The following is a 71,080-nucleotide window of genomic DNA, read 5'->3' on the forward strand; positions in this document are numbered from 1 at the left end:
GAAGTGGTGCCGCTTCTTACGAAAATTGGGGTTACTTTCTAGAGAGCTCGTGAAATAGGAACAAGCACAAGACCATAATAGTTCTGAGTAATTATAAACTTCTCGCCAAAACAAAAGGTTAGTATATGTGTAGTGCATCCGATTCTATTATTTATAATAACAAGTTTAAAGCTACGCTACTTATTACTTTGATAGAGTTTTGAGGTACTTGCACTAAATAAAGGCTTAATTCGAAAGAGACCTTTATGTAGGTATATTAATCTCATGAAAATGTTCGCTGTATTGTTTGATAAGTTTTATTTTGTAATTTTATCTTACAAACAAAATGGAGGATTGCTAGTACAAACAAACTAAGAGGTGCTTTGTCCGACATCGAAAAGATATGAGTACGCATGTTGACTAGATTTGGCACTAACAACAATAACCATTGTGTCCTATTGAAATAATGTGATTGTTCACAAAAGGTTCTTACAACCTTTGAAGAGATGCGTCCGAATTATCCGTTCGGATATAACTTCTTAACCTTCGAAAAGTTGTCCGTTAAAAAATAACTTCCTAATCTTCCCGAAGGTTGTGTTTGTTCCAAGATTTTCTCTATAAATTCATGAATATTTCTCATTCATTTTAGAACTTTACTACTTTCATTTTTCATTTTTTCAAAGAAATGCATCCTTCTTCTCCAATTATTTCATTTGAAAAATCTTAGAGAAATATTATAATTACTATCTAACATTATCGCTTAAGACTCTTGGTGTAACCTGAAGGATTTTTATCGATAACTATTAGCAACGTTGTGAGGCAAATAATTTCTTAAAGAGAGTGTTATCACACTTCAAAGCCCGATTCCGTTATTCATCCCATTTGTTAAATTTCTCAACATTGTATGCATGATTGCATGACCGTACACATGACCATGGGCGTTGTTATGCGATGTGACGAAGAAGACCAATTCCCACCTTAATCAAGCAAAAAACCTTTTTGGCTAGGCCAACACATGCAAGACATGCCCATGCTTCAACAAGGAAGCATTAGACTTGTTAGTCAATGCTTGTCCGTTGCAAGGTATCACGCCACTACAACACCGATAATGATAAAGCTCCTATGAATCAGACTTCGTTAATCTCATGGACATTCAGAGATAAATATGCTGCTTTGCTTGGCACATTACAGAAGCGGATTGTGTAGTGGAAATTCTCACATAATAGAACAGTCGGATAACTCTAAATGTCCTAATCTATATGCCTTCATTTGTACAGGAGTAGACGAATTGCATGGGCCAATTGGACTTTGGTAGAAAAAGGTTTTGGAACGAACAAAAGTTTTTTCTTTATAGAGTACATGTCAGACACACAATACTGGGTGCGATTCCACCAGCCCTCTTACCATGCCCAACATAAAACCAGCAGAATTCAAATCTCTTGCCCCATGGAGCCGGTATATCATGTTGAACCATATGACGATCCACGCGTCGTCTGTTGGTAAGGCCCTGCTTGTAAAGAGCTAATCCAAATGCGAATACACGTCGTAGGAGTTCCAGTGCCTTTTAATACATATGACTTGCTACCTGATGCCAATTGACAAGGCTCTGCTTGTGCAAACCAAAATGGCTAAATGCTGTGGTAGAGTCCTCGCCCCTTTAGTGCATAAATTTCCAATTCATACACATCTTATTTGTGTAAGAATTACCTTGTGCACGCACGCTGGCAAGCTGATGTCTCTACACATGTATAGCAGAATGCTGCATGGGTCTGCATGTGGGCAATAGATAGTAAGAGAATTTCTTTCAAGGAGTGAAGCCATAATGGAAATTTCATTCGTCCAATCAAATTTCCATCAAGGAATCTCGGTGAAAAGGAACTTCTTTAGTTGTAAATATTCATGCAAGATATGTGTACTTATCAATCAGTCAATCCAAGTAAATATGTCTGAGTCTCAAAGAAAATCCCATCAACAGCACTTTGTTTGTTGCCTGCGAATATATGGTGCATACCTGAAGAAAATGAAGCATGATTTTCATCTTGATTTTTTCTCCCCTGAAACAATATATCTTCAAGGAAAGAAAGGCACCTTTCAACATTCTAGACTCTGTAGAGCTAATTTTGTAGCTTTGACAAATGAGATAAGGAATTTTTATCAATGGATCCTAAGCTCCAGTTACAAAGAGTGCTATCAGCATCCATCTTTGATATGTGTAGAACTGCATTATGGTGGTTGAATAGGGTTCGCCGATGACCAACGCTCACATATGTGATGCCAGCAGCTTTAATAAGCTGGTACAAATGAGCCTAGCAAAACAGCAAAGAATTAACAAACTAGCATCAGAAGAACTCCCTCATGTTTGATGCAAGTGAACTCTCTCCCTCCCTCAAGCAAGCACGCACGCATGCGTTTTCCCATTTTGCTGTAAACAATGAAGCACCAGGACTGATATCTAAAAACAGGTAGGAATCCAACATCCCAAGGGCTCAATTATTTTCGACCAAAAAAAAAGGGCTCAATTATTGGACATGCGATGCTTTTCGAACTATTTTGCTTAACTATTTAGCCCTGGTGCATAGAAATCGACCAACCGGCTATCACCTACAGCTTGTTGTGAAGAAACAGTCGCACCCATGACTCCATAGGACATTTTCCTTCCCCAAGAACCATCAATATACATGGAGTGTAAAAATTTGATACGAACTACTATTTAAATACCTCATTGTCCTCATCCAAGGCACTTGTTGCCTCGTCCAGTAAAACCAACTTCGGTTTTGAAAGCACTAGACGAGCAAAAGCAAGGCGTTGCTGCTCGCCAAGGGAAAGAACACTTGACCATTCATGTGTTGAGTCCAGACTGTTAAAACGAGCTAACAAATAATCCAGTCGAACATCTTCCAAAACCTTTACCAGATCATCAGTTGTGGGCATCTCAGGCCTTTTACTCCCATCTCCTGAAATCAGTCTCCGTAACAAGAATGGTGGCATACCTGACAGAAAACTATAAATCTCTAAGTAGATCAAAAGTTCATCTCTGGTATTTTAAGGTAGCTGATAACAACACATGTTAGATGCCAGCAGAAGAAAAGTAAATCAGTGTGCACTGACTCAAAGCAGAGGATAGCGATTATATGTATCACATCTTCGAACAGATGATACAAAATACACAAAGAAAACCAAGTATTCATTTATTAGCTACTGATCAAAACAAAATTGGCAGAATTTAAGTCCAAGGCAACAGGTTTGTAAGTATTTTTATACGGAGGAGGAACAAGTACTCTAATTTATTAAGTGAAAAACAACATCTTGCCAAGCAGCGCTGAATTGCTCTTGACAGACTGGATAGTCGATTCTATTACACATGATTCCAAGATGTAACAATAAGTTTTGCCCATACGAGTATGCATTCTTTATGCTTAGAAATAGGATTTGTTAACAAAGCAAGCTGGCAACGTGATCGCATATTTTCTTTGTATCCTTTCACTAGAAGACGCTTCGTCTGACTGTAGAAAAAGAGGAAGACGAAAGAAAAAGGAAAATATGCTTCACACTACATACCAGTTGATGAACTGCCATTTGAATTAGGAGTTGCTCCTTCAAGCCATGTGGGATATAGCAACTGTTCACGTAATGTTCCCAGATTCATATATGGCCTCTGAGGGAGGAAAAATACGCTTCTAGGAATCTCACTAGGTGTCTTCTCAAGTTCCCTAAGATTTGAAACGGCTGTGTTTACTTCAAGAGAAGCCATGCCCTTCGAAATGGGTGACTGGGTAAATTCTGCATCTTGAACATAGAAAGTGATTGTTCCGCTCCCACTATTCCAAAGACCAGCTATAGCTCTTAAAAATGAAGTCTTGCCGCTGCCACTAGGTCCCATTACCTAGTAATACACCAATGACTTTTAGTGCACCTGTATTATAACACAGGACATGAACTCAAATAATTATATGAGAAAATGTAAACTTACCAACAAACTGTCATTGCAGTTGATCTGTAATGATAACTCCTTGATTAGAGTTGTTTTACTAGTAGGTGTCTGCAGGGTCAAATTCTCAATGTGTAACAACTTTTGGAACATGTCCATAGTTACGGGTCCATTGCACTCAAAACCAGGATGCACATGGTGACAGATGAGATGTATGTGCTGCGTGGAGTCATCAGCATATTTACTGGTACTGCCATCCAGGATATCATCAAATTCACCTATCACAGAAATACACACCTTAGGGTCTCTGATCTTTTCAATATAGTTGTAGAACACAAGGCAGACAACTAGGAGTCTAGGGTCTGACCCAGAAAACAACATGGGGAACTTGTTTTCAGAACATGTTGCATTTTACATGAGAGCAAATTTGGACTTATATGCTGTACACTTATAAGCTCGTCTTCTTGATCCTCCCGAGGGAACGCAAGAGAAGCAGCAAAAATCAGGTTTTAACGAGAGACGTGGATAACAATATCTGATCTGCATTAGAAGACGTAGGAAACCAGCGAGATCGCATCATTAGTCAGACCTGAAACTTGTCAATGAATGGCCTGGAGAACGAGGAGCTTCACTAAATCATCGATGGTATAGACCGGTGAAGTGCCAATAGATGAGAATGACACTATTTTTGACGAAACGATCCGATCTTCTAAAATAACTCTGCCTTCTAATGGCTGGTTCTAAAAGTTAATGGACTAAGACTTAATACTTGAGATTTGTTGAAATTGTAAATCTATGACAGGGAAGTAGGCGGGAGAAAGTGCAAGTGCAATACCTAGACGGTCAATGACAGCTGAAAATGCACTAATAGCTTGAAATTGGTACACGATCAGAGAGAAATCTCCAAGGATATGATTAAAAGCAGATACAGACTGATTGATAACTCCAAACTCAATTTTCCCAGAGAAGTACATGGGAGCAACTACAGCCGCTGGAAGAATCTGGATGAGGTATCGGTAGCCATTTGTAAAGAACTCCAAGTTACGAGATGATATCAACAGTTGCTGTAAAAGACAAAAAGGTCAGAAAGGGAAAAAAAATCAAAGAGAGAGAGATCAGAACTGAAAACTGGAACATAATTCAGCAAATAAATCGAGTAGCTGATCATATCACTATGGAAAAGGACCAAGAATTCTCTTATTGAAAATACGGACATTTGAGGCTTTTTTTTTTTTTTTTTTCAAAGTCACTGATGTCAATCCTTGTTGCAATTAGGAACTTCCCACTCCCATGTGGTAGCCCATAAGTTGCCACAGCATCGAGGTTTTGCAGTTATTTTAGGACATCATCCCCCAACTTAAGTCTTATTCCCTATATATGATCAATAATGAGTCAGATACATCAATGCCATATCCGAAGACTAAATTTGCATGCCACCAGTCCATGTTATCTTAGCCAGTATGCTTGCACATTTACACCCCTTACAAATCCGCACATCATCTTAATGGGATTTTCCTATTTTATCCTACAGTACACCCTCCACCTCCTCCGGATACAGTCAATACCCAGTCTTTCTTTTGAAGACTATAACGGTAACTTTCCAATGAAGCATCCTTATTCAGCTATATTTCACCTTATGCGTGTTTCTCACCACCTATATTATTGGGAGAGCTAATCTGGCACGACAGCTATCAATTCTCCATCTTGTTCAATTTCACATAGCTTTATTCAGTGTCTATTTGCTAAACCTAACACATACTACATAAATGATTTTATATGAGCTGAAGCAGTTCCATGATTCTTTGTTAAAACAAAGAAAGGGCCAAGCGGCATAGAGTTCAAGAATTTGGTCGACGCAGTGTCATGAAAAGAGAAACGAGAGTGAATCGGAAGTCTCCATACAGTTAAATTCTCAAAAGCACTACTGAAGCGCTGCAGCAGAAGTTGCAATTCATTTTCCTCACCACCATAGAAAGCAATGGATTCAGCATTTTCTCGAACTCGTACAAGCCCATAACGGAAATCGGCTTCTTTCTTCTCTTGGAGGAAATTTAGAGTAACTAGACCCTAAGTCAAACAATAAGATAGCTATTATTAAACCTACACGATTATCACGTATATAAGTCACTTGAGAAAAAGGAAGAAGTCAGGGATCAGGAGGTTACCTTCCCGAGAAGCACGCTGATGGCTGTTCCACCAATTGAATATACAAGAAGAACAACAAAGAGAGGAGGATAGATACCATACAGGATATTGCTGAATGATATCAAGTCAACTGCAGCATTGAAAAATATCAAAGAGAAAGAAAGGGCTGTGCCTGTGAACGAACTTAGATCATCGACAATTCGCTGGTCTGGATTATCAATGATTGACTGGGATTGGATTTTGTAGAAGGTTCTGTCCTTCAGATAGCGCTCCATGTAATATCTGGTCATCCAAGATCTCCATCGGAGACCGAGAATTTCTCTTGCATAATCTCTCAGCACAAAGAACTGCAAACATGAGTAAGTAGGAGCATTTAGGTCCAGATATTGGCTAACTAGGAACTTTTTCGTCTCTATAATCAAGTTCCAGTTGATGGTGATGGGAAGACTATCATTTCACTGGGTCTTATTATCCTTGTATAAAGAGAGAGGCCACTCAACTAAGTCGACTTTTTGGCCCAAATGACTGAAGGGTAAGTAAGGAAGAGACCCAGACGGAGGCCATTCAAAGATAACAACTTGAACTTAAGCCTCCCATCGGTTTATACAGGACTATGACGCAGAGGAAGAAGATAGGTTATTTGTGCAGGGGCGATAAGAAGAGAGAGTAGTGCTATACTAAGCGCCTCAGAAAGTAGTGAGATTGAGAGCAGTGCAAGATGCGATGGTGCTCACCGGAATGCCACAAGCGAAACCACCGAGATAATAGAGGAGTTGCTTGGTGAACTGCTCGGCGTCCTTATCTTGCATTTAGGGGGAAGAGGGAGGACAGAAGCAGATCGGAGACTAACAAAATTAGCGCTCGTCACGTATTCAAGTCAGTCCATACGAACAACAGAACCTAAGTAAGAAAAGGAAAGCGATGCATGTCCTACTGGCGAGAGCATTGTAGAAGTCGCGGCCAAGAAAGTTGAAGCCAACGCTGACGCCAGTGGTGCCGAGAGTGAGCGCAAAAACGGCGGCGAGCTGAAGTCGGGCTTGGGTTCTGTCCTCGGACCACCAATAGGGAGCGGCCACCTTCCAGAATCTCCTCCATAGCCTCCGGGGACTGAGCCCCTTGCTCTGTCCCTCCTATGAACCCAAATCCCAAAATCAACAAAGTTACACCACCCAATGGTATAAGCAATCAATACTAGAAAGAGAATTAGAAGAAGAAGAAAGTAACCTGCTCATCATCTGATTGGGGAGTGGAGGGGGAGGGGGAGGAAGAGGATGCTGCCGCTGCTACTGTGGAAGATTTGGAGAGGGACTTGTTATAGGAGAAGGGTCGTGGTGGGATGGCATTAGTGTGGTTGGTGAAGGAAGTTGTTGCACTTCTTCTTCTTCTTCTTGTTAGATTTCCGATGGAGGTCATGGCGAGCGAATCACCGAGGGACGGACTTGGGAAGCGAAGGATACGGAGGAGGGTATCCTTATCCTTATGGCGTCTGACACCATGACAACTCAAGTAGCGAGTGCTGAGGGAGGAGGATGAGGAGTGCGCTTGCATATTCTCACAAATTACCACGAAAATGAATTTTGTCCAGAGCGACCATCCCAATTCCCAATCTCTCACGGTGGCGAGTGGCGACGGAGAGTACCTCTCGTTCCCAAAGCTCCACGACGGCAGGAGTTGGGGTGGGGGAACATTCTTATCCGCTAGGCTGAGCGTCTCTGGAGATCCCATGTTTGCCACGACACATTTTTGCACGACTTTTCAAACTTGTCTCGCCATTCTGACCAAAAAAACAAAACTTGTCTCACCATGATAATTTCGTTAACAAACTTCGACCCACCCAAAATGCCAACGTCAACACTAATGTCGTCAACCAGCCAATTAGCCATTAACTGGGCACATTGACATGACATCAATACCGACTCTGCTGAAATGATATAACGTCACCAAAAATAATCGCATGATTAAGATCGTCCAAATCAATACCCTTCCTCCTCCTCGTCATCCGGTCATTTGAATGCGGATGACATAATTTTCATTAAGCAAGCAACATTACCAATTGTGCTTCAATCTTATTGAACGATCCTTTCACATGACAAAGTTCAGGTTTTTGATTAAAATAAGATAGAATAGATACTTGATCATACAAAGGGTTAATGTATTAAATAAAAATTTATCGACTTTAACGTTGTTCGTACCACATAGGACGATCGACGCCGACTAGACTGTCTCTTTGGTGATTTCCAGTTGAATTTGGCTGAAAGAACTACATTGGCAAATCGTTAAGGCACAATTAAAAGGTTTAGGATTGAATTGACCGGCATATAATAGATTTAGGACTTTTTAAATAATTTTCTTAATAATAATATGGCGATGTGGCCACTTGAGAATTTTTCATAACTTGTATCTTTGATTTTTTAATTTTGGAATAGGTAAAATTAATGGGGCCGTGGATGCTAGGATGGACCTTTCTTTGTAAGCGAGGAATATGGGTATCCTTAGATATCAATCAACCTAGTTAAGGGTGAATATTGCAGACTAGCGGATCTAATAGTCGACAATCGTTCGGACAATGTTCATTACACCATGGGCTACCTTCTACTATTGAGTCATGCCCTTTGGACTCATGAATGCTGAAACTACATCTATCCCAATGAATTTTTAGCTTGTTCCTTGGCCCTCTTCTTTAGCACTGGCATCCTTGACTTAAGTAGTCTCTCACTTGGATTCTTCTCACGTTAGATTCGAAATCTTAGTTAAACACTGGATTTGATATCTCATGTTTGTTTTTCGTATATTGTTTTTATTTTGTTTTACTTTTTTGCTTGGTCAAGTGTAGGTCTCATACTTTTCTCTTTTCTCTTTCATTTTGTTTGTTTGTTGATAAGTATTTATACGTAAAGATTACAAGTTGGAGAACATTGACTATTGATTGAAAGATTGATTTTCTTATTAGGAATTTTTGAAATGGTGAAATTTTGTTAAACAGTTAAAAAGCCAATTTATTTTCTTAATACGAAGAAACCGCTAATAAAATCTTGTGATCGGCTTGTCATTCAATCCTTTTATCGTTATATACTTGACCATGATTAATTCGCAATACCAATAAGTTAGTGGATAAGTGTTATGGTATGTAAACCTACAATTATTATCTTTATTGAGGATAAAACTTAGAGCACATACTAAAATTTGGAGAAAAATAAGCTAATTAATGTTTCTTTCCTCACATGATGACCTATACGAATACATAACACAGAATTTGTCGCTAATTCAACCAATCCCCAATACTCAAATATGTTCATTAAGTATGCATAATTATTGATTAATATAAGTAAATTAGGAATGTTAACTTGCTTGTTCCGAATTTTAATTTCTAATTGTAAGATTGGATATAATTTATTAATCCGAACATACATATACATGTATTGGCCGGCTTGGAGACATCGGAGGAAGACCATCATCTCTATCCGAGTATGATCATAGCTATATGTGTGTGTGAGTGGATTTCATTGTAGTAATATTACAAAATGTCCCAATTATATGTTATGTTATTTTGATTTCTTTCTATTTTTCTTTTGGTGAATAAGAAAAAATAACATGGCTTCTGGAGAATTAGCAGAAATTTTTTGCACCTCCTTTCTTTTATCTTATGTTATCCGATCATATGTTGGATCCATTTGGAAAAATTGTTCCGTGAGTCTTCAACCTATTATACTTTTGCCAATTTAGTTCTAAACCTTTCAATTTTGCAAATTGAGTGCTAAACCTTTTGATACATTGCCAATGGAGTCTATCTAGTCAATTTTGAACGGAAATCACCGACGTGTACTCCGATCGTCCTACGCGGCACGACCCGCACCGACGTAAATAATTTTTAATTATATTTCAAAAAAATTTCAATCCTCCACCCGATCATATGATGCATCAAATTATGAAAACTATCCAAAAAATCTTAAACCCATTACACTTTCACCAATTCAGTCTAAAACTTTTCAATTTTGCAAATTGAGTACTAAACATTTTGATACCTTGCCAATTGAGTTTATTTAGCCAATTTTGGATGAAAATTACTAGCATGGACATCGGCCGTCCTATGTGGCACGACCCGCACCGACGTTGACAATTTTTAATTATATTTCAATAATTTTATCGAATATTTCATTAATTTTTTCTTTTCTTTTTCATTTTTTCATTTGTATTTTTTTTTCTTTTCTTAGTTTCTCTTTCTTTAGCAGCCAACAAAGTCGCTTGGATCACCGGACGCAAGCGACCCTCGTTGGCTGCTAAGAAAAGAAAAACTAAGAAAAGGAAAAATGGAAAAAGAAAAGAACAAATAATACAAATTCAATAAAATATTAAAACCTTTTTAAAAAGTTCCTACGTCGGCTCTAGTCGTGCTATAAAAAATGATTGACGTACATGTTCATGATTTCGAGCCAAAATTGGCCGGATGAACTCAATTGAAAAAAAATAAGAAAATGTTTATAACTCAATTGGCAAAATTGACCGAATTGACATTCTCTACGAAAGTGAGCTTTGAAGATCGAAGTGCAGGTGCCTTGGAAGAATCTACTCTCTCTATATCTGCTCGCTTGCTCCGGTTCCGGGTGCATGCTCCAGATTATCGATCGCTCCGTAAATTTTCGAAGCTTTTTTTTCCTATCAATCGGCATATCCGATAGTGATTTTGTGATTAATGAATATCTTTTTACAGTTATTCTCTCCCAATGTAGAGTTAGAACTAGAATTAGGTGCGCTTCTATCTTGATCCAAATATGGATCTAGAATTTACAAGGTATTTTTTGTACTTTCTTAATCTATTTGTGTTGTTATTCTCTTTGTACAGTGATAGTGCTGGATATCTTGAACCTAGGCTCGTATTGCCTTTTTGATAAAGCCGTAGTTCTTGGAGAGGGATTTCTCGGTGTGTGATTATCATTGATGATGATTCAAGATTTGGTGATCGATTGCAGGTTGTGTTTGGATGCTATGACAGATCCATCCTTGAGGAATGAACGAGTTTCTACGGTTCATACCAAGTTGATTTACTTTTCAAATTTACTTGCTTTGTGTGATTTTCATTTTATTTTAAAATGATGTATGTTTCTTTCATATGAAATGAAGATCTTTCTTTCAATAAAAAAAAATATGGCAAAATTAAAAGGTTTATGACTGAATTGACAATAGTGCAGTAAGTTCAAATTTTTTAGGACAATTATCCTGTCCAGTTTGATAGCACGGTTGCAACATGGCCAACCTCAATATTCCCGTGTTAATATTTATTTTCACTTCGACAAAAAATGTTCTTTTTAATTTGAAAAAATTATCAAAAAAATCTTAAACTTGTTGTAATTATGCAAATTTAGCCCTATTTTTTTTGTTGATTCAGTCCTAAACCTTTTGCAATTGTGCCAATTCAGTCCATCCGGCCAAGTTTGACTGACCATCCGAGACATAATATTTTAGTATTTTTTTAAATTTTTAACTTTTCTATTGTTCTGTTTTCTTTTTATTTCTTTTTTGTCCTTCTATCTTCTTCTTCTTCCTCTAGCCGACGAGGGCGACAATTGCCGTCGCTAGGCAAGGTCTCCTCGCAAGCCTAGATCTGGTGAGGTCTTAGGCGGCCTCACCCGACGAAGACGAGGTCCAAATTTGGGGTGACACGCGACCGTGGATCATGAAGACTGAGGCCTTGACTTCCTGATCCAAGGGCAGGAAGCTCTGAGTGACGAGCTATTTTTGGCTCTCGTAATGACATTAGTAACAAGCTTATCTAAGCACATGCAAAATTGTAAATTATTTTGCTATATTAACATGACCTCATCGCTTACATCGTGAGATTCTACCATGACATACTAAATACTTCGTTAGTCATTTTTCTACGTTTTTCAGACAAAAGATATGTATTATGTGTAAATATCAACTTGGTCCCGTGTATCTACATTGGTGAGATTCTAGTCCACGACTAGGATGAATGCATGACAGCAAGTACTAGAATGCATGGTGCGAGAAAGATATGATAAGATGAACAGGAGAAGGGATTCATAGTCAAACATAAAAAGGACAAGATCGCTAGCCTTTCACCAAAAAACCAAGACCACCTTTCACTCGGAATTTCTAGCCATCTATAGATGATAAAAATTCTGACAATTTGTTATAAAAGAGATCACTATCAGAAACCAGTAAGGAGCAATTACCATGATTACTGCTAAATACACAAATAAGTCTTGCTCTAGAAAGCTTATGAAAGTTAAAGAGAGATGCACAACAGCACATATCTGATCCCTCTGATGACATTCACAAGTGGGACGGACCTCATTGCATCAGCAGTTGCTCTGCACCATCTTTCACTTCTTCTTTGCTTCCTCTCCCTCAGTGGCAGATTGTCCTTGCGTTGCCGCCATAGCTATGAGTTCACCAGGAGGTGGATGGTCAAACTTACAAGTAGCTCCATACTTGCACGTCCCAGTCTTCAGATAATATGGGCACACAACAGCATCCTATCATATGCAATGTATTTTAGCCGATAAAGATCAGAGGATTCATCTAGAACCATATAGTATTTTCATAGCTACATCAGTTACGTAATTTTAAACTAGGCAAAGCCAGAACCCCTCATATCATCCAATGCACTTGATGACTCCAACAGGAAATGACTAGCATATAAGGTGTCCGTACACGGCCAACATTAGCAATGATGTCCTTAAAATGCATACCAATTAAGGCCTTACACTTGCATGCATAGGGCACGCATCTAATATGCATAGCCACTTGGACAGAAAGCACACATACTTCCACTCACACAATTAAGTTCACAACCAAATTATAGGGCTAGATTTGGGAGAGAATCTATGCTGAGACTTTAAAAGGACTCTAAAATGACCTTGTTAGTTTACAAAGTTAGTAATTCAACCACACCATAAAGGGGAAAGGTGTGAAAATAAGAGCAACTATGACAATATGAAGGCGGCACAAACTAAAGAACCCAAACCTTTTGCATGTATAAAGGGATTATTAGATAACAGAAAGCTAAATGTCCTGGATAACTACCTCAAAGGAAAAATGTAAAATTAGTTGAGAGGGAGGACAGTCCCAACAAATGCCATTGGCCTGTATTAGGAGAGAAGGTTTTTGAAAGTATTTCACATTATCAATGTGATTACCTGGCCAAAGGATGCAATACCAAGAACAAAAAAGTAACATTGAGGAAATTGGCCCTTCAACATGAGAGATAGAGGGATTTGCATTCCAAAATCAAGATGCAAAGCAAGACTCAACCAAAGTGACCAGCTGCACACAACCACTTTGGTGACACCATAAAAGGAAAGGTGCTGTTTGTTTTAAGAAAATTCTCCACGTTTCTATTTTCGTTGCCCTTCGAGACCCAGGAAACTCGATCACTAGCATTTTCCAACAATTTTCTTTCAAAACACGAAAACTTTAGTCTAAATTTAAAGCTGAAACTGTTATTCTTTTGAAAAGTACAAATTATTGTTTTCAGAGTTTTGAACTCAAGTGAGAGCATGTTATTGAGCAAAAGGGGGAAAAGGCTTCACCCTCGTAGAGCTGATGGTTCGATTTTTCAGGGAAATCTCTCAATTTGACACCAAAAATAGAAAACCCATCTCTGTTTCTCAAAATTTCTCTTCAATCTCAGTGCTTGCACGATATTGACACCATAACAGAATGTTGTGGCTACTCTAGTGCAGAAGCTATGGCCATAACCACTTGTGAGTTGATCTGGTTGAAAAATTTGCTAACGGAATTTGGTACGAACAGTGGCAACCAATCACATTGTTGAGTAATCTTCAGGCCGTAGACATATTTGCTTCAATCCATTTTTCCATGAGACAATGAAACATATAGAGGTTGATTGTCAATTTGTTCGAGAAAAATTCTATATCTCGGGAAATCGGGACTATGTTTGTTAGAACTAATGATCAGTTAACCAATGTATGCACTAAGGCTTTCAGTGGTCCTTGGATTAACTATATATGTAACAGGCTAAGCATCCATGAAATTATCCTCCAGCTTGAGGGGGAGTGTTAGGAATAGGAAATAATATCATAGACTAATTCTGTAATATCTTGTAATCTTGGGTTTCCCATTCTGTAACATGTGAATATAGTATAAATCCACGTATGTTGTCTCCATGGAAGATACAGTTTTTCTCTCCAATTCTACCTCTAATTCTCGCATTCTACAAGTGACTTGTAGGTGAATCTAAGGAGGTCACAGGAGAAAGAAAGTGCAACATGATAAATTACAAGAAAATTCTTCAAAGATGGCTAGCTGAACAACGCAATCGCTATGGTAAAATGTCGTGAGAAATTGCTAAAACTGGAAAGGCAAAGTCCAGTAATTGAGGAAGATCTGGCACATATCCCATTTTTTTCTTCGTAGAGTAATACTGGAACTAACACATCAAAGAAAAAGTACCTTTTCTACGGGAAATGAATGTCATATGATGATCCAAAGAAAAAAGAGAGAGCCCACCTTTTCATGCAGCATTTTGACAGACAAAAGGGTACAATGGCGATTTCAAAATATGGCACTACTGCACCACCAGAAGTAAAATGTGACACTTGAACTCAAAGGTCTGATGCAAAAACCATCTATTTTGGGATCCGGTGCCTTTACACATGAATAAAAGGTAGTGGAGGCGCATCTTTTTAACTTCATGTGTTAAGAAATCAGATTAGGAGAGCTACTGCAACTACCAATTTTACTGTCTCAGAATCTGAAGTATTTGCTACAGAGACTATATTACACAAGGATATGCACCAGTGAGAGAAGCACAGATATTAGCTTCTTTTTTCAGTTGACATATGCTACAAGCAAATTCAGATGGTAGATTCTATACATACCTTTCTTCTGGGTAATCCTGCGAGCGTAAGCTCAACAGTCTGTTGACTTTGATTTGCCATTGCCTGTGTAGGAGCTGACCGGTCAATAGGGTGATGATATTTGCATTGTTCCCCAAACTTACATGCACCCGTCTTCATGTAATACTGCAAGATACAAAAGTAAAAATTATAGCACCATTAATTTTTAGTGCAGGTGCACACATTTTAACTGTCTCTGAATATACAAGAAACAGACAAAAGCATGGAGGCCTAATTGCACAATTGTTTTACCATAAGCTGCCAAACATCACAGCACATGTTCATTTACGGCCAAAAAGTAGTCACCAATGCATGCATCTTTATCACTTTCTTTTCCGCCTCCTAGCCATTGCTATCATTGATAATGCAAAAAGTCTATCACACAAACCTACACTCCTCATTGCACCTTTTAAGAATAATGAAATTGAAGTCATTTTTTGGGATCTTAAATGAGAATCAATTCTTGTCCCAACAAAGGAGAAACAGTTCACCCTTGTGCAAATGAAAAGTGTTGAATTATCCTGATTTTTAGGTCTTTATTATTAGGAATAGCTGTAATTAATTAGTTAGGAAATGATTTCTTAGTATCCCAAAATTTGTGGGATTGGTCCCGTAATTTGTGGGATTTCAATAGCCATATTTTTTCAGATCTGTTTTTCCCTTAGCTTGTACGTAACATAGTTCTATAAATAGCTTTGTAATAGTTGTACACGAGGTAATGAGAAATATCACAATTCTTTTCTCTAAATTCTCATGGTATCAAAGCAATGGGCTCGGTTTTTTTTGTTTTTTTGTTTTTTTTCTGGGATAGTGTTGCAGTGCAACCTTCATTGCTGGATTATTTTTGTGCTTAACAATCTGATCACAACCGTCATTGTTGTGATCCCTTTAGCTATATTTTTCCCACTTCAACCTTGTCTCACTTTTTGCCCGAAAACCTCATTCACTTGCAGCCTTCGTTGCTTCTGTTTTGCTGTTCCTTTAAAGTACTTTCTCTGTTTATTTCCCTGTGTCTAGAAATATCCATGTATGAGACATAAACTCAAGGCGAGGAGACCAATACCAACTGTACCGGAGATCTACAAAATTTGAGGGCAACTTATAGGTTGAATGAGAAGAACTATCTCAAAGGGTCACAGTTCGTCAAGACCTACCTGAAGGGTAAAGGAAGACTCAGACACCTCCTTGGAACAGGTCCAAAACCATAAGATCCCACGTTCAATGCATGGGATGAAGCAGATTCAATGATCATGTAATGGCTATGGGATTCAATGGATCCAGCCATAAGTGATACATGTATGTTTCTCAAGACTGCAAAGGAGATTTGGGATTCTGTTCGCAAGACTTATTCAAAGGCTCGAGATGCAGCACAAGTGTATGAAATCAAGGTAAAGACAAGTGCAGCAAGACAAGGGAGCAAAACCGTGACGGACTATGCCAATTTCCTTGAAAATCTATGGCAAGAACTCGATCATTATCGAGTATTTGAGATGAAGTGCGTGGATGATGCTGCAACTCTGAAGACCTTCATTGAAAACGATCGAGTATATGATTTCCTGACTGGTCTTAATTCAGAGTTCGATCAAGTTGGGATTCAAATACTTGGAAAGGAAGAAACCCCTTCCTTGGAAGAGACAATCTCTCTAATCCAGGCAGAAGAAAGCCGAAGGGGAATAATGCTAGAGCCTCAAGCTGCGGAAGGCTCAGCATTAATAACTCATAATGCGTCAACACAAGAAAGAGGAAGAATGGATGCTTCAAAGCCTACATGGAGGGATAACCGAGACAGTAAGTGGTGTACCCACTGAAAGAAGCCAAGGCATACAAAAGAGCGTTGCTGGAAACTGAATGGCAAATCAACAACCTCAAGCCGAGAGTGGGGAAATAGAGGAGGACAGTCAAGGCCCCAAGCTCATCTAATTGAACAAACCAGCCAGCAAATCAGTAATAGTGAAGGGCAGGAGAAAAAATCCTTCAACAGTGAGGAGATGGAAAGAATTAGAGACCTTTTAGGGTCTCCTGAAAAGCCCTCTGGTGCATGTTCTTTGGCACTCTCAGGTAGTTCTCCGTTTTCTTTTGGTCTAAATGCCTCAGAAAGTCTTTCTAGTGAAGCTTGGATAATAGACTCAGGTGCTACTGATCACGACTCACACTTCATATTTTTTCAGTACCTATACCCCATGTCCAAGCAATAGAAAGATAGTGGTGGCAAACGGTTCCCTAGCCACTGTAGCAGAAATTGGTGATATCCATATTACGGCCATTCTCACTCTTAAAGGTGTCCTCCATGTGCCGAAACTATCAGCCAATCTTGTCTCCATACAAAAACTCACCAAAGACCTCAAATGGCAATTTTTTACCCTACCTACTGTGTTTTCCAGGAACAGGATTTGGAGAGGAAGATTGGACTTGCTAAGGAAAGGAATGGGTTGTAATATCTTGAGACGCCAAGGGCTTCGAAGAAAGTCATGAATAATTCATCTTTGTCATTTCTTAGTGCTTCAAACAAAGACGTCATTTGGCTTTATCATTTTCGTTTTGGTCATCCATCTTTTTGAGTCTTAAATATCATGTTTCCTCCTTTGTTTAAAGGATTAGATATAAATGAATTTTAGTGTGATATATGTGAATTTGCTAAGCACACCCGTGTATCTTTTCCTATTTACAACAAAAGAAGTTCTCATCCTTTTGATTTGATTCAGAGTGACATTTGGGGACCTTCCACAATTCCAAATATCTCGGGGGCTCGTTGGTTTGTTTCTCTAATCGATGATTGCACTAGGGTCACATGGATATTCTTACTCAAAAACAAATCCAATGTAAGTAGTATTATTCCTAATTTCCATTCCAGGGTTCAAAACCAATTTGGAGTCAAAATTAAGAGCTTTAGGTCAGATAATGCCCAAGAATACTTTAATCAGATCTTGTCAACCTATTTCGAAAAGGAAGGAATAATTAATGAATCATCTTGTGTAAGCACACCACAACAAAATGGGGTTGCTGAAAGTAAAAATGGTCATTTGCTTAACATTACTCGAGCATTGTTGTTTCATGGGAATGTCCCTAAGTCATATTGGGGGGAAGCTGTCCTTACATCTACATACATGATTAATAGATTGCCATCAAGAGTATTGGATTTCAAAACTCCCATGTCTATTCTTTCTAGCTTTTATCCTCATTTCAGGGCGACAAATAATCTCACACCTAGAGTCTTCAGTTGCACCTCATTCATACATGTTCATAATTAACAAAGGGGAAAACTAGACTCTAGAGCAATCAAGTGTGTCTTTCTTGGTTATTCCTCTACACAAAAGGGGTATAAATGTTATCATCCTCCCTATAGAAAGACCTACATATTGGCCGATGTTACATTCGTGGAAAACAAACCATACTTTCCACAGTCTTATCTTCAGGGGGAGAAATCATTAGTGGAAGATAAAGACTTTGGAGACCTTAATCTTGATTTACCTCCAGACAATCTTCCAATTCAAGCTCCCACTTCTAATCAACCTGTCCTCGATCAATCAGCTCTTGACCAGTCAATTTTTGATGCATTAGTTCCTACTACTTCAATCCTGGACTGACTCCCTACGTCCAAATCTATTCCGGAACAAGTGTCCACTCCTGCATCTACCCGTATTTATGACTCTATGAGATTTCCTCGAGTGTACTCAAGAAAGGCAGCTATTCCAGACCAAACACGGGTTCAAGATTCTCATCCGAACTCTGCAAATGACTTTCCGGTAAGTTCCGACTCTCCTTTGCATGAACAATCAATAGATATGCCAGAAAATGACTCCTACCTTCCCATTGCTGTTAGAAAAGGTACAAGAGAGTGCACAAAGCGACCTTTATATCCACTATCTCACTATGTGTCACTTGAGTCTAAACACCATTGTTGTTCCAAATACTTTATCTGAGGCATTGTCTAAAGAAGAATGGAGGAATGCAATGAGAGAAGAAATGGATGCACTAGAAAAAAACAAGATTTGGGAGATTGTCGAAAAACCAAAGGAAAAAAATATTGTGGGCTGCAAATGGGTTTTTACCTTGAAATATAAAGCTGATGGTTATCTTGAGAGATATAAAGCGGGATTGGTGGCAAAGGGTTATACTCAGGCTTATGGAGTAGACTGTCAGGAGACATTTGCTCCGGTAGCAAAGATGAACACTGTAAGAATTCTACTTTCTCTAGCTGCCCACTTTAATTGGCAACTACAACAGTATGATGTGAAAAATGCATTCTTACATAGAGACCTAGAAGAGGAGATCTGCATGAGTACTCCACCGGGCTTTGAAGGAGAGAGGACAACAAACAAAGCATATAGATTACAAAAAGCACTATATGGGCTCAAGCAATCGCCTAGAGCCTGGTTTGGGAGATTTTCTAGAGTTATGAAAGCTTCGGGTTACAAACAGAGACAAGGCGATCATACTCTCTTCATTAAGCATTCCGCAACAGGGAGTGACGGCACTTCATTGTCACAGGTGATGATGATGAGGAGAAACGGGAGCTAAAACGGTGTTTGATTAAAGAGTTTGAAATAAAAGAGCTGGGAAGACTCAAATACTTCCTTGGGATTGAAGTTTCTTACTCTAGACAAGGGATTTTTGTCTCACAACAGAAGTATGTGACCGATCTCTTGAAGGAAACTGGAAAACTTGGGTGCAAACCAGTACCTACACCTATTGAGCATAATAAAAACCTTGGGGAGGCAAAGGAAGAACCTGCTGTAGATCGAGAAATGTATCAAAGATTGGTTGGGAAATTCATCTATCTAGCTCATACTAGGCCTGATATTGCATATTCAGTGAGTGTGATTAGCCAGTTTATGCATGACCCAAGAAAATCACACTTACAAGCCATCAATCGAGTGTTGCATTACTTGAAAGGATGTCCCGGAAAAGGAGTTCTATTCAGAAGAAACCAAAAACTTGTGCTAGAAGGTTATACCGATGCTAACTATGCAAGATCCTTGGTGGATAGAAGGTCATCATCTGGTTATTGCACATTTCTTGGTGGAAATTTAGTGACTTGGAGGAGTAAAAAACAGAATGTAGTTGCAAGATCAAGTGCTGAATCAGAATTTCGAGCAATGGCCCAAGGAATATGCGAGCTACTATGGCTCAAAATCATCCTAGAAGATTTGAAAATCGAGTGGGAGGGTCCTATGAAGCTGTATTGTGACAATAAATCAGCAATCAACATTGCTCATAACCCTGTACAGCATGATAGGACGAAGCATATTGAAATTGATAGACACTTCATCAAAGAAAGGCTAGAAGAGGAGTTGATCTGCATGTCCTACATACCTTCTGGAAATCAACTCGCAGATGTGCTGACCAAAGGACTTAATGGTGGAATCTTTCATGAAATAACTTCCAAGCTGGGAAATGGAAGACATCTATTCCTCAGCTTGAGGGGGAGTTGAATTATCCTCATTTTTAGGTCTTGATTATTAGGAATAGCTGTAATTGATTAGTTAGGAAATGATTTCTTGGTATCCCATAATTTGTGGGATTGGTCCCGTAATTTGTGGGATTTCAATAGCTGTATTTTTTCAGATCTGTTTTTTCCCTTAGCTTGTACTTAACATAGTTTTATAAATAGCTTTGTAATAGTCGTACAAGAAGTCATGAGAAATATCACAATTCTTTTCTCTAAATTCTTCAAAAAGTTCAACAAAAGCTAGCAGAGAAGCGGAATAGGTCCTAAACAAACAAGAGATGTAGTTCCTCCTGAATAAAAAGAAATTGACAGATAGCTGACATTTTCTATACTCTTTAAGTAGAACAAAAGCATCCTGTAAATCTGAATCAACCTAAGCCACCAAGCAGAGAATCAATTTGGGGAAATTGCACTTCAGATGTAGAATATACCAAATAAACTCATCAAAGAAGAATATTCTCTCCATTGACAATGAACATAAATGAGGAATGGGGTCATAATAGAGGCTGTGACACAGGAACATAGGAAGGAAAAATTAAGTCTTATTGAATATACTGATCCCTAAGATAAGCTAGCATTAAAATCTTTGATAATTAAAGGATGATTATCTACATATTTATTTGCCTAATGTAAACTCACATCACATTCAATCTGCCCAGGACGCTGAGGGTAAATAGTTGGACCAACTCCCAACTGCAAAAGGGGACAAAAGATGTCATAAATGGCAATGCCAAAAAGAACAAAATAAACTGATACATGGTGAAACAAAATGGCATAAAATACATATATATCCACCAAAGCCGATTTAAATAATAGAGCAACTGTATCATTGATGATAAGAGTCGAGCTTAAAAAAACCATTATGCACATAGGAGTAGCTGACCAGCTGGACTGAAAAAAGATCCCTCAGAAGAAAATGAATCTCACGCTTACCATCAATTGCGACAATCTGGGATCAACAGCTCGATAGATAGAAGCTGCTGTGCGAGCAGCAAATTTTGGATTGCTGGGCGGTGAAGCTCCAACCATTGGAACAATGCCAACATGGAGATCAATAGCTGGACAAATACATCATTTTTAAAACTAATAACTCACTTTGGACAACGAATATTTGAAAATATTCACTTGAACTTGTACTACATGTAACAATTAACTAGTGTACCAGGCCTCTCAGGGTGGTTGTAGCGGCAAGTGGCACCATATTTGCAGCTACTTGAAAAAAAAAGACATTAATCAGAATTAGGTAAACACTTCTCATCCCTGGAGCAAGAAAGTAGAGTAGTGACCTGCCGGTTTTAAGGTAGAAAGGACAGTCCACTTCACCCTGTTAAGAGAAAAGCATAGCAAGCAACCTCAAAACATAATGAGTTATTAATAAATATAAAACAAAATCAAAGCAACCAACAGTTGTGAACAAGAGACAATCTCCAACAGTCGGCATGGTACATACAAACTAATAATCTTTCGAAAACACCCAAGCATGGAGGCCAGTACATCTCAAAAGAATGGCAGAAAGTTGGTTTAAGGATATTTTGACTCTGAGAGTAGCTGCACAACAAATTATACCCTTGATCGTGGATTTAACTAAGGGATCAAAAAGAAACCGAGTGACCCAGAATCAGTTAAAGGTTGGTTGATTTTTTGCTTTGTTAGGAGTCGATCAGTGAACAAGCAGAATAAATGGCTAAGTGCCAGTTTTCGTTTAAAACCCAATCCAACGCATTAATCATTTATTGGAAAAAAGTAAAAACAGATCAAAGGAAAAAGGAAAACACAGCAGAAATGGTGATGCACTTATTGCCATCACTAGCGATTGTTGCCACAATGCCAAGGACTGATAGTACACCAATTAATGTAGTGAAGCACTGACCACCAACAGAAACACTGTGAAGAAGAGATCACCATCTGCAATGAGAGAGAGATCTAACCAAGGTGAGTGTGTGCATGCACGCGTGCAGTGGGCGCATGAGAGAGAGAGAGAGAGAGAGAGATGCTGCCGTCAAGGTCGAAGGTGGCCAACGGCATATCCCCTCTTCCTCTCTCCAAAAAATGAAGTTGACTGTTCTGTTCAATGTTCAACAGCTGTTCCAATGTTTATTTTATTTTTTTGAGTTTTTATCCCAGGCTTCTAGCAGATTACTTCAGAATCATTTTAAAAAGTTCGAAGCAAGAAATCCCAACTGAATGGAACCAACCCAACCAGTTTCCTCATCACGGTTCAGGCCAAACTATCCATGATGGTTCATGTTTCCTGAAAACCAATGAGAACTAACCCATTGACACCCCACTCCTCAATGTCCATTCATCCTTGAAGTATAAAATGAATCTTACAGCTCGCCAGCATTCTGGTGATGAGAAATTAGAAAAGGTCATGGAGCCTTGACATTACCGGTCTTATAGGAAGTCCCTTGGTATTATGTAATGAAGCAGGAGAAAGAGAGACAAGAGGCTTGACAAGCTTTACATCTCTGACCATTCTGTCATTCTCTGCTACTGAATTCCTCGGCTCTCCAGCAGTGGTGTCTTGTATTACCTGTGTCACCTTAATATCCTTTGGGTGGTGAAATTTGCAGGTTGCCCCAAACTTGCAGTCCCCAGTCTTCAGGTAAAACTATGTACATTTTGCATGTTGCAGAAAGACCATTCAGTAAATAAAAGTAAAGAAAGCAATTATAAGAAAACTATACATGAGCAAATGAGCAACAGCGAGACATCATACTGCACATGGTGGCTCAGTCGGCCTTTCTGGTAAGGTCAAAGTATCATCTGAAGTACCCTGAGAACATTTAGTTTCTTTAATCATAGCTTTACAATAAAAGCTTAAGCCGCCAAGAGTAAACACGCATAAACCTATGGAACAATTAACGTATATTGCCAGCCTTATACAATCATCACCTACCAAAGGAGTAATTTTATCTCTCGGATGATTAAACTTGCACCTCAAAGCAAATTTACATGTTTGGGTTTTGAGGAAGTACTGCAAGAATTAAAATGTAGTAGTTATCTAGGTGCAAAAGTGTAGTTAAACGACCTTAGAATCTAACTTAGAATACAACTTACAGGACAATCTGGCTCTCCTGCTCTCAGTGGAAGGGAATCAACTGTTGTCACAAGTGGCGCCTAAACAAGATTCACATGAAAGTTTGAGAATATCCATTTCATCATACTGATATGTGAATAGGTGATAACTGCAAAATATCGCATATGTCCTCTGATTCATCCCTTCGATAATAATTTTTCATGTGTCACACATAAACTGACAAACAATTTTCTTCTTTGCAGATGTAAGAAGCATATAATGAAAACTAGTAGTTCGGATTACTTGAAGAGCATTGTCAAACTATATAAGCGCCAAGCATACAAAAAGCAACCTCCAAGGTTAGAAATTGGAAGTTTATCCAAAGGAGTGAAATAAGTTGTGCCACTTCATGGATTGCCACTCTTCAGTTAATCAAGCAAAAACGAAGAAGAATCAAGATGGAAATTCACTGACATTTTTACTAAGAAAGGGACTAACTTAGCCGAAAACTAGCAGATGCAAAATGAGCAATGTATACATAAATATTCCATCATAAGAGGTTGGGTTGAAAGATGCAAAAATCACAGGTTTGTTCGGTTAGTCTAAGTAATATCATAAAGGCTCCTCTAAGAAGAGGTGGGGACCACTACCACTGATCCAGGCCGACACCTGGAATCCAGGAGCTTTGCTCAACAAAGATCAATTGCCACAAGTATATAAGTGTCAGGCATACAAAAGCAACCTCCAAGATTAGAAATTGGAAGTTTATCTGGAGTGAACAAGTTGTGCTACTTTATGGATTGCTACTAATGAAGCAAAAAGGAAGAAGAATCAAGGGGAACTTCACTGACGTTGTTATTAAGAAAGGGGGTAACTTAGCGGAAAACTAGCAGATGCAATATGAGCAATGTATACATTTATATTCCATCATAAGAGGTTGGGTTGAAAGATGCAAAAGTTAGAGGTCCATTTCAGTTAATCTAAGTAATAGCATAAAGGCTCCTCTGCGAAGAGCTGGGGCCCACTACCAACAATCCAGGCTGACACCTTAGAATCCAGGAGCTGTACTCAATAAGATCAATTGCCACAAGTACACTATCAAGGTGATCTTGCTTTAACCACTGACGAAGCCTCAAACAATCTCACAGATGGTGCAATCATAGAACTGCGTCCACATTAATAGAATACCTCTATATTAAAATGCAACAAGAACTAGATCCTACCCTTAGAAGAAGCTCAACTAGCACTGCTTCAGACAGATGTAATGGGCCCGTTATTAAGTCACCAAAGAAAGACATTGTATACTCTACTCAATATCCAAGGATAAGTATAGAGGACCAGAGAAAGACAAAAATGCAAGATCATCATCAGGGAAAAACTGATAAAGTGGCATAGAAAGAAGACAATATAGGATCGGAGAGAAATGTTAATCAAAGCTGGGATCTGGGATCAACTTGCTGTACCACATGAGTACAAGATGGATCCATCACATAGTATGGGTATAATACGAAAAGTCATTTTCATAGACCAAGAATTTATAAAAACTTCTAGTGGGGGCTATTACAACCTACTCCAGCAAAAGCATGGTCCTACTAAGATTATACCATCAATTTGATCCCTCCACTAGTCTAAAGCACAAATCCAAGAGAACGAATAGGAAGCTGCAGGCTACTAAACTACATTACTGATTTCATCAATGATACCGCGACTAGAGACATTAAAGAGGGTAGTAAATCATCACCTCTTTCCAATCTGGGATTCCACCCTCGGGAACCCAATTAGGATGGTCAAACTTGCAGTTAAGTCCAAATTTACAAGTTCTTGTAAGCATATAATGAGCACAATCCTTCTCTCCTGGCCTCTGTGGATAAATAGGCAAATTGCTTGCACTCTCCAATCTAGGGCGCTTGGATAACAAGTTGGTAGAATACCACGCTTCACTTTGCCCAATCGCTCTTTGGGCATCCAAAAGGTTCCGATGGTAGAGCGCTATGATACATAATAGATAAGTATATAGGCGAAAGCGAAGAATATACATGTTATTTGATAATAATAATAATAAAATAGTTCTAAGAAATTAAATGATATTTTTTCCTGTACGAGTATGACAGTGAGAATAACAGCTGGGTAGCGAAAGCATGCTTGTATAAGATGGCTCCATTGTCCATAGAAGGAGTGGCATGCACTGAAGCTGCCAACTTCTTGAAAGAAAAAATGCTTTAATATCGGATATCCTTAGTAAAATTAACTTCCTCAAACTATAACAAACCGACTTCCAAGTACAAAAGAAAGAATCAGTTTGACTGAGCTCTGAACCCTGAATAGGAGAAGCATGAAGCATACACGGTGCACATGAAGCGGAGGCGCTAAAATGGTTGGGTGAATTTCATCCATATAATTTTGCCAGAAGGGCAATCAAAGCAAATCACTGGCCCTCAAAGTGAGAGAGGGAAGGATCAGTTTGTTTAAAGAGCTCGCCTGCAAAGAAGGCGAAATATCGAAGAAGCGAGCTAAACTGGACACAGAAAAGAAGCAATAGCATCGTGCAATGGAATGGATATACGTTTCAGTTGGCAATGGCAACGAGTCTGCGAATGAGTTAAGTAGAAGAAGACTCTAATCCAGGTGGATCAAAGTCATAACCTAGAGAAGACGCCAGACTAAAGAAGCACAAAGCATCAACAGCAGAGAGAAGGGAGAGGGAAGGAATTAGCAATTAGGGCAACCTAACCTTGGGAGGGGCGCTTGATGCTGGAAAGAAGCGGATTCACATCATCGAGGCGAAGGTGAGAGTGAGACCAGGAGGAGGAGCGAGCACCCAAGCCACCGGCATAGGAAGAGTAACCAACGACGTCGGTGGGAGAATAAGCGAGGGCACTGGCGCTGCTCTGAGACTGAGAGGGTCCTCCAAATGCGGATGCAAGGAAGGACGCGTCCGGGTCCGAAGCCATTTCCATACGCTTACGGAGAAGGTTGGTCGAGGTGGAGGTGGAGACGCCGGAGAGATTGATTTTGGCCGCGGGGGGGACTGTCCCGTACAGCTGATTTGCCATCGACGGTGGAGGAATGAACGCTTCTCCGCGGCAGTTGTTCATCTGATCGAGTTCGGCTTCTTTCCAATTTCTCAAGCGGGTGTTTTCTTACTGTTTTAATTAATCCAAAAACTCTCCCCGTTAATTCTGCACTGTAATCACCTCATTTGGTTACGGAGTAAAGGAGGAACTCGGCGGTAGGCTATAAAAGTTACTCGATTGCTTTTTTACAAATCAACATGTTAGAATTTAATCACTAATAACATTAAAAATATTTATAAAAAAAAAAACTTCTTCGAATGTGACGAATATATTGACAGAGCTGCTATGATTTCTTCATAAACAAAAAGTTCAAATAAAAAACTAATCAGACACATTACACAAGGAAACGTGCAATCTAATCTATACTCGACCATGTGCATATTTTGAATGAAGTTTTTCATCCTTTAGCCGAGAAAAGAAGACTATGAGCTTATCTTAATCTTACTATACTTAAAATAATAGGATGAAGATACAAGATCATGTGCATTATATATCCTTCTCAAGGAAAAACGAATGGAAAAAAAGGTCTCCATGGGGCTTGTACCTCCCCCTTGCAAGTGTCACGGACCAACGGATCTCGATCGCGGAATTAGCCCGTGCGGCGCTTGGCAAGCCACGCCAAGCCAACCTTCCCTCATATAGTTGTTCCATAGAATGCTTAGGTGAATAGCTTTCCCGTATTGGATCATATCACATCAAGCTTAGCTTAGGTATCCTTCGTATTCAGTGACGGTAGACTACATTAAGTACTACAAGCGGCTTTGGCCCGCCATGGTGTCATCAGGAGGGCATCATCGGGAGAGCGTCATCGCCTTCCAATCGGTTTGTCCACGGGAGACCAACTCCCGCCTTTAGAGCTCCCAAGGATATATTCTATCTAACCTAGAACTCCTAGTACAAACCCGTCCTAATACCACTCTCGGGGACTCAATTGTCTTTTCCCCTCTACAACGCTCACTCCCCATGATGATACCCCAAGCTCCACCCACAAGGAGACTCAAGTGCAAGAGAACTTGCCTACCTAGGACACAAAACACCTAGCACCGTGTCATTCTCCCCCGCTCAATCCGCAAAAGCTCTCGTTGCGGGTTGTTACGTTGCTTCCCTACATCCTTCCCAACCATCAATGCCACTCCATCGGGACTTACATGAATGGCGGACGCTCACCCAACAGAACAACAACAACACTCCATTGGCGGCTTCCCTCGATCAAAGCTTTTCGTGAATCTCCAGTCACTTGTACGCTTTTGACAAGTGTGGCACCCCTCGCCAACCGCACACCCCCGGCAACACCTTCTTTCACCTACTATGCTTTTCCTAACCTCAGCAAACCAATGGAGGTTCCCCCTTGATGAAATGTGGTAGCGGACCCCTCTTCAGATTCGCCGAACTAATCCAAGAACGTTATCCCATTTCGGTGAGCAATTCGGCTCCTTCCTCTGCCCCCATTGACATCCTCGAAGCTCGACGAGAGTTGCACCTTGTTCGAGTCCCTCTTGGCCTCGACGATTACACTCCGCCCTCAAAGGACCAGGAGACCACAGGATCTCCACAAATCACCCACCTACCGAAGGGATCCTGCTCTAATACCATTTGTCATAGGTCGATAGATCTTGGTTACGGAATTAGCCGGTTCGGCACTTGGCAAGCCACGCCAAGCCAGCCTTCCCTCATATAGTTGTTCCATAGAACGCTTAGGCAAATAACTTTCCCATATTGGAGCATACTACATCGAGCTAAGCTTAGGTATCCTTCGTATCGAGCGATAGTAAACTATATTAAGCACTACAACTGGTTTCGCCTTGCCATGGTCTCATCGGGAGAGCGACATCGGCTCCCGACCAATTTGTACTCGTGAGACCAACCCCGCCTTCAGAGCTTCCAAGGATATATTCTATCTAACCTAAAACTCATAGTACAAACCCCGACCCGATACCACTCCCGGGGACCTAGTTGTCTTTTCCCCTCTACAACGCTCATTCCCCATGACGATACCCCAAGCTCCACCCACAAGGAGACCCGAGTGCGGGAGAACTTGCCCACCTAGGACACGGAACACCCGGAGCGTGTCACAATCATGAATCTTTGAAGCCAAAATCCCAGCCCTAGCATTGGAGAATGGATCAGTAATGATGAGACAACTCCAGCTACAATTACAGCGGAACCGCCTTTCAATTACTTAAAATGATTGTGTCCTCTAAAGTATTGATCAATCAAGATCACGAGGGAGTGAGAGAAAAGCATCATGAAAAAGCCATTTTGGCCGTGGAAATACGGAGAAGCTTACGGCTCCTTTTGTGTTGCCATAAATTAATGATTTGGAAAACATTCGAGCGAGACAAAAGAAAGGAACGGAGAATCACTTTTATAAACAATAGTGATTTCCTCAAAGATTCCATCGTCATCGAGTTACTGCGAAAATTTGATGACTGTCCCTGGGGAAGAAATTGCTAGAGAAAAGTACCAAATGCATAAATTGCTAATCTATCATCGTTTAAGTTGGTAAGATTTTGGACCAAAAAAAAAAAAAAAGTTGGTAAGATTATTGTCATTAATGCAGAAACATCTATTAATGTACATCAGTTAACAAAATAAATTGAATAACGATACAGAAAGCGTTTCAAATTTCTTCCGCCAGCTATAAGAGCCTACAATTAATTTAGCCAAAAAAGGAAAAAAAAAAAAACTGCACTTAATATCACATTGGAAAGTACAGTTGCTCAAAGGAAGTGAAACCATGTTCCTTCGCTTGATCAGTGACACACTGACACACAGACACACACAGACGTATAATTCACGCGGCTAAAACCTCAAGTTGAACCTTCCTACAAAATGTATCGAATACATGCTTTATCCAAAATAACCTGAGAATACAATTACCGATGAAAAATAAGATACTGTCGAAAATTCGAAAAAAGAAGAAGCAAAAGTTGTATACACATCAAGAGATTGTCAAATTCCAAAAGCGCGAGCAATTTTTTATGACATGAGGTGAATTGTCATCCAACGTTTAGTAGGACAATGCGGCTTGTTAAAAAAAAAAAAAAAAAACAAAAACTTGGCCAACAAAATTTACAAGAAACACAAACTACAAAGTACAAACGTAGACTCCTTACCACTACAGCAATAGTAATTAAAGGATTGGAAATAGAAGTCAAACCACATCTTTCACTTGAATAATTAATGAACACGCTGCCACTAATCTCTGACATATAACCAAAAGAAGTTTAAGAAGCACTAATAGACGAATCATACCAATTAAAGGTAAATGAAGTCTAGGAGATTGTGCCAAAACCTAACAATTATCTGATAATTGGAATGAAAATGGGTATTTCGAAATAAGCTCGATGAGAAAGAAAAAATGGAACGTAATAAAGCCAGGCTAGTGGTATTATTTTGGTCTCAGGAAGAATGTGTTGATTATGATGAAGCTTATTCTCCCGTGACTAGATTAGAAGAAATTAAATTATTACTTAGCTATGTCTGTTGATACGACTTCATATTATATTAAATGGACGATAGAAATGTTCTTTTAACGAATATACCAAAGAAAAAACACTTTCACCATCCAGTCAAGTTAAGGGGATCATTGACTAAATTATTTTCATTTATTATTTTACATCAATGAACTCTTTCAAATAGTTTCGGATATACTTAAACTAAAAGAACTCGAAACGTAAAAAAATAAGTGTACAATTTTTCTGTCTTGGCCAAGGGCATTTTCGTTCCAAATTAAGTGATGAAATGACAAATGTGCATTTAATTTAGACTATCAGGAGAGAGAGGAAACCTTGGGAGTGTGTTGGAGAGAGGGGGCATTGTGCTCTCTTGTTTTTCTTATTTTTCTTTGTTTTATCATAAGAATATTTAAATTAGTGATTGAGTTCTTCTCATCAACATCGCAACAACCTCTTTCTTACTCTGCTCGTCTTGGGACTTCCCTCTGTGACAAAACCCCTCACTTTTCTCTCACATTGTAGAATGGCAAAAGCTCTACAATTCATCGAGGATAAACACACAATGCCAATGCCGTGCAACAGACGGCCGAGATCCTTAGCCGGAATGTAGAGACGGAGGACCTGAGAAGGTTCAATCTCAACGGCACCACCGACCGTGATACCTTCAAATCTCTTCTGGTGCTCTATGCTCTCGCCTCTTCTCTCTCTACCTCCCCCCCTCTTCCCGTTTCCACTTCTTAGCTCTCTTCCCACAGGGCTCGAACACACTGATTACAATAATTCTTATTTTCCTTTCCTTACTGAGCCTACTCATTATAAAATTTCTGAATCCATCCCATTTCAATTTACACTCAGTCCTGTACAAGGACTAAAGCAAGATGATGTTTTTCCTCTTTTTTTCTTTTTCTTGAAGAGAGTTACTTAGAGGTGGTCAAAGGCTTCAAGCCAACCATTTAAGACCCAAAATTGTCACTCTAATGACTAGAATCACAAGAAGAAAAGGAAGATAGTGCATAGAAACCTCCCCGACAATGAGCTTTTTGTGAGAGAGACGCGGGTCTCTGGTGGGATTTGGAAACCTAGAAACAATGTGAATTACTCCTCCGGTGCAACAATCGAAATTTAATCCATTGACCTTGACGTACGAAATCCACATATCGTGAATATTACATGAAGATTGAGTTGACTAAATGAAAATTTCACAGATAACTATAAGGCTAGAAGAAGAATTCCACAAAGATCAACAATTTTTTTTCTTTCCAGCGGTATTCTTAAGGTCTAGCGACCCTATTTTGAGTTGCCAGAGGCCCAATCGGCCAGTGTTGCCTTAGGTAATGTTAGCAATTAGGAGGATAATTTTGTCTGTCAATCTTACAGGAAACAATTTTAGGAGTGCCATGGCCACTACAAATGTTGAGAAACCAAGCAATTCTCTAGGCAAAATATGTGCCTAATAAGCAGCCACAGCCATGGTCAATATCATGGCACCAAAATAAAATGATAATGAATCAGATTAGGCTCCAAGGAAAGTGAAAAAGAAAATGTTGTAGGCTATTTTTTGATAAGTTAAATTTCAAATTATGTGGATCATCAAATAAAATTATTTTTATCTTTATTTTACATTAATGAACACAAGGTACTTATTTAAACGAACAAAAATATTTTGTTGTATCGAGACTAATACCAATTCAACTCATTTCATGAAAAAAATCTTTTAAGTAGCTTTGGATATACTTAAACTACAAGAGCTCAAAACTTAAAAAAATAACTTTAAAAATGTACGTACATTTTAAGTGTAATATAAGGAGAGAGAGGGAAACTAGAGAGAGTGAATGTTGGAGAGGGGTGGCGTTGTGCGTTCTTATTTTTCTTATTCTCTTTGTTTTTTTTTTTCAGTAAGAATATTCAAATGAGTGATTGAGTTCCTCACATCAACATCACAATGCCCTCTCAACATTTGCAAGTTGCCCAAGGTAATGTTAGCAATTAGGAGGAGGATTTTGCGTGTAAAACTTAGAGGGAGCTATTTCAGCAGTGCCTTGGCCACTGCAAATGTCGAGTAACCAAGCAATTCTTTAAGCAGAATACGTACCTAATAAACAGCAGCAAGCATGGTCAATATCATTCCACCAAAATAAATTGATAATGAATTAGATTAGGCTCTGAGGAAAGTGAAAAAAAAATATTATAGGCTATTCTTCGTAAGTTAATTTTAAATTATGTGGATCATTGAATAAAATTATTTTCATTTGTATTTTACATCGATGAATTATTTTAAATAGTTTCAGATATCCTTAAACTAAAAGAACTAGAAACATAAAAAAATAAGTGAAAAATGTACGTGTATTTTACGTGCAATTTTTGGGCTTTGGAAAATGGCATTTTCGTTCCAAATTAAGTGATGAAATGACAATTGCGTATCAAATTTTGACTATAAGGAGGGGGGGAACTAGAGAGAGTGTGTGTTGGAGAGGGGTCTCGTCGTGCTCTCTTGTTTTTCTTATTTTTATCTATTTTATCAGTAAGAATATTCAAATGAGTGATTGAGTTATTCCCATCAACATCACAATATACTCTTTCTCACTCGCTCGTCTTGGCAATTCTCTCTCCAACAAAACCCCTCACTTTTCTCTCATATTAGGGTTTAGGGTTTGGGATTTGGAGTTTCGGATTTATGGTTTAGGGTTTAGGGTTTAGGTCAAAATTGGTTGGATGGACTAAATTGACACAAATACAAAATGTTTATGGTTAGTTTTTTCGATTGCCAGTTTGGGACTTTGTCTATAAATATTTTTATAGATTTTCCATGTTCATTGGTTGCACCTTATAATATATAATTTCTTAAATTGGTAAGGTGGTTTATTGTGTAGGTTGATTGCGGAAAGAAATGTTGCGGTAATTGCCATTCGGAAGACTGTAATGAGCTCCACTTAAGGCTGTAATTTTGGAATGTGATGAGCTCCACTTAAGGCTGTAATTTTGGAATGTGATGAGCTCCACTTAATGCAACCTCTCCAACATACGTATGTTTGCACTACTCTTGTCAAAAGTCATATTGTGTCTTGATTATGACAACAACTTTCTTGATCCTGCTTGGAGGGTTTAGCGTCCACATCACATTTGTTAGTTAAACCTTTGAAATGCAAACTTTTTCTTTGATAATTCATATTATTGTTTGTTTAGTAGGTAAATAATTATAATCTTTTACATCGCATGATGTTATAAGTGTGTCCGATGAACCAATTCCTATTTCTATGCCTACCTTAGAGAGAAGAACTTAATTTGTAAAATTCAACACAATTTGAAGAACTATCCTTGGGTCACCTTTTTCCTAAATGGACATGTTATCCTCTGACGACGGCCGGAGGAGAGCTTTCACACATTACTCTTTTTGATTCGTGACTTATAAACATAATCAACACGCAGGTTTAAATTTAGCTAATTCTATATGTAGGTGACTTGTAACCTACCAATCACTGTTTTAGCCAAGGATGAAAGAAAGTATGAATCTTCCTGAGAAGATCACAATACCCCTCATTAAGCATTTTACAATTTGATTCGTGCATTACTATTTTTTTCTTGACATCTTGTGTGTCCTCTGTTTATCAAGATATATAAGATGGGTAACATGTGTTACTGCATTCAAGTTGATCTGTCCCACGAAGCTTTCAAGGAGGGATTTGGCAAGTTCGATAAAGTACTTCAACCCGGGTGCCACTTTCTTCCTTATAATCTTGGACATAAGCTATTTGGTAATCTCTCATTTCGATGCAACGGTTGAATGTGAAATGCGAGATGAAAACCAATGTTTATTCAATCCCGTGAATTAGCCTTGCAGAGATTATCTGTTTTCAATGCGCAAACTTCCATCAACATTTATATTTCATTCTAGAGTTGTTTAGGGTTTATAATTTAGGGTTTTTAGGACTTAGGGTTTAGGGTTTAGGGCGATTTAGGATTTAGAATTTTAGGGTTTAGGTCGCTTTCCTTTCCGTGGTGGTTAGGCCTAGTAGCATGGTTGCTTCCTTTGGTTGTTTCTCGAGGGTAAGGTATATAGGGTTTAGGGTTGAGGTCTTAGACCTTCGAGCTTAGGGTATATAGTATATAGGGTTTGTCAAGCAACTCGTTTGTGTGTGGACTTTGAAATTAGAGACACACATACACACACATTCATTTTTTGTTTTTTGTTTTTTTTTTTTGTTTTTGTGTTGGTGTGTGTTGGAATTACGATTTGTGTATGGGAAGCCATCCAGTCCACGTGAAATGTAAGAATTTATGGAAGGTAAAGTTTGGTTCGGGACAACCTTTTTGATGATATATTGTTCTTCATATGGTAATGATCAACCATTGACAAGCGCTTCTATTTCTTGCATGATGGCTTGATTTGATGTGTGACATCTTGAATTCCAACCCACTTACGAAACTATGAATGAATGAAATATCTCATTGATGTATTTCAGTCTAATCTTACTCGGAGTTGATCCCTCTCGAGCAGACTAACCAAATGGGAATGACTAGCTAGGAAAATCAAGTACGTGGATCTAAGAACTTGATCCTGAATTGACTCTTTTGCCATGAAAATTATCGAGGGAATATTACGGACCAATATAGGCCAATCTTAGAATGATTAAGGAACGATTTGGATAATACCCTACGCTTGGATCACGGGTGATTCCATTTGACCTCATATGGGTTCCGAACGTCCCTAAATTATTTTCTAACGATCGTGTCCATCGGGACTAGTGATTGACCCTTGCAATTGAATGATAACCAAAGTCGCCATGGCTCGAGAAATTCTTAAACGTGATATTAATCACGGGTCGATACGCGTAACTCCTAAAAGCCGCCCGTTAGTTTGAGATACGCTGAAATTTTTATTGATCGAGATTGATCGCGAATCGAGTTTCGGAATTTGACGTTGGACCTTTAGGGGTTTCAATAATTAAATTTTGGATATTTCCTCATCCAGTGTACAATTCCTTCGCGGTTCGCCCCAAAGAGGTTTAGGAAAAATAAATTTGGACTGAAAATGGGAAAAGACCCATTTGCCCTTGAAGAATACCCAATTTTTCACTTGGACTGAAGGGTATTTTGGTCATTTCTCCCATTGGCCGAGATTGACTAGTCTTTGTGGGGAGGAAAATTATTTTTTTGCCCTTCTTGACCTTGAAAACCCTAAAAATATCTAGCTCAATTATTATCCTAACCTTATACTAATAAATTTTGGCCTTCTTCTCAAAAAATTCAAGAAAACACTCTCTCTCTAGCTCACTCTCTCCCCTTGGCCAAGATTCCCTCTCTCTCCCACCTCCATTGCCGAAAATTCTTCAAGCTGCCACCGGTGTCGTCTTGAACAGCCGGAGCTCTATTCTCCACCGTGAACCGCCTAGAATTGCCGGAGTAGCTTGAGTTTTGGCCGACCAAGAGGAGTTGCCGGAGCCGCCGGTTTGGGGTCAAAACTTCTCCCGTTTTCTCACCGGAAAACTTGCTAAAATAGTGATAAGTTGGTCTCTAACCTTAGATTAGGTATCTAGGTTGCTAATAGACTATAGATTGAGTGATTTTGGTGAAAAATGGGTTAGTTTTGTGCTAGTTCATGGAGTTGGCCGAAAATGCAAGTGAAGGGAGGAGAGAGAAATGTGTTCTTGCATGAATAGTGAAAATGCATGATTGGTTTTGGATGGCTAGGATTTGATTTAGCTTATCTTGCTTTAATCCAACGGCCTAGGATGAATCTTGTTGAGGAAGCTTGATCGGACGGCCAAGATTATTTCCTACTTAGTGAAGATTAATCGAGTGGTGGAAAATAATCGCACCTGATGATATTTTAATCGGATGGTTCAGATTAATTGCTACGTTACTATAGTTTATTTCTATGGTACGTATTAATTGTTCGTTAGTGGAATTCTGCTCATACGGTAATTATTGATTGCTACATTAGTATAATTTCGATCGTGTGGCGTAGATTAATTTTTGTAGCGACAAAAATTAATCGTGTGGCCTGATTGGCCATTGGTCTATTGTGACCTTATCGGGTGATCCCGATTTATTAATTCCCTAACGTGAGTGAATCACGTGGTACCGATAGAATATTTCTTCGGTATAATTAAATCGAGCGGTCTCGATTTTGTGGAAAGAAAAAATTGGAAAGATCGTGTGGACCCGATCTTTTATTGGAGAAAGTTGGGAAGATCGTGTGGTCTCGATCCGCTAATTAGGAGGATTAGCGGGATCGTGAAATGAGGATTGATCGATCGGAAGGATATATGTGATCGTGTGGTATCGGATGAGCGATCGAGGAATTTATTGGGATTAGATGGTCTCAATGTGGAATTATTGAGAGGAAGTGTGGAATTTTAGTCTGAGGCGTTACGACGCGGGCTCTATTATCATTATTTTACCCCGAGGCATTATGACGCGGGGTACGTATTTTATGAGACCATATTATAGCACGAGACGTTATGACGCATGCTCTGTTATTATTTTATCCTGAGGCATTAAACGCGGGGTTGTGCTTATTATTTTATCCTGAGGCGTTAAACGCGGGATATTAACCTGATGCGTTATTATGCAGGTTACAACAACCTGAGGCGTTATTATGCGGGTCTGTCCGGTTATAATATAGTCTGATGCTTTAAACGCGGGCTCCGGACTAATGTGGAATTTTATATGATAGCCTGATGCGTTAAACGCGGGTTACGGATCAACGTGGAATATTTATAATAGCCTGAGGCGTTATTACGCGGGTCTGTCCATTTATAATATAGCCTGATGCGTTAAACGCGAACCCCGTACCAACGTGGAATTTTATTCGATAGCCCGAGGTGTGGAATGCGGGCTTTGGAGCAACGTGGAATATTTTTATTCCAGTCTGAAACGTGAAATATTGATATTGGGGCAACGTGGAATATTTGTGAAGGTGTGGCAATTTTTGGAGAAAGAATAGAATATTCGGGAATTTACTTGTGGAATTTTTGATTGTCGGATGATTTGTTGGAAATTGCTCGCCGAGGACGTACCTGGAGGCACTAGAGCCCTAACCTAGGGTTATGAGTTTTCTTACTGAGATTTTATCTCACCCCGTCGTGGGCTCTCATTTTTCAAACACTCCGCCTCAACAATGAATGATCCGCCCGGGAGATTCGGTATTCCCCAAGGTCATGGTACTAGGAGAAGATGGGGAGGTTGTAGAGCCATCGGATGCGGAACATCCACGTGAGCTCGACGAGGATGAGTTAGAGGCGAGAGATGATATAGTACCGGATAACGAGGACGAGGTCTAGGGTAGTTGACCTCTTGAGCTTTTGTAGAGTACTTTCTTTTGGAAGCATAGCGGGTTTCGACCACGTAATCTTTTATTATAGGTAGTCACGGGCTTGTACGGTGGCCTACGAAGCCCTATGTTTGAAGGTTGTAACAATTATGTATATATGTACATAAGTTTGTTTTACCGTCCCAAGTCATTCTGATGTTAATTGGTTTCTGTACGGGGAATTATTTCTACTTCCGTAAGTATTGTATTTGTTGACCTTTGGATCCTAGAGAACTGTACACAGTCGTGGCCGGGTGGGATGTCGATGGCTCGCGGGGTTCGGGTCGTGACATGATGTGATTAATTATGTTGCATAGTGAAAATGGAACTCGGCTACTACTTTACTTATCATCAAACAAGTTGGATTGGTCCACCAAGACATTATGTGATGAGCTCCAGTAATGTAATTCATTGTATCGACATGATATATATGATCAAGTTTGCTCTCTCTTGGACGGAATGTCTTATTTCAGCCCCAGAATCCACAACTCCCTCCCTCCCTCTAGAAAAAGAGCTTCTCCATTCTGACGACCTTTTCACTTCATTTCGATTTCGTCTTTTCCCCCTCAAAGTTCTCATCACTTTTTCCCGTGACTGGATTTCTCTCTCCCTCTCCCTTTGCAACATTTGCATGATTAGTGACTGAGTATGCGTATATGATGGAATTACAATTTTTTTTAAGTTTCGTTTGTTTCACTGAAAATAATGGCTTATTGGTTATGTTGGGGAAGGCTTATTAGTTTCGTTAGAGGTTATTTGGATTTTTAGGATAGAACATCTTTGTTTTTTTTTGCAATTTAGAATATGTGACAGTTTTTTTTTTGTTGTTGTTTGGTCAAAGAATATGTGACACTTTGTTGAGGGTTGATGTAGGGGCTATAAAGGGATCCTTATAGCTTACTCTTGGGTTGGGTTTGGTCATCGACTTTAATTGGGATAGGATGAGATAAAGTGGGATACCAAATCCTTTGGTTATTAAAGGTGGACATATCTAATCCTATCAAGTGTTTGATACACTTCAAGATAAGATTATCAATGAAAAATTATTCAATTAAATTATAAAATTACAAATTAAAAAATTCAATTAAATGAAAACTAAGGAAAGACCCTAGATGTAGGAATTTGTGGCCACCGCCTTCACAATGGCAACGATCTAAAACGGCGACCATCAACACTATTGAGCAGTGACGATATAGATCGGTAAATCCGAGACCATGATAGAGAGAATGGGTGGGGAACTTCAAGCAACCACCAAAATTGTCCTTGCGTTGCCTTAGATTGATTGAGATCCAGATTGTTCGTGATATTGAAAATTTACAGGCTCTTCATTGTTGATGGCTAGAGAATTCACCTAGAGGGGGGTGAATAGGTGATAACGCGTGATTTTAAGATTTTATTGTGGAATTCAAATCACACAGTGTAAAACAGAAATCTCGGATGCTCAAGCAATTCAATTGATGCTAGAAATGTAATATGATCGATGCGTATGACCGTGTACAATTTAGATATCACCAAATATTTAGAGTGATCAGAGTAATAGATAAGGAAAACTGCACGGAGGGATTATAGTGGTTCGGCTTTGGTTAAGCCTACGTCCACTTCTTCGACCGACAGCCAATCGGCTGGATTCCACTATTAATGTGCTCGGAGGTTACGGATCGGTGATCTCCTTGACACGTAGGATTTCATACCTAGCATTCAACACTCTTGTGTATATCTCCTCACAATTACAATGGATGGATCAAGAAGTGTGTTTAAAATAGAGTACACTCTATCTAGGAATTATGAACACTTTTCCCTCTTTACACCGATCTCTATTCCCTTCGTTTTCGAGATGTCTTTTATACTCTTCCGCTTCCAATCTAGCCGTTGCAAGGCATTCAGAAGAGGTCTCTCCAAATCTACCCTTTTGGACGAGATGTTTGCAAAAAGAAGATCTCTTAGCCGTTGGGGATCGCCAAAGGAAAGTCTTCCCCGTTTGGATCAAATCGCCCATACAATTATGATCCCGGGTTTCCATAGATGGTTTCTTCCATTTAGAAAGTCTTGAATTGTCTTCTTGGTTCCGCATTCTTGATTGATCTCAATCAATGAGAATCTATCAAGAATGATCCAGCTCGATGGCGTTCGTTGATATACATCAATTAAGCTCAATTTGTATTCATCTTGAAATTTTGATTACTGCTAGTGAAGTACTTCTCTTAGAGCTTGAGCGTCATTCCAACGTCCGAGCTATCTCCACTCAACGTCCGAGCTCGAACCAGCATCTAAGACTATCGGAAATAACATCCGAGCCAAATCCTTTTGCTAGATTCAATCCTGTGCATCCCCGCACCAAATGATAATCTGTAAAACAAGTAAATCACAGCATTATCTCAAAATATAAGAGTACTATGATTGTTTTGTCAACTTTAAAACCGTCTAGGGATTTTTCTCAACATTCATCACCATCTTTCCCTCTTCCATTGAGACGTTCGGTGCCTCCATGAGGATTATAGGGCTATGGCGGAGTCCTGTTTTTGTTCACGACGATTTGGATAGTTGTGTCAATGAGGTGGTGCGGGCGGAGCCACGGTTCTAGCCACCAATGTTTGAGGTGGTGGAAGCATTGGTTCCATTAGTTCAACAAAAGAAGATGAGCAAGAGAACTTTCTTTGGAATCATCAGAGGGCATCTCAAAGACCCAGTGATGCCAAACTTCGGTCCAATTGGATCTGTTTGCTATAGATGCTTACGATCTATTCCCCCTTTGTTAAGTTTTTGTTTTAAAAAAAAAAATTCTTACCCAATCTAGGTTTATCCCACCCCCAACCCCGGATTTTTTTTCTGGCATTTTATCCGGACGTATACGACTTTGTCCGGTCCAAAGGATGTACCCAAAAACCGGATATGATAACAAATTATCCCATAACTCAAATTCGGCAGGAAAACTTAAGGATTCCATTTTAGCTTACCATACACAAGCATGCTTAACATCTCAACTGGTGGCAGCATGAAGATCAATTACTTTTGACATAAGGCATTCGGTCTAACCATTTAGATGTGCATCTGAGACTAGGTTTCATATCCAACATTTCAAAATATGGCACAAACATGCTTTAAACAACCAATTATGGCCAAACAAGGACCATATCCACCTTGGCTTCTCGGACTAATCAAGCTCATCATGTGTTTGGCTTTTGTTCAAGTAATTGGTAAGCAACCTTGTGGAAAAATAAATGATTGACAGCTCATTTGATAAAGAAGCACATCTGCAAGAATGTAACCCACACAACACATGCAAAAGTAGGCAACTTAGCATATTATGTATCTAAAGAATTTGGACCTCTCTATTTGAATATCTAGGTTCTAGATTTCGAGTCGCCTCCTATCTTGTCTACCAGGAAGAACAAGGATCAGAACTAGCAACTCTTGTCCAAATGAGTTCCCATAACTCAGAGTACTGCCGTTGCAGAGGTCTGAAAAGGACAAAGGTGACAGCTTTAGTTAGAAATATAGAAGCTATTTCCATGATTGAAGCAATTCCTCTCGAGACTTACTCTCCTCAAGTGGCTTGAACTGGTCCCCAAAAGTCAGGCCTTTCAACTGCAACAGGACAGAAGGGCACATGATCGTTTCAGCTGGGTTCATTGCCAGCAGTCCTACAAAATATGCACACCATCCACCAATGCTACCAATGCACTAAATCTCATTAACAAATGTGAAAAACATGGGAATATTACTTTTCTAGAGAGAGAAAAGAAAACCCTTCAAATCGAGTTCAGAACTGCCATACTTGGCACCTTCAAGAGTCTTCCACCTCACACAATTTTCTTGCTTCCCTCTTGAATGATCTAAGATATGGAAATACAACCTCTGCATGGAAACCATAGTGATACTCAAAGATTACTCCCAGTCGATTCAAGGTCTCTCCAGCAGCAACATCACTCAATGATCGCTGAATGGAGAAGAGCTTCACCAGTTCATATCCAATGACAGCATGATCAGGACTTTAAAGCTTTTCCAGAATCTACAAATACATACACAACTGTGAGTAAAAATCTTTACGAAATTTTTAGAGGCTTTCACTGTCTCCACATCAAAAGCAAGCCGCATTTAGAGACCTATCAATCATCCTGAAATAACTCAACATCACATTAGAATCATGAAGTTTCTTAATAATGTAACGTTAGCTGAGACTGAAAAAACATTCATGTAGAAAGACAGATAGAGTAGTGTTGATGCCAATCCATTTCTCCCCTAGCAGCGCCGCCTGACTTCCAAGTTTCAAGATTTCTCAAAATGCTCATGACAAAGTTTGCGCATGTCTCTAAGCTTCAGTGACTATTAAATCTCACATCCTCATGGTCAAATATCCATGACATAGGCATATCCATAAATATCCATACAAACATATCAAACTACATACCTAGGTGCCATGCCAACTTCAATTTAGAAAAAGTTGAAAATGAGAATCAATAACTTTCTAAAATGTATATTATGATGCTCATTTTCTATGACACGTTTTCACCTAATTTGGAGCTGTACAGGACCTTGATCACAGAGAAAAAACATTTAACCATCATTGTCTAACAGTTTGGCAAAAACTAGTATTTCTCTTCATTTCCAAATTCAAGTGCCAAAAACAACTCTCTGGCAGTTGATACAAAGCCTCATTAACACAAAACACCTAACTCCTCATTACCTGCTTTATCGACAATAAACATTTATGCAAGAAACCTCTCACACCTTGCTTGGCTTTGACTGATAAGATGAATTACTCTACAGAATCTAATCCATCTCACAAAATTCCATAAATTAAAGGTTAGGCTGTTTATCATGCAAGTTTTAGATTCTCATGAATGGCAGGGAAACGTGAATGAGTAAACTAGGCCCAAATAATTCATTTCTGAGTCTTACAATCTGTTTGTATTATGAAGTACAGTTCCACCATTAAGATCTAACACTGATTCTGGCAAAAAGGTTATGTATACCAAAAATGCGGAAGCTGATGCCAAGCCGTTCCATGAGCAATGTCAAGGAAATTTTGTGTTTTGTATAAAACAGAAGAGAACTTGTTTGTACTTGTTGGGATCGACTGCCAGACAAATATGTCCAACAAGGTCATCTAAGCAGAAAAAGATAACCGCAAGTTGAAACCAATCATCAAATATAATTTTTAGACTGAAGTTCAATGCAAATAACTAAATAATCATGCCTGATTTTAAAAGCAACCTAAAGAAGCCTATATCTACCGTATCACATATTTGATGAGTGATGTCCAGCGTCACGATGCCTTCTACGTACCTAATCGATCTGTGATCTAGTTAACCTAGATTCCTCTCAGCCCACTATAACAATGCTTATCAAGAGAATGGGCAACCTCCATACAAGCAGAGGAAACGAAAAGTAATACTCATCATTATTCATTCCAATTGTAGTTCTCACATTCCTGGGAAATAAAATCCCCAGTACAGGAATCCATACTCTCTTACATGCTAAATATGATGGTGCCAAACATTGCCCTTTCCACACGGCATACTCACTTAGCATTCAGGTATCTTAGTCGCAGAAAGGACTATATGTCCCTACCACCTTTTGCCATCAATATCTTTACTAGGCCACAAAAGAAAACGTCATAAGGAAAGCTGGAAAAGAGAAAATTAAGAAGATGAAAAACCAACTATAGAATTGATTCTTAAAAGTTCAAAAGAACAGTCTAATATTGTGGCAAGTCAAGTCATAATCTCTCAAACTTGACTATCCCCTCACGAAAAGAATAGTCTCCTAATTGTTAAGACTTGTGCAAACATGGCTATGGCAAACATATGCAGATGTTGACACTGTACAAAGTGAACTGATAAATCTCTCGATCTAGAACATCCTCCTGTATGAATAGGAAAATCCACTAACGGCAAATAATGCATTTTGTTTGAATCATCTACACTTCACATTTCACCAGTGTTTAGTATCAAGCATGAGTAGGCAGGTGAAACAAACTGCAGGTGATGAGCCAATACAGCACTGATGGAAAATCAGTGTAGATCTTAGAAATCAGGGGTATTACTAGAATTTCTGCTGTCAAAATGTTAGTAATGCCTTTTAACTAGGACATTAAAAGCCCAAGATTCAAGTGCATATGGTTCACAAATTGGATGCAAAAAACTGAATAACATCCAACACATTTGTTTAAGATCATCAAGCTTCTCATCCCGCCTCTCGTCGACTCTCAGCACCAAGTCTCAAGTTAAGGCTATTTATGCAAACTCCAACAAGAAATACGATAGTTGAAGTAAAGAATCTAAGCGCCCACACCCACATATTTTTACCTGAATTGATGATTTGCAGTGCTTAATCGCACACTGCAGCTCTCCAATGAAGCAAAATGCTTGTGCAATACTATCCTCTGCCTGCGAATGTAGATTTACATGAAACTTTTTACCCTTCAAAACACGACATGTTAATGCTTTCTGTTTGCAAAATAAGATCAGATAATTGCTTAAGAAAAATATGATAGGGAAATGGTGAAGTGGAGGAACTTACTTCTGCAATGCTTTTGTTATACGCATGCAACATTCTTCTCAGCTGATCAAGAGATTCTAAAGCATCAGAAAGTAAAGAACTGGACAGTTCTTTTCTAACTATTCCATGCCGCAACCTGTCAAGAAGTGAAAGCTCTTACAGATGAAACAATAGGCGGTGCATGCATGGAGAAGACCACGATTTGCAAACCCTAATACTAGGTAGAAAAGAACTTTAACAAAACAAAAGAATTAAATTTGCAGATTGACTTTTAATGCCGTTTTCTATGCACCCAACTATGCAAAATCTTCAGCTCAAATTTTACTCAAATTCATCAGGAGATAACCTCCTACCTTGCAGTAACCACTCCACACTAAGCCCTTGTCCATAACAAGGCAAAACCTTCTTGGAAATACACAAAATTACCTTTCAATATTTCCCAAAGCTTCACTCACCATCAGGCGAGAATATTCCAGGTCACAATGGGACCCACACTTCAAGCAAAATCCTACACTTGCACGAAGGGAGCTATAAATTTTCGCCAAGGCGTTGTGATCCATTTCACCAGCATAGAGATCACCAAGCTTCTCTACCTGTTAAAATTTAGGTAGCCACCATGGGAACAAGAAAAGATTCCTCAGCCAGCAATTTCTTCATGAGTAGTTTTTCGACGCTGTTTTTTCAAACAGAAAAGCCTATAAAAGAGATTAGCATGTGTCCTAGCTGAGAATTATTTTTGATACCTGTACATAAGGCTCCAAGCTATAAAAGTCCCCAGCATGTCTTGACTGCTTAAGTTTTTCAGATTTAGATTTTATGTCAAATGTATCCAAAAGCATGCCAGAGCATTGAGGATGAACACAATGAAAAGCACTCAGAACAAGATCAGAGAGATTCACAACAGAACAGCTTCCACACTGACATCGAAAATAATACTTCTCTTCCAGAAATTTAAGGCGGTCTTGACAGTTCTGTTGCCCAACCTGCAAACAGTGAATCATCAATACAATTAATAAACTGGACAATTGTGAACAACAAGTTACATTGTTATTATCATAGGTCTTCCCCATAGATTTCTGCACTGAAGTTTAGCGACTCAGCACGATTGATTAATTAAAAGAAAGAACCTGGTGATCAAGGATCATATTACCTGTGGACCATAAGACAACTCCAGGGAACAACCTGCTTCCACCAGTTCTGTTGTTCGGATGTAGAGAGTACAAGCAAGAAAATATGCATGAATGTTTGGACGACAAGAATGGTTGAACAAACTGCCAACGGCATAAATAGCTGGACCAATGCTGACCTACATAATAATTACCAAAGCGGATCAAATGAGACTAGAAAGACTTATTTTCCTTTGTTAGAGGAAAAGTGACAATTCTGCTTGGATATATATGATAAAGGTAGATACATTTCTAAATAGCCAAAAAAAGAACAGTAAAAGGACCTGTTCTATTGTAGTAGCTGAAGCACCTTCATCGGATGAGAATTTTCTATTAGGATCTTGTGGAGCATTGGGATCGCTGGATTTCATCCGGATGATAGCCATAGAATTATGCCTTATTTGACACATAATGATCATAATCTGCATCGACAAGAATGGGTGCGAAGCATTAGACACCAGATAAAGGTAAATTTGAACAACCTCATGATCTTTATCTTGTCCATAAAGGATAACAAAACTCATAATAATAGCTATCATAAGATTAAGAAAAATGGGGATAAGAATAACAAATTCTTGCGATTTGAAGTAATAAGTGAAAAAAAAAGCATTTTATGTCAGAAAAATGCACTTTTTAAATTTGCAACAGCAAATCCTTCTTATGAAAGGATAACCAAATATATGTGATACAGGTCAATGGACAAGTCAAAGGACATATAGAGAAATCAAGTGCCTGAACAAGTTGGAAAGACACCCAAAAATATGATATGTGGCTGCCAACCAAAAAGATAGCAACTATACGATCATTGTTTCCTGACCAATAATGAGAAGCAACTATAGGAACTATATGTATGGAAGTAAAATCCTCAACTGCAGCTTGAAGGACAGTTGCAGGAGTGAGGAAGGAAAAACAGCAGGAATATTCATCTTTCTCATGTGAGAGTGCATCCCAACATGAGCTCATGCATCCCAATGTCCATGTGCGCTTATGATTGCAAGGATACAAATGCCTGTGTTCACCTCTCGATCGATCAATTGACCAATCGAGAGAGAGAGAGAGAGAGAGAGAGAGAGAGAGAGAGAGAGACCTGATACACAAAATAAGGATTTACTGGAAGGTCAAGGCTGAGAGAGTGTTGAAGACAAACAAGTAATACAATTGCGTATATACACAGTTCCAGTTTAACCTCCACTGCCAATTCAGTGTATCTATAAGAAAGATCCTGCAATTAAAAAGATCCATGAGATGCTCACATAGCTTGTGAAAATTTAAAAAGGTTCAGGAACTAGATAATTTAATCAGTGTCATAAATTACCAAAGCTTTTATCTCCACCAGGTCTCTTCCTTGCACCAGGGACTTCACTACCATTCAACCAGCTAAAACTACGTCATGCGGCAATACAGCTGGCCAGTTTGCATCCTGGCATTCATGTCTGTGTTCTGGGAAGTGCTCGAGAATTTTCTCCTCCCCAGTTTCAGAAGTAACCTCTCTGATATGATTTTCAATCTCTGTAGGAACTTCTACATGAAGGCCAACGTCTTTTATGTTGTGTCTTGATCGGTGTTCTCCTGCTTTTAGCTGGCAATGCTCAGAGCAGTACCGTGGTATTGCACAGAAAGAGCCGGGTACCACATCCAATGGTAATTCATTGAAGCAATAGTGACAGTACCTGTCTCAACAATTCTTCAATATGAACTGCATAGCAGGGGAGCACCCTCATAATAAAATGTGTTCAGCAAATGATTAACATTGACCTGCCTCAGATAATTACTGATATAATCTGGTCAAGAGTCCCTGTAGGGAATCACTCAGATTAGACAGATGCGATAAATTTTTTTGGTAATCACACAATTCAAATTTTAGAAGCCCTAAACCTTTTACACGTGGTTCTGTCACAACCTTAACACATCCTCATAAGATTCTAAAGGAAATCAGCAAGTTAATACTTTTCACCACAAGATAATTCTTAATGAGGAAGGCAGCTAAGTCATGCCAACAGCATTTAACATGGAAGGATTCTAGCTGACTTACTAGGTAGTTCACTACAAGGGCTTTAAGTAGTCCAGCTCATAAAATAAAGAATTGATGTCGTAAGCTAATGCAGAGTTGCTTTCAATGATGGTACGTGGAATGCAATTTGTCATGGTGTGCCACAAGCTAAAGGTACGTGGCATGTCATCTTTACCAGTACTCGGCTGCCTGAAAGGCTAGTCAGTTGCTGATATTTCACAAGTAAATTTATGCCTAACACAGATGTGCATATTTCATTCCATGAGTCAACAGAGAATTAAAAAATTTCTGTCGCACTTGGCATGTTAGGACTCAACGTGTGAAAGTAGATGGACCAGAGACAAACTAGGATAAAAATCCATACCGCAGCATAAGGTTCCTCATTGTGAACCAAATAAGATGGAGGAATTTCACCAACTGAAGCCATCCCCCTACCTTTATGTGGCATCACAATGGACTTCACTTTTACCTCGCGTGTATCATCTATCAAAAGAACAAGTACAAGGTGTCACGACCCAAAATTAAAATCAGGTTAATGGACTATTAAGTTAATTAGATGAATTAATTAACCTAATACGGACTCTCCTAAGCCTTACCAATTCGCAACTTGGGTTTGATTTTCAAATTAGGGGCCGCCACTAATCACTTAAGGTAGGTTGATTAGAAACCTATATAAAATAGCGGGAAAACTATTTTATCTCTACGAACCAGAGAAATTGAGTTCGGGGACTTGGTTACGTTAATAAAAAATTAACGCCCTTTCGATACCAATTTCATGAAAATGTCCTTTTCACTGGTTTATATGAATTGGATGTTTTTTTTTTTTATGTTTCCCTTTTTCTTTTTTTTATTTTCGAATATTTTAATGAATTTGAACAAGGAGATAAGTTCCTATCCACTAATGATTGATATCTTTTAATTCAAGAAAAGTTATCTCTCGAGATTTTCAAAGTGTTATCGGATAATTTACAAGTTTAAAAGATATAATAAGGATTTTTAATGATTCCAATTTAGACATAAGATAATCTTCAATATTCCAAAAGATGTGTGTAATATCTTTAAGATATGATAGGACTTCAGATTATCTTAAATTTAAGTCCAATATCCAAAGATATACTATGCTCAAGATATGTACAATTTTGAAAATGGGAGATACGCTCTACGTTCAAAATCCACCAAATTAGGTAACCATATATCCGAAAATTACTTCATCCACCGAATATTCAAATCAAGCAAGTAATTTTCTGAATATCAATAGATTAGAAAGGTTACCTAATTTGATCTTGAAGCAAACTTGAACACCAAACGACTTTGCTTAGTCGGATCGGCTGAGATTTGCGCGCCTAAGGAAACCTTGGCAAGATGAACTCGCAGCAGCCAATTTGAACCTCACTCCACGCCAATTTGCAAGGAAAATCACTCTAAAACGCCGAGCTAATCACCTTTTAACAATTATACAAATCTGCATCAATTAGTAGCAAAAATACCCAAAAAAACAAAGCTGTTTTGTGCTTGATTCAGCAGTGAAAAGCCACTAAACAGCAGCTAGATTACTCCCTTAACAGTTGCGGAAAACTGGACTAAACAGTGGCCAAATTACGCACAAATTCGCAGCAAAATAAACCTCGAACAGCAGTGAAAACAGGGCTGGATAGCAATGGATCTGGGCACCAATCAGCAGCGAAGAACGGCCTCATACGGTGGCAAAGCCGGTATTGAACAGCAGGAAGATTGGGTACTCAGCAGCAAGATTTGAGGTCGAATCAGTAGCAAAAAAGGGCACCCAGCCGGGAGGAGAAGCACCAACCGCAACCAATCCACGTTAAAAAAAAACTTCTCTCTTTCCTTCTCTTATGCTCACGTGTATCACTTTTCTTTTTGTGAGCAGAAAATACACCGGTCTTCTCGACACCTCGATCTTTAATGGCTCAATTTCAAGTCCATCGGTGACTTGTAACATGAAAGATAACATAGCTAATGCATCGGCGAGCTGATTGTTAGTCCTGGATAGGTATGAGAACGAGATGTCGTCAAACTCCTCGACTAACTCCTCTAGATATTCATGGTAGGGTAGTAACTTGGCATCTCGCGTTTTCCATTCCCAACGGTCCGGAAGATGGTTAGAGCAAAATCTCTGAATACTTTAAGTCGGGTTACTCCCATGTCAATTGCGGCTTGCAAGCCGAGGATGCACGCTTTATATTCTGCTATGTTATTTGTGCAAGGAAATACCAACTTCATTGCCACGGGATAGTGCTAGCTACTTGGGGATATTTGGACCGCTCCAATGCTTGACCCCGATAAATTGACAGCTTCGTCAAAATACACAGTCCAGATATAATCCTCTATTGACATGATTCTATCCTCGGAATGATAGGCATCATCGTCTTGCCCCGGATTTTCGGCTAGGATATCTGCTATGGCCCGTCCTTTGACCGACTTTTGGGATAAATATTGAACATCAAACTCAAAAATGAGGATATGCTATTTGGCGAGTCTACCAAGTAAGACGGGTTGATTTAGCAAGTATTTGATAGGATCACACTCTATCACCAAGAGCACTTGGTAATGCAAGGTATATTGTCGAAGTCTGTGCGGTACCCGGACTAATGCCGCCCATGTTTTTTCTATTTCGGAATACTTCATTTCTGAAACCGTGAATTTCTTGCTCGGATAATAAATGGCTCATTCTTTTTTCGTCCTCCCGCCCTTCCTAGGCTAACATGGCTCCCGGAGACTCGCTATGGATTGTGAGGTAGAGGATTAGAGGTTGCCCCGGCGTTGGGGGAATAAGTACGGGTGGATTCATGAGATGCTGCTTCGACTTCCCAAAAGCTTCTTCACATTCGATATCCCATTGGACTAGCGCATTCTTCTTTAACGGCTTGAGGAACGGCTTAGCGGTCTTTGACAATTGAGAGATGAATCGAGCAATATAGTTTAGCCTACCCATCAAACTTCGGACTTCTTTAACCGTCGTCGGCGGCTTAAGCTCACGGATAGCCTCGACTTTAGACGGGTCGACTTCAATACCCTTACCGCTTACCATAAATCCGAGCAGCTTGCCCGAGCTGGTCCCAAAGAGACACTTGGCGGGGTTGAGGCGTAACCTGAACTTCCGGAGTCTGTCGAACAATTTCTTTAACGTCTCGACGTGATCTTCTCTATGCCTTGTCTTTGCTATCATGTCATCAACGTAAACCTCAATCTCATTATGCATCATGTCGTGGAAAAGGGGGATCAGGCCTGTTGGTAAGTAGCTCTAGCGTTTCTGAGACCGAACGACATCACCCGATAATGGAACATCCCCCATGGTGTGGTGAAAGTGGTTTTCAACTTATCATTGACATTCATCGGGATTTGATTGTACTTGCAGAAACCATCTATGAATGAAAATAATTCAAACCCCGCGGTAATGGAACATCCCCATGGTGTGGTGAAAGTGGTTTTCAACTTATCATTGACATTCATCGGGATCCGATTGTACTTGGAGAAAGCATCCATGAATGAAAACAATTCAAACCCTCATGATGCGTCAACGAGTACGTCGATATGCGGGAAAGGAAAATCATCTTTAGGACCGGCCTTGTTCAAATCTCGATAATCGACACAGACCCGAATGCGCCCATCTTTCTTCATGACTGGGACTATATTGGCGACCCAATCGGAATATTCTATAGTTTCAATAAATCTGACGTCAAACGACTTCATGACCTCCTCTTTAATCTTCCGAACCAATTCTAGTGCGGCCCTCCGCGATTTTTGCACCACCGGCTTAGCCGAAGGATCAATTGGCAAGCAATGTTTGACAATGAAACGGTCAAGACCGGACATATCTGCATAGGACTAGGCGAAAACGTTCTAGCAATCCTTCAAGAGCTCGATCGGGCGTTCGGACGTTTCTGGGGAAAGGTTCGCCCCTATCTTAACCTCTTTAGGATTTTCCTCATCACCCAAGTTGATCGGTATAGTTTCCTCACCACTTAGAGGTTTAACTGTTTCGTCTTGCTTGAAGTCTTGACGTATTTCCTCGTAGTCGGGAGTGAACTCGTCCAAATCGTATACTCCGGAATCTATTCGGTCTCCCTCTTCCCATTTACCCTTGAAACAAAAAATAGTAGAATCGGGAGGACAAATAGGGTTTAAACATTCGATGTATTTCTTTGTAAATCGAGCACCTTTAGCCATGTTTTTTAATTTTTGAAGACCCCGAGACGAGAACTCTTGACGGAACCCAACCCTTAGTGCTTACCATAGATGACGGATTGTTTAATCATTGGTTTTCGTTATCGGATTGGTTTGGGATACTTCGACGAGATTTCAAAGATCATAATAAAATTATCTGTAATTTTATTGATATCAAATCAATGAATTATATCTTATTGAATAGGAAGTACGACATTGAATCAGAATCCTACGAGAGCAACGTGACCTAAAGGAAAGCGGGAAATGTCCCATGCGGGGAACATGAAAATAAATATGCAAGTGTTACTCTGAAACCAATCCCTCCAGCGGATCGTCGAACGTGGCGTTGACAGATAGCCTCGGGAGTTCACGTGCTATATTAGGCTCCTCTTCAAGTGCGTTATCAACTTCCATGGTCTCTTTCAATACAGCAGCAATAGTCAGATTATCGAACCAACCAGCAAGGTCGAGATTTTCATCCTCTTTGTCTAGCATCATCGGATTAACATCTTGGCATTCGAGGAGCACTATTCCCGAATCGTCTTCAAACTGGCTCAACTCATCGTAACCACCGGTTACTTCAACCAATCGGAAGGTAGTGTACAGGGGCGGTGGCAAAGGACTGCGTTTTTCCTTACTCCGATCAGTTGTATATCGCTTGTCACGCCTAGGGCGGTTATACCCTTGATATCCCAAGCCACTGTGTGGGACTCGCTTTTTAAGTTTGATCGGGGTGTGGATCCCTTGGTCGTGCCGATATAAACCCATGCTAGGCTCGAAACCACAAGCGATCATTACTTTTGCCACCATAAGTGAAGTGGATGACACTCCCGGAATGGGTAAAGGGCTCTCCGAAGATGCATGGATGGTGTGTACTATTTCAAAAGCGTGGTAAGAATCTTCTTCATCATGAACCGGCTCGATGTAAGGGATGGCCGTTTCATTGAAAATCCGGTGATCTTCCTCTCCGTGGATAATTACCAACTCACGCTCGACCACGAACTTAATTTTCTAATGAAAGCTTGATGGGACAGCCCCGGCTTTATGAATCCAAGGACGGCCTAGGAGAAGGTTAAAGGCCGAAGGGATATCCAGCACCTGGAAGAGAATGTCAAACAAAGAAGGCTCGATCCGAATCTCCAAATTGATCTGTCCCAGCACATCCTTCTTCACGCCATCGAATGACCGGACAGAAGTCTTGGCCGTCTGCAACTTGGGCAAGCCGATTTCAAGACGATTCAATGTGACTATTGGGCAAATATTCGGTGCCGACCCGTTGTCAATAAGTACTCAAGTTACGTGAATTTGTTTGTATTTGACTGTTATGTGCAAAACTTTGTTATGACCCCCGTCTTTCGAGCGGAATCTTATCGTCGGCGAATGCGACTTGATCCTTTAAAAGGATCGTCCTTACAAAATTCTCCAGTTTGTTATACTCAATATTCTCGAGTACGTGAATTTGACCGAGTACCTTCATTAAGGACTCCCGATGCTTCTCGGATGATTGCAGAAGTTCAAGTAGGGACACCTGAGCCGGTGACTTCCGCAACTGGTCGATAATGCTATACTCACTCGCCTTGATTACGGTAAAAAATTCTTTAGCATCTTTCTCAGCGACTTGCTTAGTTGGTTGGCCCTCACTGTAAGCGTGTCCCGATCTTGTTATCGGGGCAAGATCATAGGACTAAGGAACTGCCTTGTCATTGACATACGGAAAAGCTTGGGGCGGGGCAATGACAATTCCGAGTTCATCGTCCGTTGCATCCTCCAAAGCAGACATGTCTGTCGGCTCCGGGTCGTTCTTGATTAAGTCAATCATGTCGGCATCTGTTACCTCGGACTCTCGAAAGGACTTAGGTTGGGTCAAAGCTACGAACTCTAGATTTCAATCAATGACAATGCGGGATATAATGGCCATTGTCTCGGTTTGATTTGCCCGGACTATGAACCCGTTCTTTATGAGGTTGGATATATAATTTCTTTCAGGTGATCGAGTGATGTCGGTTCACCGACTCGGTAATAACTTGCTCTGATTAAAGCGTCAAAAACATCTGCTACTTGGATCTTAAAGGCGCTAACTTGTATGATCCCCGGCCTAAATACATCATTAACTCTGTCTAAATGATCTGGCAAAAGATTATTCTGGACATTCGGTTGTTTGTTATCTTGAAATGAGAATGCCTTAGAATCGAGTAGATCTTGAATACGATACTTCAACACGAAATAACCATCGGTGTCATGCCCGGGCTTCCCGCAGTGGTAATCACACTTTTTCGATGGATCATATCTCGGCGAGCTTGTATTACCGGGTCGTAGAGGCTCGGAAGTCGATAAGCCTTTCTTACGTAGAACTGTAAGAACTTGCGACGGGGTTCCTGGTAGAGGGGTGAGCTGCCAAGGGGGTCGTGGATTTCGTCTTTGTCGTTGCACATTGTAGTTAGCCTACTGCTAATTAGGAATCTGTACGCCCGACATCCGGGTCGTAGGTCTTTGGCTGTAAATCATGTTGATCCGTGGGGCCGGCTCCTTGTCCTTCCTTACCGCAAACCTCTTGGTTGCCGCGGCGGCATCACCATACCAGCCTTTCTTCATGTCTTTCTCGACTTCTTCAACCATTGCGGTGAGATGGCTAAATGACGTTGCGGCGGATCCAAAAATTCGAGTTCTCATGACTTGAGGCGGGGTGGAAACGAACAATTTCATAAGTTCCCTTTTGGGAGGGACCGATTTTAGTTGAGATGCCACGTTCCTCCAGCTGGTGGCATACCGCTTGATTGTTTCTCCTTTCCTCATCTCAAGCTGCTTAAGATTTTCTCTAGTGGTGAGCATGTCCAGATTAAAGCTGAAATGCTTGACGAATGCATTAGCTGCCTTCTCCCAATCATTCATACGATAGATCTCATAGTCAGTATACCATCTTATGGCAGTCTCTTTCAAACCGGCCTGGAAATTCTGAACTATTAGGGGGCCATTGGTCGCATGCTTGTTCATTCTTGCTTGGTACATCTGGATGTGCTGGACCGGGTTGGAAGTCATATTATATTTCTCGAAGTCGGGCATCTTGAATTTCTCTGATACCACGACCTTCGAAAAGACAGACATGTCGATCCGGGGTATACTATGTATGCCTTCCACCTCACGGATCCACTGCTCCATTTGGGCCAATAGTTTAGTGATTTCATTGGTCGGTCTCATAGCCACGGGGCTGGCTTGGTAGACGGGAGCTGGTGATGGGGCGTTCGAGCTAGCGCCATTAATGACAACATCCTCTAGCGGCATAGTGTAACTAGGGACATGCTCGGAAGCCTTCTCGGGATTGCTTGCGGGAGGGGTCGGAGAGGGAATGTTTTGAGGTGTTGAATCGGTCGGGTGCTTAGCAAAAGCAACAGTAGCGGCCATCATACGTTCCATCATCTGGCTCATCATACCCTCAAACCTCCGGTTCATAGCCTCGAATTGCTCCCGCAGAGCTTCCTGGACCGCGTTGTTGATTTCAACTTTGTCCCCCATTTTCTTAGCCAGAGAGAGGGTAACTCGTGGGGAACCCGTGAAAGATTATCTGCAAGGGAGGGTCATATGATGAGTATAATGCGTGAGAGACGTCGAGTTGATCCATGGCTATACTAGGCTCTTGAGCACTTGACTCGTGACCCTGACTTGCAGGTTCCAATCTCGTCGGGTTTCGGAAAATTATTCATGAAAAATCATACGATAGTGAAAATGGTGTGAAAATTTACCAGCTTATAGCCAAGAGGCTGATAAACAACTTTCATGTTGGATGACCAAGCTAGATCTGAGTGGATCAAATCAGTTTAATGCGGCTTTGCAAAAAATTACGTTCAGAAAACTTTTTCGTCCACCTGCTGTTAAAAGAACGAAGGGGTCCCTTAAATTGAGAATTTAATTCCGAAATTTTGTAGGCTATTAGTTGAGACATCAACCTACCACTTTCATGTTTGGTGGTTTAACAGAGGAAGCCGTTCATTGAGGGTAAATCTCGAAATGGTTATGGAGTCTAAAAACGTGTGAAATTCCAGCCTGCTCCATCCCGACCATTAATTCGATATTAAATAGGAAATACATCGGATCGCCACGAAATTTTCTGAATTGATAGATCAGAATCCTGTGAACATCTTTCATTTGAGACTCGGAGACTAAATCCATCTTGAAACGGGTGTAAAAATTCGAAAACCTTCCGCAGGTTAGACTAAAACAAAACTGAATAACTGGACAGAAGTATGATCAAATCCAAAATCTGACAAAAATTCATAACATGAGACCTAGAAAAGCAAGAAATAACATAATGACACAACTTGACAAAAGCCTATCACTTCGAGTGCCCGGCTCCATTCTTTGATCGCTTTGGTTGGGAACCGGCTTGAGCCTTCGGACGCTTGATTGTCTTACGTGCCACGGTGATCTCTTCATAGGCCTTGGCCAACGAACGCCTCAGCTCATTGTTTGTGTAATCGGTTGGGGTGACATCGGGAAGCTTCGGATGCCAATTTTTGGGAATGGAATGTTGCAACCGATATTCTCTGGTGGATCGATAAGCTTCTTTAGCGGGCTCCAAAGGTTTCCTCGGAAAACTAATCGATATTTTCATTATTGGATGATTTTTCATGAATAATTTCCCGAAACCCGACGAGGCTGGAACCTGCGGGTCGTGGTCACGAGTCAAGTGCTCAAGAGCCTAGTATAGCCATGGATCGACTCGATGTCTTTCACGCATTATACTCATCATATGACCCTCCCTTGCACGTAATCTATCACTGGTTCCCCACGAGTTACCCGCTCTCTGGCTAAGAAAATGGTGGACAAAGTTGAAATCAACAACGCGGTCCGGGAAGCTCTGCGGGAGCAATTCGAGGCTATGAACCGGAGGTTTGAGGGTATGATGAATCGGATGATGGAACGTATGATGGTTGCTATTGTTGCTTTTGTTAAGCACCTGACTGTTCCAACACCTCGGATCATCGCCTCTTTGACCCCTCCCGCAAGCAATCCCGAGAAGGCTTCCGAGCATGTCTCCGGTTACACTATGCCGCTAGAGGATGTTGTTATTGCTGGCGCTAGCTCGAACGCCCCATCACCAACTCCTGTCTACCAAGCCAGCCCTGTGGCTATGAGACCGGCCGATGAAACAGCCAAACTATTGGCCCAAATGGAGCAGCGGATCCGTGAGGTGGAAGGCACACACAGTATACCCCGGATCGACCTGTCTGTCTTTTCGAAGGTCGTGATATCGGAGAAATTCAAGATGCCCGACTTCAAGAAATATGATGGGACTTCCAACCCGATCCAGCACGTCTAGATGTACCAAGCAAGAATGAACAAGCATGCGACGAATGGCCCCCTAATGGTTCGGACTTTCTAGGTTAGTCCGAAAGAGGCTACATGAGATGGTATACCGACTATGAGATCTATCGTGTGGACGACCGGGAGAAGGCGGCTAATGCTTTCGTCAAGCATTTCAACTTTAATCTGGACGTGCTTACCACCAGAAAGATCTTGAGCAGCTTGAGATGAAGAAAGGAGAAACGATCAAGTAGTATGCCACCAGGTGGAGGAACGTGACATCTCGGCTAAAATCGGTCCCTCCCGAAAGGGAACTTATGAAATTGTTTGTTTCCACCCTACATCAAGTCATGAGAACTCGAATTTTGGGATCTGCTGTAACGTCATTTAGCCATCTTATCGCAATGGCTGAAGAAGTCGAGAACGGCATGAAGAAATGCTGGTATGGTGATGCCGCCGCGGCAACCAAGAGGTTTAGCGTAAGGAAGGATAAGGAGCCGGCTCCACGGGTCAACATGACTTATAGCCAAACACCCACGACCCGGATGTCAATCATACTGATTCCTAATCAGTAGCGGACTAACTACAATGTGCAACGACAAAGAGGATATCCACGACCCCCTTGGCAGCTCACCCTTCTACCGGGAACCCCGTCGCAGGTACTTGCGGTTTTACGTAAGAAACGCTTGCTGACTTCCGAGCCTCTGCGACCCAGCAACACAAGCTTGCCGAGATATGATCCATCGAAGAAGTGTGATTACCACTGCGGGGAGCCCAGCCATGACACCGATGGTTGTTTGTGTTGAAGCATCGTATTCAAGATCTACTCGATTCTAAGGCATTCTCGTTCCAAGACAACAAACAACCGAATGTCCAGACTAATCTTTTGCCGGATCATTTAGACAAAGTTAATGCTGTATTTGGGTTGGGGATCGGACATGTTGGCGCCTTTAAGATCCAAGTAACGGATGTTTTTTACGCTCTAATCGGGACGGGTTATTACCGGGTCGGTGAACCGACATCACTCGATCAGCTGAAAGAAAATGTATCCGACCTCATAAAGAATGGGTTCATAGTCCGGCAAATTAAACCCGGACGGTGGCCACTATATCCCGGATTGTCACCGACTAGGATCGGGAGTTCACGGCTTTGACCCAACCTGGGTCCTTTTGAGAGTTTGAGGTAGCAGATGCCGACGTAATCGACTTAATCAAGAATAACCTAGAACTAGTAGACATGCTCGCCTTGGAGGATGCAACGGACGATGAACTCGGAATTGTCATTGCTCCGCCCCAACCTTTTCCGTATGTCAATGACAAGACAGTTTCTTGGTCCTATGATTTTGCCCCGATAACAAGATCAAGACGCGCTTACGGTGAGGGCCAACCGACTAAGCAAGTCGGCGAGAAAGATGTTAAGGAATTTTTGGCTGTAATCAAGGCGAGTGAGTATAGCATTGTCGACCAGATTCTGAAGTCACCGGCTTAGGTGTCCCTACTTGAATTTCTGCAATCATCCGAGAAGCATCGGGAGTCCTTAATGAAGGTACTCGGTCAAATTTATATACCCGATAATATGAAGCGAGACAAACTAAAGGATCTTGTAGGAACGATCCTTCTAAAGGATTAAGTCGCATTCGGCGACGATGAGATTCCGCTCGAGGGGCGGGGTCATAATAAAGTTTTGCACATAACAGTCAAATACAAGAAAACTCACTTGCCTCGAGTACTTATTGACAACGTGTCGGCACTGAATATTTGCCCATTAGCCACATTGAATCGTCTTGAAATCGACTTGGCCGGGTTGCGGACGGCCAAGACTTTTGTCCGATCATTCGATGGCGTGAAGAAGGATGTGCTGGGGCGGATCAACTTGGAGATTCGGATCGGGCCATCTTTGTTTGATGTTCTCTTCTAGGTACTAGATATCCCTTCGGCCTTTAACCTTCTCCTAGGCTGTCATTGGATTCATAACGCCGGGGCTGTCCCATCGAGCCTTCATCGGGAAATTAAGTTCGTGGTTGAGCAGAATGTTGTGATTGTCCACGGAGAGGAAGATCACCAGATTTTCAATGAAACGCCCATCCCTTACATCGAGCCAGTTTATAATGAAGAAGATTCTTACCACGCTTTTGAGATAGTACACACCATCAATGCATCTCTGGAAAGCCTTTTACCCATTCCGGAAGTGTCATCCGCTTCCCTTATAATGGCAAAAATAATGGTTAGTTGTGGTTTCGAGCCTGGCATGGGTTTAGGTCGGCAAGGCCAAGGGATCCGCACCCCGATCAAACTTAAAGAGCAATCCCACATAGGTGGTTTGAGATATCGAGGGTCTAACCGCTCTAGGCGTGACTAGCGATATACAACTGGTCGGAGTAAGGAAGAACGTAGTCCTTTGCCACCGCCCCTGTACACTACCTTCCGATTGGCTGAAGTGACCGGTGGTTATGATGAGTTGAGCCAATTTGAAGACGATCCGGGAATGGTGTTCCCGGAATGCCAAGATGCTGATCCGATGATGCTAGACAAAGAGGATGAGAACCTCGACCTTCTTGGCTGGTTCGATAATCCGACTATTGCTGTTGTATTAAAAGAGACCATGGAGGTTGATGGCGCACTTGAAAATGAGCCTAATATAGCATGTGAACTCCCGAGACTATCCGTCAACGCCACGTTCGATGATCCGTTGGAGGGATTGGTTTCAGAGTAATACTTGCTTATTTATTTTCATGTTCTCTTGTGTGGGATATTTCCTGCTTTCCTTTAGGTCACATTGCTCTCGTAGGATTATGATTCAATGTCGTACTTCCCTTTCAATAAGATGTAATTCATTGATTTGAATAATGTAATCCAATGGAAGAATTTGTTTCCGATAGGCATTTAAATATTGAACCACGTCTTCATCTCATAGCTTCTTCTTCTAGATAAATTTGCAAAACAATTTATCTACATGGCATGAGAGGAAAAGCAATTGGGTATATCCTCACCGAACTCCTTATTGCCACCCAATTTCTAACTAATAGGTCAAGCTTTAAGCCTAGGTCAAATCCCTGCATAAGTAATATTAGAGCATTCCTATGCCTTCATTTAATAGCTTAAACTTTTAGACTAATGGGATGAGGAGAGGTGTTGTCACCAGCTTGGTTCCGGCAAAGAGGGCACTCGCCATAGATGACGTCAGAAGTGCAATACAAAAATATATGCTACGTGCATAAGCTATGAAGCAAATTCCAATCACCGTTTTAACAGTAGAGAGACATTGCAATTGGAGTCATAGCTTCATACTTCGCATATCCTGGGGAAATTTGAAGTGCCCTATTACGGTCTCGAAGACACTCTGTTATAAAACCAAGTTTCTGTGAAAAGAGGATATAGCAATGAGATAAGATCTACCAAAGAGCAACAAAGAACCAATCAAAACAAGGTTACGGCAAAAGTTCCATGCTTTTTCATCAGAATTGACACTAGCAACATAGACAAGAAGAAAGAAGTTTGGAATTGAGCTTTGAGGGCCAAGAACAAGTCCAACATTAGCCACATTGTCTCACCACAAATCCAAAAGACAAGGACCAAGATGCATACAAAATCAAGAAATTTTCTTTGGTATAACCTGGTCGGGAAAAAAATGTACATGGCTTGAAAACTTGTGTTTGGATGAACCAAATCTCTTTTCCAACTGGTCGAGCAGCATAATAATTTAATAAAACAAATAATAACCATTTTCAAAACTACCTTGGTCAAGCAGAACTATAATTGATCCGATACAATACCAATATAACCTGAACGGTAATTTATCACAATCTTCTCGAAGACAATTTAAAAAAATATTGAGTTGATCAAATCACAAATTCAGTTATTAACAAACATATTAAGTAACTCGATGAGATAGGATGATATACTCCAATCCATTTTAACCAATAACAGGGTCCACATAATCAAGCCCATCAGTCCAAATCAGCATGACAGCATCCTCCATAAAACTTCTCCTATCAAATGCTATTACATAAATCCTTCTCATCTTTCGTTCTCATAAGGCCTCACAAATTATGACGTCCGGCTGGTGCATTTGTTCGCTATCATCCTTATTTTTTCCAACAAGTAACTATTTGCTTTCCATTTGTTCTATTGATGTCTCAACCCTTTAAATTTTTGTAGTTAGCGGAAAAGCTAAATAGGCCCATCACAACAAAGGCTACTCCCCCTTTGCTTCACTAGGTAATCGAAACCATTCGCCTAACTACATGCTACTAAATCATTCTCCCTTCAAGAGAAAATCAGGCATAGGAGAAAGGCTGAAACTAGACAGGAGAACTTGATGAACAACTTCTTATGGGTGTGGATATGTCTGCTGTTAGTAGACATGTATGCTCTGTCAACTTGCTTACTTATTTACTGTCTCTAAGAGAGCCTTGTCCAAGACCCAAGTGGTACATTTGCCAAAAATTGAAATTTGGGTTCCTGATCCCACCCCTTCACTTTTCTTCTTTTACTTCAATTCTATTCCTCCCTTTGAATTTTGAATTCCCTAGCAAGTACATTTAAATCATTGGCCAATTCAGCTAGAAAGATAACAGTCCAATGTATTACCAGATTTTTGTCATTGTTGCGGAAACACATAATGATACGGGTTCCAGAACAAAGAAACTGCCACAAGCAGTATAGTATTTAGAAGAAGCACAAAATGCGGGTGTGCAGCACAATAAAAACTTACACATAACACGACTGCACGATTCAAGTATAAAACGGAGACCAGATTTTTGTCCTTGTCGCAAGCATCAAAGGGAGCAACGATGAGCGCCTGTTGATAAGGAGGAGGGAAGCGAAAGTGAAGTGGCATAGTAAGGAAAGCACAAAGACACGCCAAAGTAACATCAAGGTTAACGTTACTTGGGAATAGAAGGTTAAGGCCCCGGAGAAGTCTGCACTGGAAAAGCAGTGATTGCCCTTTTGCTTTGCATCCGATGCAGCATCCGTGTTCTTACCACAGACACCTCTCAGGATCCACCAAGTCTCTTATCATCTGACAACAACCCCAATCATACTCGGCTAAAAGAATGGGACAAAGCATATGGAATCATGCCATCTCATCCCAGCTACTTTTGATTGAGAGGGAAAAGGAAAGAACCAGGTGAAAGTCGGGCAGGGCAAGAAAGAAGTGGAGCAGAGAAGAGGAGGAGGAGAGGATGTCATCAGCGCTGCTTGAACGTGCAGCCACCACCGCCTTGAGAGTGTCGGCCACCATCAACTTCAGCTTCTCCATCACCACACTCCGCCTCTTCGGCCTCCGCACCGTCAGTGTCAGGAGCCCCACAACCTGTATGGAATGGAAATGAAATTGACGGAACCGATCTTAGTCTTAACGTGCTATTCGTGAAAAATTCCAAATTTAAATGAAAATTCGAAGTATTTATATTATTTTAAAAAATAGCCCAATGATTAAGAACATTTTCATTATTTAATTTTTTTCTTTTGTCCCTTTTAAATCAAGACTCTTCTTATTTATTTATTTTATTTAATTTTTTTTGTGTTGGATTTTAAAAATGATGAAAAAGGGAAAAAGAGGTTATCACTAATTTTTTTTTTAATGTTATCACTTTTTTTTTTTTTTGGTCGAATGTTATCACTATTTACATAACGAAAGAAGTAAAAAGTTTGTCGGAGCGGAGGAAAGAGGAAAAAGGCTCGGCTCGGCTCGGCTCGGCTCGGCTCGGCTGGTATTTTATTTATATATTTGGGTTGAGAGGAGGTCGGCGCTGAAGACGAGCAGTGGCGGGTACAACACGAGAGAGGGAGAGGGAGAGAGAGAGATTCAATTCAAACACCGGAATTCAGAAACGGATTCGAAGGTCATCATCTTCTCCCATACGCTCTTGTCCAAATCGCTTTCTATCTATCTATCTATCTATCTATCTATCTTGGGTTTTGGCGAACTTTCTAATGTGGCAGACGAACTTCGATCGTGCTTTTTTGAGAGAAGATAGCAAGGGGATTTGCTAATCCTCATTGTTTACTGTTGAATTCCTGGCCTTCAATGTGATTGACATTGCTAAGACCATTTTTAAGCACTTATGGGTCATTCTGGTCTCTGCGATTTCCAGGCCATTTGTCCATGGAGGAAGCGAACGTGCCCGTGGAAGCGGTTCCTGCCGAAGAAAATGGCGTAGAGGAGGCTACTGACCGCCTTGCCGCGCTGCAAACTGATGCCAACGACGGAAAGGATAATGGTCCTCCACTCTCTTTTCTTACCCTTCCAAAACCCTACTCTTTGGACACCACTTTGGCAGCTTTTCTCTATTTGTACTGATTGGATTGGTGGACTTTTCCCGCCTGCTGCATCTGGATTAGTTTTTTTTTTTTTGGGGTCTGTATTGATCGTTACTTAATTTGGTTCGATTTTTACTCAGGAGAGGTCGCCAAGAAGAAAAAGAGAAAGAACAAAAGCAAGTAATACTCTTTTCATCTTCTCCAATCCCCTCCCAATGAGTGCAGTTCGAAAAATTTAACATGTGCTGTATGGCTCTTAGGAAAAAGAAAGAATTGCCAGAGCAGACTAATCCACCGTCAATTCCTGTTGCTGAACTTTTTCCATCTGGGGAGTTTCCAGAGGGTGAAATTCAGCAGTACAAGGATGAGTAAGTACTTGAATTATCGTGTCTTTTATCTGTAATTGTAGTGGAGTCTATTGGTAGGAGGGACTATTATAATGTTTCCCTTCTGCCCTTCTTGGGGCAAGAATCTTTCTGTTAATTACTTGTTGTAACAGCATTAGGCATGTCTAGGAGATTCCTTAAACTTACAATCGATACTAGGTGAGGTTCCACAAGAACTTACAATCGGAAATCTTTCTTTACTTTGTTCTCTCCCTTCTATTGTTGGAGGAGATTTTTGTGTCATTAGAAACTAGTGTCTCAAAATGGGACTTCAAATAGCAAAGTCTGGGCGTGCTGCTCAAACTGATACCTGGACCACAACTATACTTTGGGATTGTGCTATGCGATTCTCCTCTTAGGTGTGATGCTTAGGAAGCTTTGGCTGTGAAGCTGAAAGATTTATTCTTTGATGTGGAACTTGTTGTCCTACATCAATTTTGGTATAAAAGGGTATGTTTTTACACTTTCCTCCCAGAATAGTGACTAATTTCAGTTGAATTCCGAGGTTGGTGAGTTGACATCCGAGCTGGAGGAGTTGTTTGTTGCCCTAGCAGTGCAACCAGTGGGGGAAACTTTCGATCTAGTCCTTCCGCTAGATGAAAGTACTAGAGGTTAGAAGAGTTCAAACTTAAGAAGGAAAATCTTGAATGACATCACGTTGTTGATTGGGCAACGGATATCAGAAATAAAAACGGATCAAGCAAGTTGGATGGCTTGATAATTAGGGCTTGTGGCGTGGAAATTTCAGTCATGTTGCTTGTCATTGTTCAGTGAGGGTGCATGTTGGTCAAACAAGCAAGATTCAGTTCAAGGTGGTTCTGAAGATCAAACAAACATAATTGAACATGTTGATTTCGTGATATCGTCCTAGTTTTATTATCACAAGCAGTTTGATCTGGAGTTTTTCTCAGAACATGCCCGAATTAAACAAATTTCAGCTTGAGGGACAACACTTATTGTGATGTAGATCAGGCTGGTGAGTTGAATCGTTCGATACTTCAAAACTCGAGGATGAGCTTTCTTCAACCAGAGGAGAATGATGCGGCCAATGCATCATGCAAGATGATGTTTGTTTAAATATTAACATATATACTGAGCTTCGATGACGATGGACTTCACAGATCAAATAAGAATCCTAACGGTTTAGGTTTCTCATAGATCAGTATTATATCTTTTACGTTTGATTTTTATCAGTATTCCCCTTTAGTCTAAGTAGGACATTATGTTTCTCGCTTAGAGGTTTCCTATTTCAACTAGGAGTGAAACTTTAGAGAGTTTGTAAATAATGTCGTTTTCTTTCTATAAGCAGAGTTGATGATTATGTGAAATTTGCAAGTATTTGCTTTTGGATTGTGTGATGCCATTCTTCTCTCAGGCAATGCTTAAGAAACCCTAGGTGTGATGCTTAGGAAGCTTTGATTGTGAAGCCTAAATATTTATTCTTTGTTGTGGGACTTGTCCTCCTACATAATATTTTTTGGTCCATTTCTTATATCTTTGCACTGGGAAAGGGACGTTCTTTTTATGTAGTTTTAGGGCTCGCTAAAATGATGATTTTATGTTTGTTCTTCTTTCCTATATTCGTAGGGATAACATGGCATTATTCAGGAGCTAATGTAAAACCCTTTTTTTTCTTAATCAAGATAGCCTTTTTAGCTCCTTCTCTATTATAGATGCTCAAAGATGTCTTTTGGATGCATTCATCTCCTATGCAGGGTTATTTCTCATATTTAGACCCCTGTGGCTACACAACCCTCCCAGCTTTTGTAGTCTTTGAATATGGATGGGTATTTTTAGACCATCATCATCAAGTAACATTCCGTAGACTGTTACACAGTTCCGCTCAATATATCAAGTAAAGGATTTGAGTTTTAGAGATTCTTAGTTTGTCATTTTTAGTCTACTAAAGCCTGCCTTTTTTCTTTTTTTTTTAAAACCTCGACCATCAGGCAACTGAGTTTGCCTTTGTTACCCTTTTCCTTTTCCCGGTGAAGGACTTCTTGATTGTTCAATTCTTTGACCTCAAAACCATAGTTTAAATTTTAACTTGTCTTTGTGGAGAGCATTCTAGTGTAGAGCCCACAAGCGTTTGCGGAGTTTTGGGTTTACCTTTCCCTTCCGTAGTTGTTTGTCAGTTCACATCAGCTTTGGCTGATTGAGGACCCTGTTGCACAACAGCATCAAACAAATATGTTGGCGAGCATTTCAAATAGGAAAAATTAGGGTTGCCAATTCGTGAGACAACTTGTGTACATGGTCCTATGCATAGTGAACTTAATTGTATCTCTATCGTAGTCAACTTGTTAATTGCAAAGGTGAGTGTGTCGTGTTGGGTTGACCCTTTAACCTAATAAAACATGCTTAATGGAACATTTTTAATGAAATAGAAATTATTATCAGGTGTTACTATTACACATGCTTTAATACTTTAAATTAAAAATCATTTGTCGAACTTGTTATGCAGAGCATGTTGTGTCGCTCCTCGCTTGTTGATAAATGTGTCGAAAGGGGGGTTCTAAAAATGTGATACGGTTAATGGGTCGTGGTGGGCTCAAACATTGGTGATGACATGGGAACATGAATTGCTAGCTCTTTGGCATGTCACTGTGATGACTTGAGAACATGAATTGCTAGCTTCTGGAACTATTCCCTATGGGCCTGAAGTCTATAATTATTGCATAGCTTAATCTTTAGCATTCACGCTTATAAACTTACTACACTATTCTATGATGATATGTTGATGGGAGACAATGTAGAGAGTAATCTATGCTATCGTTTCTGGTCTTTTTATATATATATATTGGTCTAATCTTTCTATATTTTCTATATTTTCACTGTGCAACATTACTTCTTTTGGCCCTCAAGTTTAACTCATCATATAATATAGAGAACAACCTATGCCATCATTTCTGATCTTTCTATATTTTCACTGTGCAACTTATTTCTTTTTGCCCTCAAGTTTCACTTATCATCCTATTTGTGTTTAAGGTGTTTGGGCTTTTAGCTTTATCTTTTGATGTGATCTAAGTTTCTTTCTTGGTTATTTTCATGAGGAAGTCAAGTATGGACAAGATATAGCATGTATAAAGCCATTTTAATTATTCATATAATCCTAACACAAGAGCTACAAGTCACCATTGGAAGCTCTTTTTACATTCTTAATTTTTGGTTGTGTGGAAAAACACAAATGGACGGACACACACACATAAAGAAAGAAATCATGCTAGTCTTTCCTCTAGCTTAATCATGTATCGTTTCTAGGTATCGCTAACTTCTAAGATCTTATGTTATGAAATTTCAATCCATTTCTAGTAATTTATGGAGGGTGACATCTGAAGAGAAGAGGGAATTGGAGCGCCTTCAGAAACCAATGTATAATTCAGTTCGACGAGCAGCAGAGGTTCATCGACAGGTTGCAGTCTGCATCTACTTATCCTCATATTGCTGCACAAAATGCATACGAGACTGTATGGTTAAAGGGCAAAACATATCCACCACTTTTCACTATGACCTTTCTTATTAATTCTTGACTTTGGCTTGATTTCTTTCTAAGCAGGTTAGGAAGTACATCAGGGAAATTTTGAAACCCGGAATGCTGATGACTGACTTATGTGAGACCTTAGAGAACACGGTTCGTAAGCTAATATCCGCAAATGGCTTGCAAGCAGGGATCGCTTTCCCTACAGGATGCTCTTTGAATTGGTAAAGTGTTGCCTTTGGTGTTCAACTTTATTTGATTTGCTTGGATGGATCTGCTTTTTCACCCTTCTCTTTTTTAGGGTGGCTGCCCACTGGACTCCAAATACAGGAGATAAGACTGTGCTTCAGTATGATGATGTGATGAAGTTAGACTTTGGGACTCATATAGATGGTAATATTACTGAGTTTCTTTAGTGAAAAAGTCTTTTGCTTGCAGCTTGGATTTTAATTATCTTTGCTTGATTTGTCTCAGTACTTTGCCTAGTGATCTTATCTCAAAATTCTACTCCATTTACAGGGCTTATAGTTGACTGTGCATTTACGGTGGCCTTTAATCCCATGTTTGATCCTCTGCTTGAAGCCTCACGGGAAGCAACGAATGCTGGTATTAAGGTACGTCATACTTCCTGGACCAAAATCTCATTGAAATGAATTGAATTCATGACTTATTTCATGGTTCCATCTAGCTTTTGTTGATTCACCGTAGATCTATTTTCTTATAGACTCGCTTTGCTCAGCTCTTGAAAGGAGTGTGAGAGTGTGATGGTGATCATTTTTTGTACCTGGCTGCGTTCAAAGGATTACATTTATTGTAGCATTTTTGCTACCTAATCCATGGGGAGCATCTAGTAGAATTTCACTGCATGAGATGGATTCATCATCTCTCTTTGAGATCTAGACATGTCAATCATAACCTAAGGTTTTGTAGGAATCTGGAATAGACGTTCGTCTGTGTGACGTCGGTGCTGCAATCCAAGAGGTCATGGAGTCATACGAAGTTGAAATAAATGGAAAGACTTTCCAAGGTACCTCTTTTATTCAGGTAGTTGCCTTGTTAAATGCAGTTCTTCTATTCCCACTAATGATTTGTATTAATTTGGTTGGCTCATTAGTATAAGGAGGAGTTGAAGTGTGTAATGTTAACTCGATTATTCGTTGATCTTCTATGGCAGCTTATGATGGTTTATCCTCTTAACTCTTCTTTTTTGGTTCATTTAGGTTTAGCAGTGTGTGTTTCTTTTGATATATCAAGAATCCCTAAAGCTCTAATACTCCTATTGCTTTAGCTGTTGCATTATATATGAATGTCATGGCAGACATTAATTAGGAGAACTTAAAAGTGAAAAAGTGGTTTACTTTGCTAGGTTAATTACAACTACACTTTTCTTAGCATTACTGGTGTTATGTCCCTTAAGGGACTCTTAGGCATTAATTTACACAGTTAATTGATTAACTTGTACTCATGTGTGTTGGGAATACTCAAACGATTGCAATCAAGGTTAAAGTTGAATATAGTGGGATCATTGCCGAGTTGCTTGCTATGACACTGAAGATATTGAACTAGTCGAATGACACCGCTAAGTGCATTTCCAATTGTTGATGTCTTCACTTCATTGAATTCTCTTAATGCCATGGATGAAATCTCAATGGACCTTCAATTCTCAAAACTGACTGAAGTGTAGACTTTCTTGATCATCTATACGATTTGTTATATCGTTGATGCTTCATCCCACCTTTCTTTTTATTCTGTGCTATGTTTTCATTTTCAAGTCACTTTTATAGACTTTCTAGACGTTCTTAATAAGTCAGTCTTCACAGTTACCTTGATGTCTGATCACTAAGAGTGTGTTTGTCGAGGCTTTTGCATGCTCTGTATTTTTTTTGATTTTGATCTAACTTCTTGCCTTGGCATTTGCACAAGTACTTTCCTAGCTGTTCTCTTTTTTTTTTTTTTTTTTTTCAACTTTTATTTTATTTTATTTGAAGACTTGAGTTGTATACTTGGCTAGGCTTGAGTTATATACTTGGCTACAAATACTTTCCTAATGTTTGGATTATTGTACACCTTGTTGCAGTTAAGAGCATCCGAAACTTAAACGGACATAGCATCAGGCCCTATCAAATCCATGCTGGAAAATCTGTACCCATTGTGAAGGGAGGTGAGCAGACAAAGATGGAAGAGGGCGAATTTTTTGCAATTGAGACTTTTGGTTCCACAGGTAATTGCATTTGCATCTCATTTTGGATTATTTTGATGTAGTGTCGATGTCCTGTTGGAGGTAACTTTGTTCTTTTTTGCAGGAAAGGGATATGTAAGAGAAGACTTAGAGTGCAGCCACTACATGAAAAATTTTGATGTTGGCCACATACCGTTGAGGTTGCCCAGAGCAAAGCAACTGTTAGCAACAATTAATAAGAACTTCTCCACCTTAGCATTTTGTAGACGTTATTTAGAGCGGTTGGGTGAGACCAAATATCTCATGGCATTGAAGAACTTATGTGATGCTGGAATTGTGCAGGTGAAATTGATTTATTTCCTTTTTTTTTATCAAGTTTTACATGACATGCCATTGGGCCAACGTCTTACATGCGCTTTGGCTATACAAGGTGATGCTCTGGTGTATGAATTTGGTATTTTGTTCACATGCAGCCTCTTCCACCTCTTTGTGACGCGAGGGGAAGCTATATTTCTCAGTTTGAGCATACCATTCTCCTCCGGCCAACTTGCAAGGAGGTCATATCCAGAGGCGATGACTATTGATTTTCTGTATGTAACATGTCAGTGAATACCAAGAAGATAAAAAGAATTACATGTTAGCAAGATACCGGTGGGCATTTTCTTTTGACTTTTGGGTTTTGGAATTTACGTTTATTTCCGGCATCTCTCGTCTGAAAAAGATGCGAAATGGTTCAAGACATAAATGACGATTTTGCTTTTGGAGTTGCTTCAGAGTCGGTTCTGCTGAACCGTGGAGACATTTCGCGAGGTAGGAGTGGTGGAAATTTTGCTTAGAAGCACGTTGCGCAGACCACAACTTGCTTTAATAATTTACAATGGGGGTGAAAACTGTTTGCCTAAAATTTTAGGCCATTCGAATAACTGAGCTGACGTCTCTTTACGTAGATAATATAATACTTTTATTTGACATCCTTGGCTTGTTACGGGGGATAAACATGTTCGACCTTGTTCTTAGCATTTTCTGAAACTTGAGGTGGAAGCCTTCAGAACTGGGTCTGCAATTTACTCGCTAAAATTCTCCGGTTTTGGTATACTTGCAAACGCAAAATCTAATGAACTTAATGAATAAATAAGCCTCTAAACAAAGTCAGATAGATATCCATATGAATGGGGTGCATTTATTTTATTGAAAATTTCAAAATGAAGAAAAATAGTTTCCATGAAAGTTAGGGAAAGCGATTTCGTCTTCACAGAAGGGAAATTTTTTTTCCAATCTATGGAAAATGTTTTTCATCATTCAAACATAAGAAAGAAAACAATTGGTGGGAATAGTTTTCTTTCAAATAAATGGATCCTAAGTTGCATTAGTTAAATCTTGACCTTATTGTGAACGCCAACGACACTATAATAACATCGCTAATTGGACTATTGTACAAGAATGCAATAAACCACACCTAACTTCGACAGGTTAGTTGCAACTATTGCTTCGCTCTTGAATTTCATTACACCGTATGGACATGTCCTCACTTGAAACTTAATTGGCAATTCTTGCTTGCTTGGCGAAGATTTTCTTAAACGAAAGGGACGGTTTGTTTGTATGAATGCGAAAGTCCAGCTCATTATTGAAATCCATGTCGTGCACTTATATATGAAAGGGAGTGACTTATCTTCTTACTTCTCTAAGCTCATGAGCATTACTCCGACAATTTAGTCCTAAACGTTTTTTTTTTTGGCCGATTCAGTCTTAAACATTTTGCAATTATGCTATTTTAGTCCATCCGACGAGTTTTGGCTCGCCGGGGCTGATGTGGACGCCGGTCGGCTGGCGAATGAATATTTTAATATTTTTTTGAAATTTTGAAATAATTTTTATGTTATTTTCTTTTTTTTTTTTCTGCCCCCACCTCCAACCGGTTACCATTGTCTAGCGATCGGCCGGAGGTGCAGTCGGAGAGGCCGAGCCTCGCCCGGCCATGGCGGGGGCCGATCTCGCCATCTTCGGGCGAGGAGGATGGCAAGGTCGAGCCCCACCATGGCCGGGTGAGCACATCTACTTAAGCCCTATCGTCCGGCTCGAAAATGTTGCCATTATTCACCGCTTGAGAGGGGTAGCTTACCCAGGCTTCTTTCGATTAAACAACATATCCTTTCCCATTTGAAAGAGTATAAACCGCTGCTGATTAAACATCTACTTGATTTGAGACCCTTGTTACACAATCCGATCTCCCGGATGCCCTATTAGGTAAACCCTCCTTTCCATCTCTCTAATCTACTACATAACCTAGTTCATCTCCTATACGATCAACAAAGTCTCGATCCCGGAAAGATATTGAGAAATTACATAGTGACCTGTGACCCTAGAGGG

At 39.9% G+C, this 71,080-nt stretch overlaps 4 protein-coding genes and 2 long non-coding RNA genes across 17 annotated transcripts; 1 reads left to right on the forward strand and 5 right to left on the reverse strand.

Moving 5' to 3' along the window:
- Positions 1–1,395: 1,395 nt before the first annotated feature.
- Positions 1,396–7,804, reverse strand: LOC115743431 (ABC transporter D family member 2, chloroplastic). 10 transcript variants are annotated; one of them, XR_007197591.1, is made up of 12 exons: positions 7,277–7,804; positions 6,987–7,182; positions 6,787–6,854; positions 6,073–6,399; positions 5,810–5,974; positions 4,743–4,971; positions 3,950–4,185; positions 3,734–3,862; positions 3,538–3,676; positions 2,698–2,969; positions 1,991–2,285; positions 1,399–1,748 (listed from the first exon to the last, which is right to left on the reverse strand). XR_007197591.1 is itself a non-coding variant. In XM_030678461.2 (11 exons), exons 1-10 carry the CDS (start codon positions 7,775–7,777, stop codon positions 2,094–2,096), a joined length of 2,511 nt encoding a protein of 836 aa, XP_030534321.1. In that variant the 5' UTR covers positions 7,778–7,804; the 3' UTR covers positions 1,399–1,748; positions 2,068–2,093. The 10 variants fall into 10 exon arrangements, 4 of the variants coding, with proteins under 4 accessions (XP_030534321.1, XP_030534213.1, XP_030534095.1 ...); XR_007197590.1 differs by adding an exon at positions 1,896–1,990 and having other exon boundaries at positions 2,068–2,285; positions 3,538–3,862; XR_007197588.1 differs by having other exon boundaries at positions 1,399–1,486; positions 1,565–1,748; positions 3,538–3,862.
- Positions 7,805–12,124: 4,320 nt separating this feature from the next.
- On the reverse strand, positions 12,125–26,536 carry LOC115743811 (zinc finger CCCH domain-containing protein 8). The gene is made up of 12 exons (XM_030678823.2): positions 26,131–26,536; positions 25,141–25,388; positions 23,441–23,500; positions 23,280–23,357; positions 23,100–23,156; positions 22,770–22,991; positions 21,667–21,704; positions 21,543–21,589; positions 21,314–21,438; positions 21,020–21,073; positions 14,914–15,057; positions 12,125–12,546 (listed from the first exon to the last, which is right to left on the reverse strand). Exons 1-12 carry the CDS (start codon positions 26,492–26,494, stop codon positions 12,394–12,396), a joined length of 1,590 nt encoding a protein of 529 aa, XP_030534683.1. The 5' UTR covers positions 26,495–26,536; the 3' UTR covers positions 12,125–12,393.
- Positions 26,537–40,455: 13,919 nt separating this feature from the next.
- On the reverse strand, positions 40,456–40,858 carry LOC125313856. The gene is made up of 2 exons (XR_007197534.1): positions 40,783–40,858; positions 40,456–40,701 (listed from the first exon to the last, which is right to left on the reverse strand). It is a non-coding gene; the product is annotated as an uncharacterized LOC125313856 (long non-coding RNA).
- On the reverse strand, positions 40,858–46,393 carry LOC115735269. The gene is made up of 9 exons (XM_030666423.2): positions 46,226–46,393; positions 45,998–46,132; positions 45,195–45,332; positions 44,895–45,050; positions 44,488–44,727; positions 44,171–44,337; positions 43,766–43,880; positions 43,552–43,632; positions 40,858–41,252 (listed from the first exon to the last, which is right to left on the reverse strand). Exons 1-9 carry the CDS (start codon positions 46,277–46,279, stop codon positions 41,235–41,237), a joined length of 1,104 nt encoding a protein of 367 aa, XP_030522283.1. The 5' UTR covers positions 46,280–46,393; the 3' UTR covers positions 40,858–41,234.
- A 13,132-nt stretch (positions 46,394–59,525) lies between these two features.
- On the reverse strand, positions 59,526–61,690 carry LOC115735278. Of its 2 annotated transcripts, none has more exons than XR_004014749.2 (4): positions 61,532–61,690; positions 61,294–61,426; positions 61,118–61,204; positions 59,526–59,762 (listed from the first exon to the last, which is right to left on the reverse strand). It is a non-coding gene; the product is annotated as an uncharacterized LOC115735278 (long non-coding RNA). The 2 variants fall into 2 exon arrangements; XR_007197533.1 differs by having other exon boundaries at positions 61,504–61,676.
- Positions 61,691–62,111: 421 nt separating this feature from the next.
- LOC115735255 (methionine aminopeptidase 2B-like) lies at positions 62,112–69,548 on the forward strand. Of its 2 annotated transcripts, XM_030666409.2 has the most exons (12): positions 62,214–62,252; positions 62,505–62,630; positions 62,811–62,850; positions 62,931–63,038; positions 66,369–66,468; positions 66,613–66,758; positions 66,836–66,927; positions 67,054–67,148; positions 67,465–67,561; positions 68,612–68,755; positions 68,838–69,055; positions 69,187–69,297. In XM_030666409.2, the coding sequence occupies exons 2-12, from the start codon at positions 62,516–62,518 to the stop codon at positions 69,295–69,297; spliced, it is 1,266 nt and encodes a 421-aa protein (XP_030522269.1). In that variant the 5' UTR covers positions 62,214–62,252; positions 62,505–62,515. The 2 variants fall into 2 exon arrangements, with proteins under 2 accessions (XP_030522262.1, XP_030522269.1); XM_030666402.2 differs by having other exon boundaries at positions 62,112–62,252; positions 68,838–69,548.
- Positions 69,549–71,080: the final 1,532 nt, after the last annotated feature.

This window comes from Rhodamnia argentea, chromosome 2, assembly GCF_020921035.1.
Source record: "Rhodamnia argentea isolate NSW1041297 chromosome 2, ASM2092103v1, whole genome shotgun sequence".
NCBI lineage: Eukaryota > Viridiplantae > Streptophyta > Magnoliopsida > Myrtales > Myrtaceae > Rhodamnia > Rhodamnia argentea.

Bases quoted from the DNA above. Each gene is read 5' to 3' on its own strand.
- LOC115743431 (XM_030678461.2), bottom strand. From the start codon at position 7,777: ATGGGATCTCCAGAGACGCTCAGCCTAGCGGATAAGAATGTTCCCCCA. The intron at 7,183-7,276 runs GTTACTTTCTTC...TTGGGTTCATAG, and splicing joins CCCAATCAGATGATGAGCAG to GAGGGACAGAGCAAGGGGCT. The intron at 4,972-5,809 runs GTATGGAGACTT...TGTCTTTTACAG, and splicing joins GTGCTTTTGAGAATTTAACT to CAACTGTTGATATCATCTCG.
- LOC115735255 (XM_030666402.2), top strand. From the start codon at position 62,516: ATGGAGGAAGCGAACGTGCCCGTGGAAGCGGTTCCTGCCGAAGAAAAT. The intron at 62,631-62,810 runs GTCCTCCACTCT...ATTTTTACTCAG, and splicing joins CAACGACGGAAAGGATAATG to GAGAGGTCGCCAAGAAGAAA. The intron at 63,039-66,368 runs GTAAGTACTTGA...ATCCATTTCTAG, and splicing joins ATTCAGCAGTACAAGGATGA to TAATTTATGGAGGGTGACAT.
- LOC115735269 (XM_030666423.2), bottom strand. From the start codon at position 46,279: ATGGTAGTGAAGTCCCTGGTGCAAGGAAGAGACCTGGTGGAGATAAAA. The intron at 45,051-45,194 runs GTCCTTTTACTG...ATTATTATGTAG, and splicing joins CAGCTACTACAATAGAACAG to GTCAGCATTGGTCCAGCTAT. The intron at 44,338-44,487 runs GTATCAAAAATA...AAATTTTAACAG, and splicing joins GCTTGGAGCCTTATGTACAG to GTAGAGAAGCTTGGTGATCT.
- LOC115743811 (XM_030678823.2), bottom strand. From the start codon at position 26,494: ATGAACAACTGCCGCGGAGAAGCGTTCATTCCTCCACCGTCGATGGCA. The intron at 23,157-23,279 runs GTAGGTGATGAT...AAATGTTCTCAG, and splicing joins GAGATAAAATTACTCCTTTG to GGTACTTCAGATGATACTTT. The intron at 12,547-14,913 runs GTATGTATAGAA...TGCATATGATAG, and splicing joins CAGGATTACCCAGAAGAAAG to GATGCTGTTGTGTGCCCATA.